The following is a 72,089-nucleotide window of genomic DNA, read 5'->3' as shown; positions in this document are numbered from 1 at the left end:
TCATGATTAGGTCAAAATATAGGAAATGTATAGGCATGAGTCATAATGTTTTATCTTAAATAGAAATATAGATAGGAGGAAAAGTTGGTTTACTTTCAAAAGCATTCAATGAAATATTATGAACTTTTCCAATAAAACTGAAAATTGAATTAGCAACATAATATAAAACATCCATTCACAATATGCATAATGATCAAACAAAACACAAGTATAACATGTATCATTTTAAATAACAAAAAAATAACTAAAGATATTGTTTGAATATGAGAAATGAATGCTTCTCAATATAAGAATCTCATTAAAAAATAATTTAAAAAACTAAATTTTAGAGTCTATGCGAATGTAAGAAGAAGAAGTGTAAGTATCTGTGGTGTCTAACTAGTTGTGTAGATACGGTTATAACTACCATGGTATGCCTGGTGATAATTTAAATGGCTAGGCGATATATATTATTGTGTAGATGGTTGAGTTGAGATATGAGTTGACTTAGATTTTTGAATCAAATGTTAAGGCAATGTGATGTAAATGAGAAAGTGCAAAGGTGCGAGTGCGTGTGTTTGAAAAATTTGTTACAATTGTTTACAAGAAGATATCATATCTTTTTATGTCATCTTATTAGTGAGTTAGCATGAAGACAATATCTCTTTTGCCAACTTGTGCAAACCTGCATTTGGGCTTCAAGAATCCTAACATTGGTGTCTCAACCGACAAGTTCTTTCAACTGTAGTGCATTCCTTGGTTTGGTATAAAATATATAAAATTAGTTATTTATATTTTGAGTGTGGTTCTCACCTTTCTTTTTATTGATATTATATTTCCATGTAAAAATATTGGATTTACGTGTTTGTGTTTCCTTCTCCTTACCCTTACTCATTTTCATTGTCTTCAATGCAATTTTCCTGTAATTAGATATATTATCTTGAGTATGAATTTTTATTTTCAATTTTCATTGTCTTCAACATAATTTTATGTAATTAGATATATTATCTTGAGTATGGATTTTTTAATCATTTTTTTAAGACTTTGTCCTTGACTTAAATGAGTTTATTTTAAACGAATCTTTTAGAATAGCATTTAAATAAATCTAAGAATTTTATTGAAAAATGCAAACTTCTTGAAATAAAATACTAAAATAGAAAAAAAATTATTATATTAAGTGAGGAACCAAAGAAAAAAAACTAAAACAAGCCCTCAACCATCTAAAACTATCAATTAAATAAAAAATAAATTAATTAAATAAACTAAAATTAACAGCTCGTAATACTTAAGAAACATTTTTTCACATAAAAACCCAACTAAGTCTCACGTGAAACTACAATGAAATAGAGTTGTACACATGGAAATGATAGAATGAAGGCTTGGAATTTGATGAATGATAATAAATAAGTTAAGCTTCGCTTTAAATATTTAAAATCATATATATCAATATTTCTAAATTTTAAATTTTAAAATAGTTTAGAATGAATTAGAAATTTAATATAATTTATTATTATTAGTGATCCTCATTTAATATAAGTATTAATGTATATGTTTCTATTTTTTCATATATTACTAATCCAATGTATTGTTTCTATATTGTTTGTTTGTTATACATTTATATTAATCTAGATTTTTTAAAATAAAAAGTGCGGGTGATCGTCAAAATCTTGGTCCGATAGGATTGTATGATGACACCATTGTTCTATTCTTACTTGTCGTTTCCTATAAGCTTTCAAGAGTTCAAACCTTAAGTTTCAATTCAAGGAGAGTGGAGGGAAAAATAACAGGTTTTATTACATTGTCAATCATAATTAATAATCCACCATCACAGTGAACAAGCTGGTAAATATAGAAAAAAGTATTCAATATTAAAAAACCTCCTTTATAATCATTTTTTTTTCCCCTTTGGCATAAGTTGTCCCATTTTGGTCTACGACATCGTAAGCTACTGTAAGGACGATGATTTACGTCATGTAGTGCAATTTGCTATAAGGTCGATATTGATAGCAACAGCTACCCAGGCTGGAGGATCAACATGCCTGGGTATGTCATGTATGCCCATGGCTATGCCCCTACCTTGTACTATGCTATGCCATCCAACTGTGGAATACCATGCCTGCATGTCAGCCACGTTCATGCTGTGTTCGAGGATGTCAGATTTCATTTTGCATTTAACTACCCTTTATTATTATGTTATAAAGCTTTATTATTATTATGATGTTATATAAAGGAATAGTAACATAAGAATTTCTTGTACTTAACTTTGTAATTGTCATTTTAAAAAAAATACATTTAAATTTTGGTACAGAAATTAGTTCATATAAAAAATTAAAGTTAAATATAAATAAGAAATATATAAATAAACTATATAAATAATTTATTTAATGTATATAGTTAAAATTTAATGTACATCTATATTATAATAATATTATTAATTTTGTTATTAATTTATCTTATCTTTTATCTTATCATATTAATTTAAATATTCTAAAATTTCATAACAATTGAAATTGCCATGTTAGTAAAAGATTTTAAAATGTATTTTTTTTTAATCATTACTTTTTGATATTGTATTATGTTTTTTGTTTTGTATTTTTTTTGGTTAAAAATATAATATGATTATAATTTATTTTTATATAAATAGTAATTTAAAATTACATAAAATTTAGATAACAAAAAATTATTTAAAAAATAATTAAACATAATATTCTATTTATCTTGTTTAATATTTTTTATAAAATCTTGTTTAATATTTGTATACAATCTTGTCATAATAAATGTGTTGGTTGTTCCTCAAACTCGCCTAAACTATCCCCATGCCACCCATGCCCCCATACCCGTCTGGGAGAAACTGTTATACATTTTTTGGTGCAAAATACTTGTCAGATTTGATTCGTATACGGATGCATCAGTGGAGCTTTTAATTAAATGGCAAAAGAATGCAACATGTAGCATTTTATCATTTATTTTATATTATATTATTTTATAAAGTGAATATTTTTCCTTATCTATTAAATATTAAAATGTATTTAACTAAGAAAGAAAATGTTTTAGAATAAATAAAACAACTTATGTATTTCTCTTGATATATATTAGTCTACAAATTAATTTTGATAAAAGAATTATAAAATCAAATGAAAAAATATTATAAAATCAAATATAAAATGTGCTAATAAATGTGTTGGTTGTTCCTCAAACTTATCTAAACAAGAATAACTAAACCAACAAATTTATTAGCACAAAACAAGAATAACTAAACCAACAAATGTATTTCAGATGATAAGATCGGATAAATCTTCTAGAAGTCGATCGAGAATAAAACAAAATTTGAGAACCAGCAGTATTCCGCGGCAACGACTACCCAGCCAGTTATTTCGACTGGCTGGGTCCTGTTGTTTACCTCTGTCGCCATCTCCGTCCGTCTACATTCTTGCTTCCTCTAACATGACCATCCTACGTCCGTTCAGAAACCGTACTCTGACGGATGAGTTCTGGCCCGCTCTGACAGAAATGTGCAGGCATGATAAATATTTAAAACGATTAACATTTTAAATAAAATTTATATTGACAAAGTAATTGTATCTCATTATAACATTAACATCAATGTAATTGTAACATTAAAGTAATTGTATTTCATTATAAATGTTTTTTTAACATAAATTACTTTGTCAATATAAATTTTATTTAAAATGTTAATCTTTTTAAATATTTATCCTATTTTAAATATTTGTAAGTTACTAATAATTAATTAAAATATTACATTGCAATTAGAAATGGATAGATCATAAAATATTTACCTACAACATTTGTAAGAATTTTACTTCTAGTTATTATTATATAAGTAATGTCTTAAACCCACAATCCTTAAGGAATAATAAGGATTATATCAACAAATAGACTGAGTTAGATATAAAATGATTTAAAATATTTAAATATATTGAAAATGATATATTTTATTTATAATTTTCTTTATCTTATTGTTTGATCAATATATACAAAAACGAACTTATATTCTCATCTAATACTCGGTAACATCCACATCTAATGTAGATACAAATTGTTTTTAAACTAAACATTCAAAATGTATTTTTACATTCTAATAAATTTTCGTTTATGTTTTTTTATTGGTAATTTTCATTTAAGATTTTACTATATTATAGTATTCTACCATTTAATTTAAAATTATATTAGAACAAATTAAATAAATTATAGCAATTAATTAAGTAAATGTTAATCTAATGTAATTAATATATATATATATATATATATATATATATATATATATATATATATATATATATATATATATATATATATATATATATATATATATATATATATATATATATATATATATATATATATATATATATATATATATATATATATATATATATATATATATATATATATATATATATATATATATATATATATTATATACATTATTTGACAATATATATATTTTATATTAGTATAATTTTAAAATATATTTATTTAAAAAAATATTACATTTATACTTATAATTTTATTTTTTTAATCTCTAAGTCAAAGTAATTTTTATTTTATACTTATAATTATATATTTTTAATATATATATAGTTCCGCTTATAAATAGGTTGTCGAGTTAATAGATAGCTAGCGTGCATTTGTAACGACGCGCTAAATGTCATGCTGGGCTTCTGATGGTTCCTTAAAGAACAAGAGCTCTTTGCGAGCAGGAGTCCCTGCCTTTTGGAGTTATAGTGGGGGTTGTAGTTATTAGTGACGGGTTTGATGCAACCTTCCCAAAGTTAATTCTAATAATAATTTTATTTTTTGGTGACCACAATAAAGCCAACTAAAGGTACACAATTGTCCTTACAGTGAACAAATTCAATAATACTAATATAATTAAAACTTTATTAGTTGTATGAAGCCTCCACAACTTTGTTTATTGTATTCAAAAGAAAATAATAATTCAAATCTCTTTGCATAAGACAACAAGGTCATATACAACTAATAATAATAATAATAAACAAACATCAAATGCACTTAATTTATCAGATACATTTGATATTTATTAAACCTCAATACACTAATTTATAAATAAAATATTATAATTTTTTGTTTAGCTATATCAAATTATTTAGAATTTGTCAAATTAATTGGCATTGAAAATGAAATAGGTAGAGGCCAAACATGTATAATGGAATGTAATTTTTTTTTTAATAATTCTGGGTTTCTCAACAGTTTAGTTTTAATGGTATTTAGTTTTAAAACTAATAAAATATATAACACTTTTGAAGCCACCAACTATTAAAAGTCAATAATTTGGAAATCGTGTTCTAATACCCACAGGTCTGGGTTTGAGTCCCAGCAGCTTCACCTCCGAGTATCTTGACAGTTAGAAAAGCTGCATAATATGAAATAATAATAATAATAATACAAAGATTGTTTAACTCAAAAAATTATTTATATATTTTAAAAATCGAAATCATCAAATCCAACCCGAGATAGAGAGTATTCCTTTCCTATTACAGTCGGTAAAGAACAGTAAAGGTAAGCAAAATATGACTACAGAAAGTCCATCTTTTATTAATTTTTATTACAATGAATGCAGAAAAACCATTATGTAAGTGTTGTTCATTAAAAGAGTGGAAATAAGCTAACAGGTGCATTCGCAACAAATAGCTTGCAGTGCCTTCTTTTAAACTATTTTGGATTTTACATATGCAATGAACATCATCAATTTTGAAGAGGCAGGATACAAAAAACACAACTCAGAAGTATATTCCCGTCCAATCCAAGCCGACGTAACACGTGAAGACAACAAAAAAATAAATAAAGATAAACAAAGCTTTGGTCAGCAGACAAGATAGTTGAAAGGTTGAGTGTGAGCCAAACGGCATGTGGCAAAAGTATGTAGAAAATTTTATAAATATTCTGACAACATATTAATTGCATTTAAATGAGTACCAGCGCTGCATTGCATTTGATGTTTTGGCAGCCTTTTTTTACCTATTTCCAATCTCCAAAAATCTATTTTCTCCCCAGGAAATTAGCAACTAGCCAATCACAATTAAAAATTTTGTGTAGGAAAAATGAATTAAAAAATACTTGGATTTATGACTTTAGTCTTTTGGTACCTAAAGTCTAAAATGAAATGGCAGGGGGGCAAAAGAAAACATTAGTACCCTGCCTTATAAATAAGGTAGGGACTAATAATAAAAATTCAGACTTACGACACAACTTATTGAGATGTGACGCAATATACAGCTGTATCGTACCAGATTCCATGTTTGGCTTCCACGTTTACTCCCACTGGTCCGTCATTTGGAAGATGTCAAGATGGAATCATAACAAACGACAAGGAACCTTGAAAAAGGACTTCCTTCACGTGCAATCATGTCATGTTGATAATTATGACCCACGTGAACTACACCACAAATGTCGTCCAGTCTGGTCCCACGCGATCGAATTTTTCATTATTATCACACCGACTTCCACCGCGGGTCATGTAAATCAAATCACTCGATCAATCCTTGTTGTACTATATTCATTTTGGTAGTAAATATAAATAATAAATAAATAACACAATTTCTTCTCTTCAATAATAAATAAATAATACAATAGAAAAATGAATTTATCAATTCTCAAATATTAAACATTATCTTATTTAAAAAATTTAAACATTTAAAAAATTAAACAAATTCAAAACTTCAAAAAACTAGTTGATTTCTTTTGGAACAATTATATATATACATATATGTATATATATACATATATACATATATATGTACATATACATATATACATATATACATATACATATAGATATATACATATATGTATATATATAAATATATACATATATATGAACATATATATACATATATGTATATATATACATATATACATATATATATGAACATATATATACATGTATATATGTACATATATACACATATATACATCGTGTACATTCTAATAAATTTTCGTTTATGGTTTTTTATTGGTAATTTTCATTTAAGATTTTACTATATTATAGTATTCTACCATTTAATTTAAAATTATATTAGAAATTTTTTTTAAAATATAGCAATTAATTTAGTAAATGCTAATCTAATGTACAAATTATATATATATATATATATATATATATATATATATATATATATATATATATATATATATATATATATATATATATATATATATATATATATATAAAATATATATATATATATATATATTACATACATTATTTGACAATATATATTTTTTATATTAGTATAATTTTAAAATATATTTATTTATAAAAATATTACATTTATACTTATAATTTTATTTTTTTAGTCTCTAAGTCAAAGTAATTTATCAAAAATGACTTCCACCGTGGGTCATGTAAATCAAATCACTCAATCAATCCCTGTTGTACTATATTCGTTTTGGTAGTACATATAAATAATAAATAAATAATAGAATTTCTTCTCTTCAATAATAAATAAATAATAGAATAGCAAAATGAATTTATCAATTCTCATATATTAAACATTATCTTATTTTAAAAATTAAAACATTTAAAAAATTAAAAAAATTCAAAACTTCAAAAACTAGTTGATTTTTTTTGGAACAATTATATATATACATATATGTATATATATACATATATACATATATATGTACATATACATATACATATGTATATATGTACATATACATATATACATATATACATATACATATACATATATACATATGTATGAACATATATATACATGTATATATGTGCATATACATTTATACATATACATGTATATATGTATATGTACATCTATATACATGTATATGTTAGGAACCTGTGTGTTCCTTCTGTTTATTTTGTTAGAGTAGTGTTGTTGGACGCATATGCTTTGTAAGTCATCCCGTGAGTATATTTTATTATCCCACATGCATAGGTAGTATTACTTTTCTAGATCGTACTCAGTATATAAGAATAGGTTGAGGCCCTTGATGGACACGGACGAATTTATTGTATTGAGCTTGCTCAAAGGAGGTTACCCCCTCGAAGTGGCCTGCGATCAGTAGATTCATTCTGAGTTCTGCTATCACTTTGTATTCTGTTATTTCGAGCATTCTCACGATTTTGCTATAAGGAGGTTCATCACATCTGGTATCAGAGCACTCTCTTGGGCTCGCTGGGTGGAAATTACATCAAATTTTTTTTCTGTCGTGGCCTTCAGGAGCAAAAATCATGGAAGAAGAAATGGCATCCCTCAAAACCAAACTTCAAGATCTGGATGACAAAATTCTGGGTCTTAACTTTCAGCAGTCAGCCATGAGCCGAAACCATTCAGGAGATACTGGGTCCTCTTCTGGCAATTTCCGTGGACCAAAGCTTGATTTTCCACGCTTCGATGGTTCTGATCCGACTGGATGGATCTATAGGGCAGAGCAGTATTTCAGCTTGCATAATACTTTGGATAACCACAAAGTCCCCCTTGCATCTTTTCATTTGGAACATGAAGCTCTTCAATGGTTCCGTTGGTACATCAAGGCTAATGTAGGCCCAACATGGAGAGAATTGTGCACCCTCATTTTGGAGCGCTTTGGCCCTAGTTCCTTTGATGATTTCACAGGAGCACTCACTAAACTGCGTCAAACAGGCACTGTAAGAGAATACCAGACAGAGTTTGAAAAATTAGCTAATCACACAGAGGGCTTGTCTGCTGAATTCTTCCGTAGTTGTTTTGTCAGTGGTCTGAAGGATGCACTTCGCTCAGAAGTCAAAATGTTTCGACCTACTACAATGATGGAAGCCCTTGGGTTGGCTAAGTTAGCGGAAGACAAGATTAGTGCTCTACAACGCTCCAGATCTAATTTTGTTCCATTCAGAAATACAGGTTCTCACAACCCTCCAGTCATACCAGCTCCCAGAACTACTCCGATCAAGCACTTGTCTGAAACAGAGATGCGAGTCAGGCGAGACAAAGGGCTTTGTTATAATTGTGATGAGAAATGGTCTCGGGGCCATAGATGTGTTCAGCAAAAGCTCTATCTCTTGGATGTGGATTCTCCACCGGAACTGGAAGAATATGTAGATGCTCAGGAAACAGTGGATGATGAGGTTGAGCCTCACCAGCCTGAACCTCCTTCACCAGAAGCTCCACCAGAGATATCTGTCCATGCTTTGGCAGGAGTCACTACTCCACAAACCATGCGGGTCCAAGGTTTCTTCAAGAAGATCCCTCTTACTATACTCATTGATTCTGGTAGCACTCATAACTTCATTGATCCACGCATAGCCAAACAGGCTGATTGCTTTATCCATCCCTGCTCTAGCTTTGAAGTCATGATTGCCAATGGGGGCACTTTACCTTGTAAAGGGAAATGTCGCCATGTGCGTCTCTCTATTGGAGATTATAACATGCGCTCTGACATGTTTGCCTTACCCTTAGGTGGCTGTGATGTGGTTTTGGGTGCCCAATGGTTACGCACTCTTGGCCCCATTCTCTGGGATTTTGCTGAACTTTGGATGCAGTTTTCAGCCGAGGGGCACCAACACACTTTGAAAGGCTTACAACCAGGGTCTCTCCGCATCATCAGTTCCCACCGTATGGAAAAACTTCTTAAGAAGAATTCACATGGTGTCATCGCTCAGCTCCATTCCATTCAGATGCAGCCATCAGCAGTCTCTAGCACTCCTGCCGATCTCCAACACATTTTGGACACGTATTCTGGTGTATTTGCTGAACCTGTGGGATTACCTCCTTCTCGTCCAGAGGACCACCATATTCAGCTCCTTCCTGGCAGTGTTCCGCCCAACGTCAGGCCCTACCGCTACCCATTTCATCAGAAGACCGAAATCGAGATACTTGTCCGTGACTTACTGAAGCAAGGTATTATTCGCCCTAGTACCAGTTCCTTTTCTTCTCCAGTTCTGCTTGTTCGCAAAAAAGATGGGTCATGGCGACTCTGCATTGATTTCCGAGCACTTAATCATCTCACTATAAAGGACAAGTTTCCCATTCCAGTTGTTGATGAACTTCTTGATGAACTTCATGGGGCTCATTTTTTCTCCAAGTTAGATCTTCGTTCTGGGTATCATCAAATTCGGGTTAATGAGGAGGATATACCTAAAACTGCCTTTCGCACACATGATGGTCACTATGAATTTTTAGTCATGCCCTTTGGCCTCACGAATGCTCCTTCAACATTTCAGGCAGTGATGAATAACATATTTCGACCATACCTCCGGAAATTCATTCTGGTCTTCTTTGATGATATCCTCATATATAGCAAAACTTGGGCTGAGCATCGCCATCATCTGGAGCTTGTCTTGCAACTTCTCTCTGATCATCAACTCTGTGCAAAACTATCTAAATGTGTGTTTGGCCAGGAGGAAGTGGAGTATCTCGGGCATATTGTTGCACACCATGGAGTGCGGGTGGATCCTACAAAAATAGATGCCATGAAAACTTGGCCGCATCCTAAAACTCTCAAGAGCCTTCGGGGTTTTTTGGGGTTGACTGGCTACTACCGCAAGTTTGTCAAAGATTACGGGAAAATTGCCGCACCATTGACAGCTCTGTTAAAAAAGGATGCCTTCTCCTGGACCCCTGTTGCTGAGACTGCATTTGAACAACTGAAACAGGCTATGTGCAGTACACCTGTTCTCGCGATGCCAGATTTTTCCAAACCCTTCACTATTGAGAGTGATGCTTGCGGCAATGGATTGGGTGCTGTTCTCCTGCAAGATGACCATCCTATTGCGTTCACTAGCAAAGCCCTCTCTGGTAAGAATCTAGCCCTCTCTACTTATGAAAAAGAAATGATGGCTATTTTGCATGCTGTACAGAAGTGGCGGCCATACCTCTTAGGGAGTCATTTTTGCATCAGAACCGATCACCAAAGTCTGAAATACTTCCTGGAACAATGGGTATCCTCTCCTACACAACAGAAATGGGTCAGCAAACTCATGGGGTATGATTATGAGATCACCTACAAGAAGGGTAAGGAGAATATTGTGGCAGATGCTCTTTCTCGCACATTTGATAATCAAGCTTCCCTTTCCGCTATTTCTATGCCCATTCCCAATTGGTTAGTGTCTGTTCAGCAGGGCTATGACAGTGACTCTTCTTTATCTCAAATCATTCACCATCTAGCCAATAATCCTTCTGCTATACCACATTACTCTTGGGATGGTGCTTCTCTTCGATACAAGGGTCGGCTAGTGCTTCCTCAGAACCCAGCTCTACATCAGGCTATTTTTTATGAACTCCATGCTTCTCCTTCAGCAGGGCACTCAGGCTTCCTCAAAACTTATGAGCGAGCAAGGAGAAACTTCTTTTGGAAAGGGATGAAGCAGACGATTCAACAGATGGTGGCTGAATGTGATACTTGCCAACGCCACAAGGGTGAAACGACCCTCCTTCCTGGCTTGCTCGAACCATTGCCCATCCCTACACGGATTTGGACTGATATTTCTATGGATTTCATTGAAGGGCTTCCTAAATCCGGTGGCAAGACAGTGATCTTGGTTGTGGTTGATCGTCTCTCGAAATATAGTCATTTTTGTGCCCTCAGCCACCCCTATACTGCCTCCTCTGTTGCACAAATCTTCATGGACCAGATATTTCGTCTTCATGGACTCCCTTCTTCCATTGTCTCTGATCGTGATGCAACTTTTACCAGTCATTTTTGGACTGAACTGTTTCAGAAAACTGGCACCAAACTGAAGATGAGTTCGGGCTATCACCCACAAACTGATGGTCAAACTGAAATTGTCAATAAATGCTTGGAAACTTATCTTCGTTGCTTCACTTCCGAACAGCAACATCAGTGGGCCAAGTGGCTCCCTTTAGCTGAATGGTGGTACAATACCTCTTACCACACTGCCTCTAAAATGACTCCATATGAAGCAGTCTATGGTCAGGCACCTCCAGTGCTCCTTCCCTACAATCCCAACAGCTCACCAGTCCAGGCAGTTGACATAGTTCTCCGCAGCAGGGATCAGATTCTTCGTACCTTACAGGATAATCTTCACATGGCCCGTAATCGGATGAAACAGCAAGCAGATCAACACCGTTCTGAGCGCTCATTTCAAGTTGGGGATATGGTTTTTCTTCGTCTACAGCCATACAAACAATCCTCCCTAAAGCTGAAAGGGCGTCATAAGCTGGCCCCAAAATTTTATGGGCCTTATAAGGTTCTGCAGAAGATTGGTTCAGTTGCTTATAAACTGGCACTTCCTCCTTCTTCCCGCATTCATCCAGTCTTTCATGTTTCTTGTCTAAAGAAAGTTCTGGGTACCACTGTCAGAGCACAAACTACTCTCCCTGAAATGGATACGGAAGGATCCATTATCCTGGAGCCGGTGGCAATCATTGACCAGCGCACTCGCCAGCTTCGCTCTTGCTCCATCTCTGAGGTCTTGATTCAGTGGCATGGCATGCAACCAGAGGATGCTACTTGGGAACCCCTTCTTCAGATTCAACAACAATTTCCACACCTTAAGCTTTGAGGACAAAGCTTTTTTCTAAGGGAGAGGGGATGTTAGGAACCTGTGTGTTCCTTCTGTTTATTTTGTTAGAGTAGTGTTGTTGGACGCATATGCTTTGTAAGTCATCCCGTGAGTATATTTTATTATCCCACATGCATAGGTAGTATTACTTCTCTAGATCGTACTCAGTATATAAGAATAGGTTGAGGCCCTTGATGGACACGGACGAATTTATTGTATTGAGCTTGCTCAAAGGAGGTTACCCCCTCGAAGTGGCCTGCGATCAGTAGATTCATTCTAAGTTCTGCTATCACTTTGTATTCTGTTATTTCGAGCATTCTCACGATTTTGCTATAAGGAGGTTCATCACAGTATACATATATGTTAATATATACATATGTATACATGTATATATAAATAATCATATAATGTTAATGGGTCCTTGGTCTATGGTGAAGCTGAACGACTCACAGAGAGCTCACCAGGGATGAGGTCGAGATTGTGCCCAAGTGATTTTGACAACATACCGCATTCTTAAATCTTCAAATGGTAGTAGCTTGTAGGTCTAAACCCTCCATCAAAAAAACAAAACGATATAATATACTTAAATAAAACCTTGGTTTTGAGTAATCTTTTTTTCATAAACTCCTCAAATTTAAAATCTTTTATTATTTTAAATTGTTTTTAGAAGTGGTCATTTATAAAAATGAGCAATGGGACATAATGCAACGATTTGATGGTCATGGACATACCCAGCCATGTCGAACGAACTGGCTGCGTAGCCATTGCACACATGCCATAACTGGCTGGGTAGCAGTTGCCACTAATGATTGCTCTATAGACAAAGGTTGTAAAAAATGATTGTCCTATAGATTTTCTTGTTGAGTGATACGAGTTAAATTTGTGTTGTCGAGATGTGATATGCTTTAATGAAGGTCTGTGCACTCTGAGTTTTACTCTTCATCTTCTTTGGCGCTTGAGTTCATGGCGTCTTCCTCCTCATCGCACCAAGAAAAAAAGAGATGTGGTCCTTTTGGTGAATTTGAAAGGAAAGCATTCCCTGCATCTAGAAAATTGTTTGAAGCATTCATCAATCACCGCGGCCCTAACGTGAAAGAAACAGTGGCTGCAGCACTCCATAAATCTCTCAAGGACAAGGAGTGTCGGGCATTTCTTGATGATCGAGAGTTTGAAATTGGAGATCCAATTATCTCTACGATAGAAAATGCCATATTATCTTCATGAGTTCAAATAGCCATCTTCTCGCCGCGATATGCAGAGTCCTCCTAGTGTTTAGATGAGCTGGTCCTCATGTTAAACACCAAGGCTCGTTTTATTCCTATATTTTGTGATGTGGAGCCTTTTGAACTTCACTACCCTAACAAGGGAGCTTATGCAAACGCATTCAAAAAGCATGAAGAAAGCGGCAGATTCAGTGAAGAGAGGATTCGCCAGTGGAAAGAGGCACTGAAGTGTTGGTCACTCATCTTAGGCCACAGACACAACAAATCTCATGAGTACGTAGGCTATTTGTTTTCCACATGGTATTTCTTTTTTTATTTCAATTGTTTGCTTCGACTGGCTATAACTGAACTGTCATTTTTACCTCTTCACCCTCTTCATATTTATATTGAAGTTAACTTGTAGACCTTGAAATTACCAGTGATGTCCAGAGGCTGTGTACAAAGATTGCTGAGGCTGTACAGAAAGAGGTTGAAAATACAAGATGTCTGCAAGTTGCAAAACATCCGGTAGCGCTTGATCAACTAGTACAGGATTTTGAAAGACAGATTGGAGACCAAGGGAATATTGTTGGCATTTTTGCAATGGGGGCCTTCGGCAAAACAACCTTGGCCAAAGAATTCTTTAACTGTAAGAGATCCAATTACGAGGCCTCGAGTTTTGTGTTTGACGTAAGGGAAGCATCTTCTAAAGGTGAATTGCCATGTTTGCAAAGTCAGCTCCTCAAAGACTTGTTCAGCGAGGATCGCAAATTTCGGAGTGTAGACAAAGGAACGCCTAATCTGAGGAATCGAATGGGAAGAGTTGGAAATAGTTTCCTTATTGTTCTCGATGATGTTGATCATCCGAAGCAGCTGGATGCTCTCTTGGTCAGAAGGAAAGATGGTCTTGTCATTGTCACAACGCGCGACGAAAGTGTGTTAGGAACTGCTGGTATTACTAACTGTTACAGATTAAAAGAGATGGATGAGGCTCACGGAAATAGCTCTTTTGCTAGAACGCCTTCGATGTGCCAATAGCACCCCAACGGTGTGAAACATTAGTTAATAGCTTCGTGGACCTATGTGGAGGATTACCTCTCTCTATACAGGTCTCTGCTGGGAATCTTTATGGCGTTGAAGACATAGCTTTTTGGCAGTCAGAATTGGAGAAATTTAGGAGCACTCTGCATCTCGACGTAAAAGAGAGACTTAAATTGAGCTTCGACAGACTAGACAGAGAACAAAAACTGATTTTTATGGACATCGCATGTTTTTTTATTGGGACAGTCAATAGTATAGGCGTCAGGATATGGAAGGGATCAGGATTGAACGCGGAGCACACAGTTCAAATTCTCAAAGATAAATGTCTTATTGAAACAGAATGGAAGCGTTCAGAGGAATTATTGTACGATGATCAACTGGTTTTCAAAATGCACAATCACCTTCGTCATTTAGGAAGAGAAATGGCGGATCATCATACGTCTCCAATTAGCCTATGGCGACCACGAGATCTTAATTCTCTGGTTGACTCGTCTCTGCCCCAGCTCGTCATATTTGAAATTATAAGATCTATCCTAATCTTGGTTTTTTAAATCTTTTGTTAAGCTTATTCTCTCTTTTAAAACAATATCAAACTGAAGCAACATTTGATCTGGATCTTTATATGTAGGAAACTGATTCCCTGAAAGACATCCTCACCAAAACGCAGAACAAAAGAATTAGATGTTTCTGTTCAATTTTTGACACATCCTTCGGTTGTCACAATAAATACTTCATAGGAGATTCGGATGATCATCGGCAGCCATTTTTTGAACTGTTATGGATTAAGGTTGACCTCATTCGGCATGCAGGTATACGCGTGGTACCTTCCAGAATAATCTGCGGATGTTTTCGGAGATTGTGGCATGAAGATATACAGGTATATTCTTCTTCTTCTTCACCGATAATTAAATCTATTTATACTCATATTGGAGAGCGCGTTCTAGATTATTACTTAATTTTAATATTTCTCGCCAGTGTAAAATAACTGTTCATCACAAATTTATTGTAAATTTCAGGTCCCGTCCCTGTTGAAAGCGCTGCAACTCAATGCAACCCCGTTCTTATATCTTCCAAAAGAATTGAGAATGTTAAATGAATTGGGAATGTTAAATAAGTTGGAGGACCTCGTAATTGTAGGTAATCTGCCGTTAAGAACGCCATATGATGGAGCATTCTTATCTGAATTGCTTACGAAACTCACTAATCTTACAAGATTGGTTCTAAGGAGTTTCAAATTGCGAGGAGAATTGACATTGAGCAGTTGTGGATACTCAGGAGGTAAGAATGTTGCAGTCGGATACATGAATAAGCTTCGAATTGTAGAAATCAACCATGTAAGCTTGGTATCTAAAGTAATAATCAGTGGAGAGTATTGTTCAAGCCTTGAGAAATTGGTTCTTTATAAGATGCCAGATTTAATGAAGTCATCCTATTTTTCTAAAAATATCCACACACACACAGATATTGCAAGCAGGGTTCTGTAATGGTAATTATTCTCATGGGGCAACCTACATTTTAGAAGAAGGGTTAATGTCATTAGTCAATGTTTTGTATCTAAAAGAGATATTATTAATTGAAGTATTAATGGTCTATTCTTCTATCAAAATAGACTCATGATTAGGTCAAAATATAGGAAATGTATAGGCATGAGTCATAATGTTTTATCTTAAATAGAAATATAGATAGGAGGAAAAGTTGGTTTACTTTCAAAAGAATTCAATGAAATATTATGAACTTTTCCAATAAAACTGAAAATTGAATTAGCAACATAATATAAAACATCCATTCACAATATGCATAATGATCAAACAAAACACAAGTATAACATGTATCATTTTAAATAAAATAAAAATAACTAAAGATATTGTTTGAATATGAGAAATGAATGCTTCTCATTATAAGAATCTCATTAAAAAATAATTTAAAAAACTAAATTTTAGAGTCTATGCGAATGTAAGAAGAAGAAGTGTAAGTATTTGTGGTGTCTAACTAGTTGTGTAGATACGGTTATAACTACCATGGTATGCCTGGTTATAATTTAAATGGCTAGGTGATATATATTATTGTGTAGATGGTTGAGTTGAGATATGAGTTGACTTAGATTTTTGAATCAAATGTTAAGGCAATGTGATGTAAATGAGAAAGTGCAAAGGTGCGAGTGCGTGTGTTTGAAAAAGTTGTTACAATAGTTTACAAGAAGATATCATATCTTTTTATGTCATCTTATTAGTGAGTTAGCATGAAGACAATATCTCTTTTGCCAACTTGTGCAAACCTGCATTTGGGCTTCAAGAATCCTAACATTGGTGTCTCAACTGACAAGTTCTTTCAGCTGTAGTGCATTCCTTGGTTTGGTATAAAATATATAAAATTAGTTATTTATATTTTGAGTGTGGTTCTCACCTTTCTTTTTATTGATATTATATTTCCATGTAAAAATATTGTATTTACGTGTTTGTGTTTCCTTCTCCTTACCCTTACTCGTTTTCATTGTCTTCAATGCAATTTTCCTGTAATTAGATATATTATCTTGAGTATGAATTTTTATTTTCAATTTTCATTGTCTTCAACATAATTTTATGTAATTAGATATATTATCTTGAGTATGGATTTTTTAATCATTTTTTTAAGACTTTGTCCTTGACTTAAATGAGTTTATTTTAAACGAATCTTTTAGAATAGCCTTTAAATAAATCTAAGAATTTTATTGAAAAATGCACACTTCTTGAAATAAAATACTAAAATAGAAAAAAAATTATTATATTAAGTGAGGAACCAAAGAAAAAAAACTAAAACAAGCCCTCAACCATCTAAAACTATCAATTAAATCAAAAATAAATTAATTAAATAAACTAAAATTAACAGCTCGTAATACTTAAGAAACATTTTTTCACATAAAAACCCAACTAAGCCTCACGTGAAACTACAATGAAATAGAGTTGTACACATGGCAATGATAGAATGAAGGCTTGGAATTTGATGAATGATAATAAATAAGTTAAGCTTCGCTTTAAATATTTAAAATGATATATATGAATATTTCTAAATTTTAAATTTTAAAATAGTTTAGGATGAATTAGAAATTTAATATAATTTATTATTATTAGTGATCATAATTTAATATAAGTATTAATGTATATGTTTCTATTTTTTCATATATTACTAATCCAATGTAATGTTTCTATATTGTTTGTTTGTTATACATTTATATTAATCTAGATTTTTAAAATAAAAAGTGCGGGTGATCGTCAAAATCTAGGTCCGATAGGATTATATGATGATGCCATTGTTCTATTCTTACTTGTCGTTTCCTATAATCTTTCAAGAGTTCAAACCTTGTGTTTCAATTCAAGGAGAGTGGAGGGGAAAATAACAGGTTTTATTACATTGTCAATCATAATTAATAATCCACCATCACAGTGAACAAGCTGGTACATCTAGAAAAAAGTATTCAATATTAAAAAACCTCCTTTATAATCAGTTTTTTTTCCCCTTTGGCATAAGTTGTCCCATTTTGGTCTACGACATCGTAAGCTACTGTAAGGATGATGATTTACGTCGTGTAGTGCAATTTTCTATAAGGTCGATATTGATGGCAACAGCTACCCAGGCTAGAGGATCAACATGCCTGGGTATGTCGTGTATGCCCATGGCTATGCCCCTGCCTTGTACTATGCTATGCCATCCAACCGTGGAATACCATGCCTGCATGTCGGCCACGTTCATGCTGCGTTCGAGGATGTCAGATTTCGTTTTGCATTTAACTACCCTTTATTATTATGTTATAAAGCTTTATTATTATTATTATGATGTTATGTAAAGGAATAGTAACATAAGAATTTCTTGTACTTAACTTTGTAATTGTCATTTTAAAAAAAAATACATTTAAATTTTGGTAGAGAAATTAGTTCATATAAAAAATTAAAGTTAAATATAAATAAGAAATATATAAATAAACTATATAAATAATTTATTTAATTTATATAGTTAAAATTTAATGTACATCTATATTATAATAATATTATTAATTTTGTTATTAATTTATCTTATCATATTAATTTAAATATTCTAAAATTTCATAACAATTGAAATTGCCATGTTAGTAAAAGATTTTTAAATGTATTTTTTTTTAATCATTTCTTTTTGATATTGTATTATGTTTTTTGTTTTGTATTTTTTTTGGTTAAAAATATAATTTGATTATAATTTATTTTTATATAAATAATAATTTAAAATTACATAAAATTTAGATAACAAAAAATTATTTAAAAAATAATTAAACATAATATTGTATTTATCTTGTTTAATATTTTTATAAAATCTTGTTTAATATTTGTATACAATCTTGTCATAGTAAATGTGTTGGTTGTTCCTCAAACTCGCCTAAACTATCCCCATGCCACCCATGCCCCCATACCCATCTGGGAGAAACTGTTATACATTTTTTGGTGCAAAATACTTGTTAGAGTTGATTCGTATACGGATGCATCAGTGGAGCTTTTAATTAAATGGCAAAGGAATGCAACATGTAGCATTTTATCATTTATTTTATATTATATTATTTTATAAAGTGAATATTTTTCCTTATCTATTAAATATTAAAAAGTATTTAACTAAGAAAGAAAATGTTTTAGAATAAATAAAACAACTTATGTATTTCTCTTGATATATATTAGTCTACAAATTAATTTTGATAGAAGAATTATAAAATCAAATGAAAAAATATTATAAAATCAAATATAAAATGTGCTAATAAATGTGTTGGTTGTTCCTCAAACTTATCTAAACAAGAATAACTAAACCAACAAATTTATTAGCACAAAACAAGAATAACTAAACCAACAAATGTATTTCAGATGATAAGATCGGATAAATCGTCTAGAAGTCGGTCGAGAATAAAACAAAATTTGAGAACCAGCAGTATTCCGCGGCAACGGCTACCCATCCAGTTATTTCGACTGGCTGGGTATGCCCTGTCGTTTACCTCTGTTGCCATCTCCATCCGTCTACATTCCTGCTTCCTCTAACATGACCATCCTACGTCCGTTCAGAAATCGTACTCTGACGGATGAGTTCTGGCCCGCTTTGACAGAAATGTGCAGGCATGATAAATATTTAAAACGATTAACATTTTAAATAAAATTTATATTGACAAAGTAATTGTATTTCATTATAACATTAACATCAATGTAATTGTAACATTAAAGTAATTGTATTTCATTATAAATGTTTTTTTAACATAAATTACTTTGTCAATATAAATTTTATTTAAAATGTTAATCTTTTTAAATATTTATCCTATTTTAAATATTTGTAAGTTACTAATAATTAATTAAAATATTACATTGCAATTAGAAATGGATAGATCATAAAATATTTACCTACAACATTTGTAAGAATTTTACTTCTAGTTATTATTATATAAGTAATGTCTTAAACCCACAATCCTTAAGAAATAATAAGGATTATATCAACAAATAGACTGAGTTAGATATAAAATGATTTAAAAAATTTAAATATATTGAAAATGATATATTTTATTTATATTTTCTTTATCTTATTGTTTGATTAATATATACAAAAACGAACTTATATTCTCATCTAATACTCGGTAACAACCACATCTAACGTAGATACAAATTGTTTTTAAACTAAACATTCAAAATGTATTTTTACATTCTAATAAATTTTCGTTTATGTTTTTTTATTGGTAATTTTCATTTAAGATTTTACTATATTATAGTATTCTACCATTTAATTTAAAATTATATTAGAAAAAATTAAAAAAATATAGCAATTAATATAGTTAATGTTATTCTAATGTACAAATTATATATATATATATATATTATATACATTATTTGACAATATATATATTTTATATTAGTATAATTTTAAAATATATTTATTTAAAAAAATATTACATTTATACTTATAATTTTATTTTTTTAATCTCTAAGTCAAAGTAATTTTTATTTTATACTTATAATTATATATTTTTAATATATATATAGTTCCGCTTATAAATAGGTTGCCCAGTTAATAGATAGATGGCGTGCATTTGTAACGACGGGCTAAATGTCATGCTGGGCTCCTGATGGTTCCTTAAAGAACAAGAGCTCTTTGCGAGCAGGAGTCCCTGCCTTTTGGAGTTATAGTGGGGGTTGTAGTTATTAGTGACGGGTTTGATGCAACCTTCCCAAAGTTAATTCTAATAATAATTTTATTTTTTGGTGACCACAATAAAGCCAACTAAAGGTACACAATTGTCCTTAGAGTGAACAAATTCAATAATACTAATATAATTAAAACTTGATTAGTTGTATGAAGCCTCCACAACTTTGTTTATTGTATTCAAAAGAAATGTCTTAAACCCACAATCCTTAAGAAATATTAAGGATTATATCAACAAATAGACTGAGTTAGATATAAAATGATTTAATAAATTTAAATATATTGAAAATGATATATTTTATTTATAATTTTCTTTATCTTATTGTTTGATTAATATATACAAAAACGAACTTATATTCTCATCTAATACTCGGTAACATCCACATCTAACGTAGATACAAATTGTTTTTAAACTAAACATTCAAAATGTATTTTTACATTCTAATAAATTTTTGTTTATGTTTTTTTATTGGTAATTTTCATTTAAGATTTTACTATATTATAGTATTCTACCATTTAATTTAAAATTATATTAGAATTTTTTTTAAAAATATAGCAATTAATTTAGTAAATGCTAATCTAAGGTACAAATTATATATATATATATATATATATATATATATATATATATATATAGAGAGAGAGAGAGAGAGATATATTACATACATTATTTGACAATATATATATTTTATATTAGTATAATTTTAAAATATATTTATTTATAAAAATATTACATTTATACTCATAATTTTATTTTTTTAATCTCTAAGTCAAAGTAATTTTTATTTTATACTTATAATTATATATTTTTAATATATATATATATAGTTCCGCTTATAAATAGGTTGCCTAGTTAATAGATAGCTGGCGTGCATTTGTAACGACGGGCTAAATGTCATGCTGGGCTCCTGATGGTTCCTTAAAGAACAAGAGCTCTTTGCGAGAAGGAGTCCCTGCCTTTTGGAGTTATAGTGGGGGTTGTAGTTATTAGTGACGGGTTTGATGCAACCTTCCCAAAGTTAATTCTAATAATAATTTTATTTTTTTGTGACCACAATAAAGCCAACTAAAGGTACACAATTGTCCTTAGAGTGAACAAATTCAATAATACTAATATAATTAAAACTTGATTAGTTGTATGAAGCCTCCACAACTTTGTTTATTGTATTCAAAAGAAAATAATAATTCAAATCTCTTTGCATAAGACAACAAGGTCATATACAACTAATAATAATAATAAACAAACATCAAATGCACTTAATTTATCAGATACATTTGATATTTATTAAACCTCAATACACTAATCTATAAATAAAATATTATAATTTTTTATTTAGCTATATCAAATTATTTAGAATTTGTCAAATTAATTGGCATTGAAAATGAAATAGGTAGAGGCCAAACATGTATAATGGAATGTAATTTTTTTAATAATAATTCTTGGTTTCTCAACAGTTTAGTTTTAAATGTATTTAGTTTTAAAAGTAATAAAATATATAACACTTTTGAAGCCACCAACTATTAAAAGTCAATAATTTGGAGATCATGTTCTGATACCCAAAAGTTTGGGTTTGAGTCCCAGCAGCTTCACCTCCGAGTATCTTGACAGTTAGAAAAGCTGCATAATATGAAATAATAATAATAATAATAATAATACAAATATTGTTTAACTCAAAAAATTATTTATATATTTTAAAAATCGAAATCATCGAATCCAACCCGGGACAGAGAGTATTCCTTTCCTATTACAGTCAGTAAAGAACAGTAAAGGTAAGCAAAATATGACTATAGAAAGTCCATCTTTTATTCATTTTTATTACAATGAATGCAGAAAAACCATTATGTAAGTGTTGTTCATTAAAAGAGTGGAAATGAGCTAACAGGTGCATTCGCTACAAACAGCTTGCAGTGCCTTCTTTTAAACTATTTTGCATTTTACATATGCAATGAACATCATCAATTTTGAAGAGGCAGGATACAAAAAACACAACTCAGAAGTATATTCCCGTCCAATCCAAGCTGACGTAACACGTGAAGACAACAAAAAAATAAATAAAGATAAACAAAGCTTTGGTCAGCAGACAAGATAGTTGAAAGGTTGAGTGTGAGCCAAACCACATGTGGCAAAAGTATGTAGAAAATTTTATAAATATTTTGACAACATATTAATTGCATTTATATGAGTACCAGCGCTGCATTGCATTTAATGTTTTGGCAGCCTTTTTTTACCTATTTCCAATCTCCAAAAATCTATTTTCTCCCCAGGAAATTAGCAACTAGCCAATCACAATTAAAAATTTTGTGTAGGAAAAATGAATTAAAAAATACTTGGATTTATGACTTTAGTCTTTTGGTACCTAAAGTCTAAAATGAAATGGCAGGGGGGCAAAAGAAAACATTAGTACCCTGCCTTATAAATAAGGCAGGGACTAATAATAAAAATTCAGACTTACGACACAACTTATTGAGATGTGACGCAATATACAGTTGTATCGTACCAGATTCCATGTTTGGCTTCCACGTTTACTCCCGCTGGTCCGTCATTTGGAAGATGTCAAGATGGAATCATAACAAACGACAAGGTACCTTGAAAAAGGATCTCCTTCACGTGCAGTCATGTCATGTTCATAATTATGACCCGCATGAACTACGCCACAAATGCCGTCCAGTCTGGTCCCACACGATCGAATTTTTCATTATTATCACACTAACTTCCACCGCGGGTCATGTAAATCAAATCACTCGATCAATCCCTGTTGTACTATATTCATTTTGGTAGTACATATAAATAATAAATAAATAATAGAATTTCTTCTCTTCAATAATAAATAAATAATAGAATAGAAAAATGAATTTATCAATTCTCAAATATGAAACATTATCTTATTTTATAAATTTTAACATTTAAAAAATTAAACCAAATTCAAAACTTCAAAAAACTAGTTGATTTCTTTTGGAACAATTATATATATACATATATGTATATATATACATATATGTATATATATACATATATACATATATATCTACATATACATATACATATGTATATATGTACATATACATATATACATATATACATATACATATACATATACATATATACATATATGTATATATATAAATATATACATATATATGAACATATATATACATATATGTATATATATACATATATACATATATGTATATATATACATATATGTATATATATACATATATACATATATGTATATATATACATATATACATGTATATGAACATATATATACATGTATATATGTACATATACATTTATACATATACATGTATATATGTACATATATACATGTTTATGTATATATGTATATGTACATTTATACACATATATATGTCGTGTACATTCTAATAAATTTTCGTTTATGGTATTTTATTGGTAATTTTCATTTAAGATTTTACTATATTATAGTATTCTACCATTTAATTTAAAATTATATTAGAAATTTTTTTAAAAATATAGCAATTAATTTAGTAAATGCTAATCTAATGTACAAATTATATATATATATATATATATATATATATATATATATATATATTACATACATTATTTGACAATATATATATTTTATATTAGTATAATTTTAAAATATATTTATTTATAAAAATATTACATTTATACTCATAATTTTATTTTTTTAATCTCTAAGTCAAAGTAATTTATCAAAAATGACTTCCACCGCGGGTCATGTAAATCAAATCACTCAATCAATCCCTGTTGTACTATATTCGTTTTGGTAGTACATATAAATAATAAATAAATAATAGAATTTCTTCTCTTCAATAATAAATAAATAATAGAATAGCAAAATGAATTTATAAATTCTCATATATTAAACATTATCTTATTTTAAAAATTTAAACATTTAAAAAATTAAACAAATTCAAAACTTCAAAAAACTAGTTGATTTTTTTTGGAACAATTATATATATACATATATGTACATATATACATATATACATATATATGTACATATACATATACATATGTATATATGTACATATACATATATACATATATACATATACATATACATATATACATATATGTATATATATACATATATACATATATATGAACATATATATACATGTATACATTTATACATATACATGTATATATGTACATATATACATGTTTATGTATATATGTATATGTACATATATATACATGTATACATATATGTATATATATACATATATATACATGTATATATAAATAATCATATAATGTTAATGGTTCCTTGGTCTATGGTGAAGCTGAACGACTCACAGAGAGCTAACTAGGGATGAGGTCGAGATTGTGCCCAAGTGATTTTGACAGCATACCGCATTCTTAAATCTTCAAATGGTAGTAGCTTGTAGGTCTAAACCGTCCATCAAGAAAAGAAAACTATATAATATACTTAAATAAAACCTTGGTTTTGAGTAATCTTTTTTTCATAAACTCCTCAAATTTAAAATCTTTTATTATTTTAAATTGTTTTTAGAAGTGGTCATTTATAAAAATGAGCAATGGGACATAATACAACGATTTGTATGGTCATGGGCATACCCAGCCATGTCGAAGGAACTGGCTGCGTAGCCATTGCACACATGCCATAACTGGCTGGGTAGCAGTTGCCACTAATGATTGCTCTATAGACAAAGGTTGTAAAAAATGATTGTCCTATAGATTTTCTTGTTGAGTGATACGAGTTAAAATTGTGTTGTCGAGATGTGATATGCTTTAATGAAGGTCTGTGCACTCTGAGTTTTACTCTTCATCTTCTTTGGCGCTTGAGTTCATGGCGTCTTCCTCCTCATCGCATCAAGAAAAAAAGAGATGTGGTCCTTTTGGTGAATTTGAAAGGAAAGCATTCCCTGCATCTAGAAAATTGTTTGAAGCATTCATCAATCGCCGCAACACTAACGTGAAAGAAACAGTGGCTGCAGCACTCCATAAATCTCTCAAGGACAAGGAGTGTCGGGCATTTCTTGATGATCGAGAGTTTGAAATTGGAGATCCAATTATCTCCACGATAGAAAATGCCATATTATCTTCACGAGTTCAAATAGCCATCTTCTCGCCGTGATATGCGGAGTCCTCCTGGTGTTTAGATGAGCTGGTCCTCATGTTAAACACCAAGGCTCGTTTTATTCCTATATTTTGTGATGTGGAGCCTTTTGAACATCGCTACCCTAGCAAGGGAGCTTATGCAAACGCATTCAAAAAGCATGAAGAAAGCGGCAGATTCAGTGAAGAGAGGATTCGCCAGTGGAAAGAGGCACTGAAGTGTTGGTCACTCATCTTAGGCCACAGACACAACACATCTCATGAGTACGTAGGCTATTTGTTTTCCACATGGTATTTCTTTGTTTATTTCGATTGTTTGCTTCGACTGGCTATAACTCAATTGTCATTTTTACCTCTTCACCCTCTTCATATTTATATTGAAGTTAACTTGTAGACCTTGAAATTGCCAGTGATGTCCAGAGGCTGTGTACAAAGATTGTTGAGGCTGTACAGAAAGAGGTTGAAAATACAAGATGTCTAGAAGTTGCAAAACATCCGGTAGCGCTTGATCAACTAGTACAGGATTTTGAAAGACAGATTGGAGACCAAGGGAATATCGTTGGCATTTTTGCAATGGGGGCCTTCGGCAAAACAACCTTGGCCAAAGAATTCTTTAACTGTAAGAGATCCAATTACGATGCCTCGAGTTTTGTGTTTGACGTAAGGGAAGCATCTTCTAAAGGTGAATTGCCATGTTTGCAAAGTCAGCTCCTCAAAGACTTCTTTAGCGAGGATCGCAAATTTCGGAGTGTAGATGAAGGAACGCCTAATCTGAGGAATCGAATGGGAAGAGCTAGAAATAGTTTCCTTATTGTTCTCGATGATGTTGATCATCCGAAGCAGCTGGATGCTCTCTTGGTCAGAAGGAAAGATGGTCTTGTCATTGTCACAACGCGCGACGAAAGGGTGTTAGGAACTGCTAGTATTACTAACTGTTACAGATTAAAAGAGATGGATGAGGCTCACAGAAAATAGCTCTTTTGCTGGAACGCCTTCGATGTGCCAATAGCACCCCAACGGTATGAAACATTAGTTAATAGCTTCGTGGACCTATGTGGAGGATTACCTCTCTCTATACAGGTCTCTGCTGGGAATCTTTATGGCGTTGAAGACATAGCTTTTTGGCAGTCAAAATTGGAGAAATTTAGGAGCACTCTGCATCTCGACGTAAAAGAGATACTTAAATTGAGCTTCGACAACCTAGACAGAGAACAAAAACTGATTTTTATGGACATCGCATGTTTTTTTATTGGGACAGTCAAGAGTATAGGCGTCAGGATATGGAAGGGATCAGGATTGAACACGGAGCACACAGTTCAAATTCTCAAAGATAAATGTCTTATTGAAACAGAATGGAAGCGTTCAGAGGAATTATTGTACGATGATCTACTAGTTTTCAAAATGCACAATCACCTTCGAGATTTAGGAAGAGAAATGGCGGATCATCATACGTCTCCAATTCGCCTGTGGCGACCCCGAGATCTTAATTCTCTGGTTGACTCGTCTCTGCCCCAGCTCGTCATATTTGAAATTATAAGATCTATCCTAATCTTGGTTTTTTAAATCTTTTGTTAAGCTTATTCTCTCTTTTAAAACAATATCAAACTGAAGCAACATTTGATCTGGATCTTTATATGTAGGAAACTGATTCCCTGAAAGACATCCTCACCAAAACGCAGAACAAAAGAATTAGATGTTTCAGTTCAATTTTTGACACATCCTTCGGTTGCCGCACTAAATACTTCATAGGAGATTCGGATGATCATCGGCAGCCATTTTTTGAACTGTTATGGATTAAGGTTGACCTCGTTCGGCATGCAGGTATACGCGTGGTACCTTCCAGAATCATCTGCGGATGATTTCGGAGATTGTGGCATGAAGATATACAGGTATATTCTTCTTCTTCTTCACCGATAATTAAATTTATTTATATTCATATTGGAGAGCGCGTTCTAGATTATTACTTAATTTTAATATTTCTCACCAGTGTAAAATAACTGTTCATCACAAATTTATTGTAAATTTCAGGTCCCGTCCCTGTTGAAAGCGCTGCAACTCAATGCAACCCCGTTCTTATATCTTCCAAAAGAATTGAGAATGTTAAATGAATTAGGAATGTTAAATAAGTTGGAGGACCTCGTAATTGTACGTAATCTGCCGTTAAGAACGCCATATGATGGAGCATTCTTATCTGAATTGCTTACGAAACTCACTAATCTTACAAGATTGGTTCTAAGGAGTTTCAAATTGCGAGGAGAATTGACATTGAGCAGTTGTGGATACTCAGGAGGTAAGAATGTTGCAGTCGGATACATGAATAAGCTTCGAAGTGTAGAAATCGACCATGTAAGCTTGGTATCTAAAGTAATAATCAGTGGAGAGTATTGTTCAAGCCTTGAGAAATTGGTTCTTTATAACATGCCAGATTTAATGAAGTCATCCTATTTTTCTAAAAATATCCACACACACACAGATATTGCAAGCAAGGTTATGTAATGGTAATTATCCTCACGGGGCAACGTACATTTTAGAAGAAGGGTTAATGTCATTAGTCAATGTTTTGTACCTAAAAGAGATATTATTAATTGAAGTATTAATGATCTATTCTTCTATCAAAATAGACTCATGATTAGGTCAAAATATAGGAAATGTATAGGCATGAGTCATAATGTTTTATCTTAAATAGAAATATAGATAGGAGGAAAAGTTGGTTTACTTTCAAAAGCATTCAATGAAATATTATGAACTTTTCCAATAAAACTGAAAATTGAATTAGCAACATAATATAAAACATCCATTCACAATATGCATAATGATCAAACAAAACACAAGTATAACATGTATCATTTTAAATAACAAAAAAATAACTAAAGATATTGTTTGAATATGAGAAATGAATGCTTCTCAATATAAGAATCTCATTAAAAAATAATTTAAAAAACTAAATTTTAGAGTCTATGCGAATGTAAGAAGAAGAAGTGTAAGTATCTGTGGTGTCTAACTAGTTGTGTAGATACGGTTATAACTACCATGGTATGCCTGGTGATAATTTAAATGGCTAGGCGATATATATTATTGTGTAGATGGTTGAGTTGAGATATGAGTTGACTTAGATTTTTGAATCAAATGTTAAGGCAATGTGATGTAAATGAGAAAGTGCAAAGGTGCGAGTGCGTGTGTTTGAAAAATTTGTTACAATTGTTTACAAGAAGATATCATATCTTTTTATGTCATCTTATTAGTGAGTTAGCATGAAGACAATATCTCTTTTGCCAACTTGTGCAAACCTGCATTTGGGCTTCAGGAATCCTAACATTGGTGTCTCAACCGACAAGTTCTTTCAATTGTAGTGCATTCCTTGGTTTGGTATAAAATATATAAAATTAGTTATTTATATTTTGAGTGTGGTTCTCACCTTTCTTTTTATTGATATTATATTTCCATGTAAAAATATTGGATTTACGTGTTTGTGTTTCCTTCTCCTTACCCTTACTCATTTTCATTGTCTTCAATGCAATTTTCCTGTAATTAGATATATTATCTTGAGTATGAATTTTTATTTTCAATTTTCATTGTCTTCAACATAATTTTATGTAATTAGATATATTATCTTGAGTATGGATTTTTTAATCATTTTTTTAAGACTTTGTCCTTGACTTAAATGAGTTTATTTTAAAGGAATCTTTTAGAATAGCCTTTAAATAAATCTAAGAATTTTATTGAAAAATGCAAACTTCTTGAAATAAAATACTAAAATAGAAAAAAAATTATTATATTAAGTGAGGAACCAAAGAAAAAAAACTAAAACAATCCCTCAACCATCTAAAACTATCAATTAAATCAAAAATAAATTAATTAAATAAACTAAAATTAACAGCTCGTAATACTTAAGAAACATTTTTTCACATAAAAACCCAACTAAGTCTCACGTGAAACTACAATGAAATAGAGTTGTACACATGGCAATGATAGAATGAAGGCTTGGAATTTGATGAATGATAATAAATAAGTTAAGCTTCGCTTTAAATATTTAAAATCATATATATCAATATTTCTAAATTTTAAATTTTAAAATAGTTTAGAATGAATTAGAAATTTAATATAATTTATTATTATTAGTGATCCTCATTTAATATAAGTATTAATGTATATGTTTCTATTTTTTCATATATTACTAATCCAATGTATTGTTTCTATATTGTTTGTTTGTTATACATTTATATTAATCTAGATTTTTTAAAATAAAAAGTGCGGGTGATCGTCAAAATCTAGGTCCGATAGGATTGTATGATGACACCATTGTTCTATTCTTACTTGTCGTTTCCTATAAGCTTTCAAGAGTTCAAACCTTGTGTTTCAATTCAAGGAGAGTGGAGGGAAAAATAACAGGTTTTATTACATTGTCAATCATAATTAATAATCCACCATCACAGTGAACAAGCTGGTAAATATAGAAAAAAGTATTCAATATTAAAAAACCTCCTTTATAATCATTTTTTTTCCCCTTTGGCATAAGTTGTCCCATTTTGGTCTACGACATCGTAAGCTACTGTAAGGACGATGATTTACGTCATGTAGTGCAATTTGCTATAAGGTCGATATTGATAGCAACAGCTACCCAGGCTGGAGGATCAACATGCCTGGGTATGTCATGTATGCCCATGGCTATGCCCCTACCTTGTACTATGCTATGCCATCCAACTGTGGAATACCATGCCTGCATGTCAGCCACGTTCATGCTGTGTTCGAGGATGTCAGATTTCATTTTGCATTTAACTACCCTTTATTATTATGTTATAAAGCTTTATTATTATTATGATGTTATATAAAGGAATAGTAACATAAGAATTTCTTGTACTTAACTTTGTAATTGTCATTTAAAAAAAAATACATTTAAATTTTGGTAGAGAAATTAGTTCATATAAAAAATTAAAGTTAAATATAAATAAGAAATATATAAATAAACTATATAAATAATTTATTTAATGTATATAGTTAAAATTTAATGTAAATCTATATTATAATAACATTATTAATTTTGTTATTAATTTATCTTATCTTTTATCTTATCATATTAATTTAAATATTCTAAAATTTCATAACAATTGAAATTGCCATGTTAGTAAAAGATTTTAAAATGTATTTTTTTTTAATCATTACTTTTTGATATTGTATTATGTTTTTTGTTTTGTATTTTTTTTGGTTAAAAATATAATATGATTATAATTTATTTTTATATAAATAATAATTTAAAATTACATAAAATTTAGATAACAAAAAATTATTTAAAAAATAATTAAACATAATATTCTATTTATCTTGTTTAATATTTTTTATAAAATCTTATTTAATATTTGTATACAATCTTGTCATAATAAATGTGTTGGTTGTTCCTCAAACTCGCCTAAACTATCCCCATGCCACCCATGCCCCCATACCCGTCTGGGAGAAACTGTTATACATTTTTTGGTGCAAAATACTTGTCAGATTTGATTCGTATACGGATGCATCAGTGGAGCTTTTAATTAAATGGCAAAAGAATGCAACATGTAGCATTTTATCATTTATTTTATATTATTTTATTTTATAAAGTGAATATTTTTCCTTATCTATTAAATATTAAAATGTATTTAACTAAGAAAGAAAATGTTTTAGAATAAATAAAACAACTTATGTATTTCTCTTGATATATATTAGTCTACAAATTAATTTTGATAAAAGAATTATAAAATCAAATGAAAAAATATTATAAAATCAAATATAAAATGTGCTAATAAATGTGTTGGTTGTTCCTCAAACTTATCTAAACAAGAATAACTAAACCAACAAATTTATTAGCACAAAACAAGAATAACTAAACCAACAAATGTATTTCAGATGATAAGATCGGATAAATCTTCTAGAAGTCGATCGAGAATAAAACAAAATTTGAGAACCAGCAGTATTCCGCGGCAACGGCTACCCAGCCAGTTATTTCGACTGGCTGGGTCCTGTTGTTTACCTCTGTCGCCATCTCCGTCCGTCTACATTCTTGCTTCCTCTAACATGACCATCCCACGTCCGTTCAGAAACCGTACTCTGACGGATGAGTTCTGGCCCGCTCTGACAGAAATGTGCAGGCATGATAAATATTTAAAACGATTAACATTTTAAATAAAATTTATATTGACAAAGTAATTGTATCTCATTATAACATTAAGATCAATGTAATTGTAACATTAAAGTAATTGTATTTCATTATAAATGTTTTTTTAACATAACTTACTTTGTCAACATAAATTTTATTTAAAATGTTAATCTTTTTAAATATTTATCCTATTTTAAATATTTGTAAGTTACTAATAATTAATTAAAATATTACATTGCAATTAGAAATGGATAGATCATAAAATATTTACCTACAACATTTGTAAGAATTTTACTTCTAGTTATTATTATATAAGTAATGTCTTAAACCCACAATCCTTAAGGAATAATAAGGATTATATCAACAAATAGACTGAGTTAGATATAAAATGATTTAAAAAATTTAAATATATTGAAAATGATATATTTTATTTATAATTTTCTTTATCTTATTGTTTGATCAATATATACAAAAACAAACTTATATTCTCATCTAATACTCGGTAACATCCACATCTAATGTAGATACAAATTGTTTTTAAACTAAACATTCAAAATGTATTTTTACATTCTAATAAATTTTCGTTTATGTTTTTTTATTGGTAATTTTCATTTAAGATTTTACTATATTATAGTATTCTACCATTTAATTTAAAATTATATTAGAAAAAATTAAAAAAATTATAGCAATTAATTAAGTAAATGTTAATCTAATGTAATATATATATATATATATATATATATATATATATATATATATATATATTATATACATTATTTGACAATATATATATTTTATATTAGTATAATTTTAAAATATATTTATTTAAAAAAATATTACATTTATACTTATAATTTTATTTTTTTAATCTCTAAGTCAAAGTAATTTTTATTTTATACTTATAATTATATATTTTTAATATATATATAGTTCCGCTTATAAATAGGTTGCCGAGTTAATAGATAGCTAGCGTGCATTTGTAACGACGCGCTAAATGTCATGCTGGGCTTCTGATGGTTCCTTAAAGAACAAGAGCTCTTTGCGAGCAGGAGTCCCTGCCTTTTGGAGTTATAGTGGGGGTTGTAGTTATTAGTGACGGGTTTGATGCAACCTTCCCAAAGTTAATTCTAATAATAATTTTATTTTTTGGTGACCACAATAAAGCCAACTAAAGGTACACAATTGTCCTTACAGTGAACAAATTCAATAATACTAATATAATTAAAACTTTATTAGTTGTATGAAGCCTCCACAACTTTGTTTATTGTATTCAAAAGAAAATAATAATTCAAATCTCTTTGCATAAGACAACAAGGTCATATACAACTAATAATAATAATAATAAACAAACATCAAATGCACTTAATTTATCAGATACATTTGATATTTATTAAACCTCAATACACTAATTTATAAATAAAATATTATAATTTTTTGTTTAGCTATATCAAATTATTTAGAATTTGTCAAATTAATTGGCATTGAAAATGAAATAGGTAGAGGCCAAACATGTATAATGGAATGTAATTTTTTTTTTAATAATTCTGGGTTTCTCAACAGTTTAGTTTTAATGGTATTTAGTTTTAAAACTAATAAAATATATAACACTTTTGAAGCCACCAACTATTAAAAGTCAATAATTTGGAAATCGTGTTCTAATACCCACAGGTCTGGGTTTGAGTCCCAGCAGCTTCACCTCCGAGTATCTTGACAGTTAGAAAAGCTGCATAATATGAAATAATAATAATAATAATACAAAGATTGTTTAACTCAAAAAATTATTTATATATTTTAAAAATCGAAATCATCAAATCCAACCCGAGATAGAGAGTATTCCTTTCCTATTACAGTCGGTAAAGAACAGTAAAGGTAAGCAAAATATGACTACAGAAAGTCCATCTTTTATTAATTTTTATTACAATGAATGCAGAAAAACCATTATGTAAGTGTTGTTCATTAAAAGAGTGGAAATAAGCTAACAGGTGCATTCGCAACAAATAGCTTGCAGTGCCTTCTTTTAAACTATTTTGGATTTTACATATGCAATGAACATCATCAATTTTGAAGAGGCAGGATACAAAAAACACAACTCAGAAGTATATTCCCGTCCAATCCAAGCCGACGTAACACGTGAAGACAACAAAAAAATAAATAAAGATAAACAAAGCTTTGGTCAGCAGACAAGATAGTTGAAAGGTTGAGTGTGAGCCAAACGGCATGTGGCAAAAGTACGTAGAAAATTTTATAAATATTCTGACAACATATTAATTGCATTTAAATGAGTACCAGCGCTGCATTGCATTTGATGTTTTGGCAGCCTTTTTTTACCTATTTCCAATCTCCAAAAATCTATTTTCTCCCAGGAAATTAGCAACTAGCCAATCACAATTAAAAATTTTGTGTAGGAAAAATGAATTAAAAAATACTTGGATTTATGACTTTAGTCTTTTGGTACCTAAAGTCTAAAATGAAATGGCAGGGGGGCAAAAGAAAACATTAGTACCCTGCCTTATAAATAAGGTAGGGACTAATAATAAAAATTCAGACTTACGACACAACTTATTGAGATGTGACGCAATATACAGCTGTATCATACCAGATTCCATGTTTGGCTTCCACGTTTACTCCCACTGGTCCGTCATTTGGAAGATGTCAAGATGGAATCATAACAAACGACAAGGAACCTTGAAAAAGGACCTCCTTCACGTGCAATCATGTCATGTTCATAATTATGACCCACGTGAACTACACCACAAATGTCGTCCAGTCTGGTCCCACGCGATCGAATTTTTCATTATTATCACACCGACTTCCACCGCGGGTCATGTAAATCAAATCACTCGATCAATCCTTGTTGTACTATATTCATTTTGGTAGTAAATATAAATAATAAATAAATAACAGAATTTCTTCTCTTCAATAATAAATAAATAATACAATAGAAAAATGAATTTATCAATTCTCAAATATTAAACATTATCTTATTTAAAAAATTTAAACATTTAAAAAATTAAACAAATTCAAAACTTCAAAAAACTAGTTGATTTCTTTTGGAACAATTATATATATACATATATGTATATATATACATATATGTATATATATACATATATACATATATATGTACATATACATATACATATGTATATATGTACATATAAATATATACATATATACATATACATATAGATATATACATATATGTATATATATAAATATATACATATATATGAACATATATATACATATATGTATATATATACATATATACATATATATATGAACATATATATACATGTATATATGTACATATATACACATATATACATCGTGTACATTCTAATAAATTTTCGTTTATGGTTTTTTATTGGTAATTTTCATTTAAGATTTTACTATATTATAGTATTCTACCATTTAATTTAAAATTATATTAGAAATTTTTTTAAAAATATAGCAATTAATTTAGTAAATGCTAATCTAATGTACAAATTATATATATATATATATATATATATATATATATTACATACATTATTTGACAATATATATTTTTTATATTAGTATAATTTTAAAATATATTTATTTATAAAAATATTACATTTATACTTATAATTTTATTTTTTTAGTCTCTAAGTCAAAGTAATTTATCAAAAATGACTTCCACCGTGGGTCATGTAAATCAAATCACTCAATCAATCCCTGTTGTACTACATTCGTTTTGGTAGTACATATAAATAATAAATAAATAATAGAATTTCTTCTCTTCAATAATAAATAAATAATAGAATAGCAAAATGAATTTATCAATTCTCATATATTAAACATTATCTTATTTTAAAAATTAAAACATTTAAAAAATTAAAAAAATTCAAAACTTCAAAAACTAGTTGATTTTTTTTGGAACAATTATATATATACATATATGTATATATATACATATATACATATATATGTACATATACATATACATATGTATATATGTACATATACATATATACATATATACATATACATATACATATATACATATGTATGAACATATATATACATGTATATATGTACATATACATTTATACATATACATGTACATATGTATATGTACATCTATATACATGTATACATATATGTATATATATACATATGTATACATGTATATATAAATAATCATATAATGTTAATGGGTCCTTGGTCTATGGTGAAGCTGAACGACTCACAGAGAGCTCACCAGGGATGAGGTCGAGATTGTGCCCAAGTGATTTTGACAACATACCGCATTCTTAAATCTTCAAATGGTAGTAGCTTGTAGGTCTAAACCCTCCATCAAAAAAACAAAACGATATAATATACTTAAATAAAACCTTGGTTTTGAGTAATCTTTTTTTCATAAACTCCTCAAATTTAAAATCTTTTATTATTTTAAATTGTTTTTAGAAGTGGTCATTTATAAAAATGAGCAATGGGACATAATGCAACGATTTGATGGTCATGGACATACCCAGCCATGTCGAACGAACTGGCTGCGTAGCCATTGCACACATGCCATAACTGGCTGGGTAGCAGTTGCCACTAATGATTGCTCTATAGACAAAGGTTGTAAAAAATGATTGTCCTATAGATTTTCTTGTTGAGTGATACGAGTTAAATTTGTGTTGTCGAGATGTGATATGCTTTAATGAAGGTCTGTGCACTCTGAGTTTTACTCTTCATCTTCTTTGGCGCTTGAGTTCATGGCGTCTTCCTCCTCATCGCACCAAGAAAAAAAGAGATGTGGTCCTTTTGGTGAATTTGAAAGGAAAGCATTCCCTGCATCTAGAAAATTGTTTGAAGCATTCATCAATCACCGCGGCCCTAACGTGAAAGAAACAGTGGCTGCAGCACTCCATAAATCTCTCAAGGACAAGGAGTGTCGGGCATTTCTTGATGATCGAGAGTTTGAAATTGGAGATCCAATTATCTCTACGATAGAAAATGCCATATTATCTTCATGAGTTCAAATAGCCATCTTCTCGCCGCGATATGCAGAGTCCTCCTAGTGTTTAGATGAGCTGGTCCTCATGTTAAACACCAAGGCTCGTTTTATTCCTATATTTTGTGATGTGGAGCCTTTTGAACTTCGCTACCCTAACAAGGGAGCTTATGCAAACGCATTCAAAAAGCATGAAGAAAGCGGCAGATTCAGTGAAGAGAGGATTCGCCAGTGGAAAGAGGCACTGAAGTGTTGGTCACTCATCTTAGGCCACAGACACAACACATCTCATGAGTACGTAGGCTATTTGTTTTCCACATGGTATTTCTTTGTTTATTTCGATTGTTTGCTTCGACTGGCTATAACTCAACTGTCATTTTTACCTCTTCACCCTCTTCATATTTATATTGAAGTTAACTTGTAGACCTTGAAATTGCCAGTGATGTCCAGAGGCTGTGTACAAAGATTGCTGAGGCTGTACAGAAAGAGGTTGAAAATACAAGATGTCTGCAAGTTGCAAAACATCCGGTAGCGCTTGATCAACTAGTACAGGATTTTGAAAGACAGATTGGAGACCAAGGGAATATTGTTGGCATTTTTGCAATGGGGGCCTTCGGCAAAACAACCTTGGCCAAAGAATTCTTTAACTGTAAGAGATCCAATTACGAGGCCTCGAGTTTTGTGTTTGACGTAAGGGAAGCATCTTCTAAAGGTGAATTGCCATGTTTGCAAAGTCAGCTCCTCAAAGACTTGTTCAGCGAGGATCGTAAATTTCGGAGTGTAGACAAAGGAACGCCTAATCTGAGGAATCGAATGGGAAGAGTTGGAAATAGTTTCCTTATTGTTCTCGATGATGTTGATCATCCGAAGCAGCTGGATGCTCTCTTGGTCAGAAGGAAAGATGGTCTTGTCATTGTCACAACGCGCGACGAAAGTGTGTTAGGAACTGCTGGTATTACTAACTGTTACAGATTAAAAGAGATGGATGAGGCTCACGGAAATAGCTCTTTTGCTAGAACGCCTTCGATGTGCCAATAGCACCCCAATGGTATGAAACATTAGTTAATAGCTTCGTGGACCTATGTGGAGGATTACCTCTCTCTATACAGGTCTCTGCTGGGAATCTTTATGGCGTTGAAGACATAGCTTTTTGGCAGTCAGAATTGGAGAAATTTAGGAGCACTCTGCATCTCGACGTAAAAGAGAGACTTAAATTGAGCTTCGACAGACTAGACAGAGAACAAAAACTGATTTTTAATGACATCGCATGTTTTTTTATTGGGACAGTCAACAGTATAGGCGTCAGAATATGGAAGGGATCAGGATTGAACGCGGAGCACACAGTTCAAATTCTCAAAGATAAATGTCTTATTGAAACAGAATGGAAGCGTTCAGAGGAATTATTGTACGATGATCTACTAGTTTTCAAAATGCACGATCACCTTCAAGATTTAGGAAGAGAAATGGCGGATCATCATACGTCTCCAATTCGCCTGTGGCGACCCCAAGATCTTAATTCTCTGGTTGACTCGTCTCTGCCCCAGCTCGTCATATTTGAAATTATAAGATCTATCCTAATCTTGGTTTTTTAAATCTTTTGTTAAGCTTATTCTCTCTTTTAAAACAATATCAAACTGAAGCAACATTTGATCTGGATCTTTATATGTAGGAAACTGATTCCCTGAAAGACATCCTCACCAAAACGCAGAACAAAAGAATTAGATGTTTCTGTTCAATTTTTGACACATCCTTGGGTTTCCACACTAAATACTTCATAGGAGTTTCGGATGATCATCGGCAGCCATTTTCTGAACTGTTATGGATTAAGGTTGACCTCGTTCGGCATGCAGGTATACGCGTGATACCTTCCAAAATCATCTGCGGATGTTTTCGGAGATTGTGGCATGAAGATATACAGGTATATTCTTCTTCTTCTTCACCGATAATTAAATCTATTTATATTCATATTGGAGAGCGCGTTCTAGATTATTACTTAATTTTAATATTTCTCGCCAGTGTAAAATAACTGTTCATCACAAATTTATTGTAAATTTCAGGTCCCGTCCCTGTTGAAAGCGCTGCAACTCAATGCAACCCCGTTCTTATATCTTCCAAAAGAATTGAGAATGTTAAATGAATTAGGAATGTTAAATAAGTTGGAGGACCTCGTAATTGTACGTAATCTGCCGTTAAGAACGCCATATGATGGAGCATTCTTATCTGAATTGCTTACGAAACTCACTAATCTTACAAGATTGGTTCTAAGGAGTTTCAAATTGCGAGGAGAATTGACATTGAGCAGTTGTGGATACTCAGGAGGTAAGAATGTTGCAGTCGGATACATGAATAAGCTTCGAAGTGTAGAAATCGACCATGTAAGCTTGGTATCTAAAGTAATAATCAGTGGAGAGTATTGTTCAAGCCTTGAGAAATTGGTTCTTTATAACATGCCAGATTTAATGAAGTCATCCTATTTTTCTAAAAATATCCACACACACACAGATATTGCAAGCAAGGTTCTGTAATGGTAATTATCCTCACGGGGCAACGTACATTTTAGAAGAAGGGTTAATGTCATTAGTCAATGTTTTGTACCTAAAAGAGATATTATTAATTGAAGTATTAATGATCTATTCTTCTATCAAAATAGACTCATGATTAGGTCAAAATATAGGAAATGTATAGGCATGAGTCATAATGTTTTATCTTAAATAGAAATATAGATAGGAGGAAACGTTGGTTTACTTTCAAAAGCATTCAATGAAATATTATGAACTTTTCCAATAAAACTGAAAATTGAATTAGCAACATAATATAAAACATCCATTCACAATATGCATAATGATCAAACAAAACACAAGTATAACATGTATCATTTTAAATAACAAAAAAATAACTAAAGATATTGTTTGAATATGAGAAATGAATGCTTCTCAATATAAGAATCTCATTAAAAAATAATTTAAAAAACTAAATTTTAGAGTCTATGCGAATGTAAGAAGAAGAAGTGTAAGTATCTGTGGTGTCTAACTAGTTGTGTAGATACGGTTATAACTACCATGGTATGCCTGGTGATAATTTAAATGGCTAGGCGATATATATTATTGTGTAGATGGTTGAGTTGAGATATGAGTTGACTTAGATTTTTGAATCAAATGTTAAGGCAATGTGATGTAAATGAGAAAGTGCAAAGGTGCGAGTGCGTGTGTTTGAAAAATTTGTTACAATTGTTTACAAGAAGATATCATATCTTTTTATGTCATCTTATTAGTGAGTTAGCATGAAGACAATATCTCTTTTGCCAACTTGTGCAAACCTGCATTTGGGCTTCAAGAATCCTAACATTGGTGTCTCAACCGACAAGTTCTTTCAACTGTAGTGCATTCCTTGGTTTGGTATAAAATATATAAAATTAGTTATTTATATTTTGAGTGTGGTTCTCACCTTTCTTTTTATTGATATTATATTTCCATGTAAAAATATTGGATTTACGTGTTTGTGTTTCCTTCTCCTTACCCTTACTCATTTTCATTGTCTTCAATGCAATTTTCCTGTAATTAGATATATTATCTTGAGTATGAATTTTCATTTTCAATTTTCATTGTCTTCAACATAATTTTATGTAATTAGATATATTATCTTGAGTATGGATTTTTTAATCATTTTTTTAAGACTTTGTCCTTGACTTAAATGAGTTTATTTTAAACGAATCTTTAAGAATAGCCTTTAAATAAATCTAAGAATTTTATTGAAAAATGCAAACTTCTTGAAATAAAATACTAAAATAGAAAAAAAATTATTATATTAAGTGAGGAACCAAAGAAAAAAAACTAAAACAAGCCCTCAACCATCTAAAACTATCAATTAAATCAAAAATAAATTAATTAAATAAACTAAAATTAACAGCTCGTAATACTTAAGAAACATTTTTTCACATAAAAACCCAACTAAGTCTCACGTGAAACTACAATGAAATAGAGTTGTACACATGGCAATGATAGAATGAAGGCTTGGAATTTGATGAATGATAATAAATAAGTTAAGCTTCGCTTTAAATATTTAAAATCATATATATCAATATTTCTAAATTTTAAATTTTAAAATAGTTTAGAATGAATTAGAAATTTAATATAATTTATTATTATTAGTGATCCTCATTTAATATAAGTATTAATGTATATGTTTCTATTTTTTCATATATTACTAATCCAATGTATTGTTTCTATATTGTTTGTTTGTTATACATTTATATTAATCTAGATTTTTAAAAATAAAAAGTGCGGGTGATCGTCAAAATCTAGGTCCGATAGGATTGTATGATGACACCATTGTTCTATTCTTACTTGTCGTTTCCTATAAGCTTTCAAGAGTTCAAACCTTGTGTTTCAATTCAAGGAGAGTGGAGGGAAAAATAACAGGTTTTATTACATTGTCAATCATAATTAATAATCCACCATCACAGTGAACAAGCTGGTAAATATAGAAAAAAGTATTCAATATTAAAAAACCTCCTTTATAATCATTTTTTTTTCCCCTTTGGCATAAGTTGTCCCATTTTGGTCTACGACATCGTAAGCTACTGTAAGGACGATGATTTACGTCATGTAGTGCAATTTGCTATAAGGTCGATATTGATAGCAACAGCTACCCAGGCTGGAGGATCAACATGCCTGGGTATGTCATGTATGCCCATGGCTATGCCCCTACCTTGTACTATGCTATGCCATCCAACTGTGGAATACCATGCCTGCATGTCAGCCACGTTCATGCTGTGTTCGAGGATGTCAGATTTCATTTTGCATTTAACTACCCTTTATTATTATGTTATAAAGCTTTATTATTATTATGATGTTATATAAAGGAATAGTAACATAAGAATTTCTTGTACTTAACTTTGTAATTGTCATTTAAAAAAAAATACATTTAAATTTTGGTAGAGAAATTAGTTCATATAAAAAATTAAAGTTAAATATAAATAAGAAATATATAAATAAACTATATAAATAATTTATTTAATGTATATAGTTAAAATTTAATGTACATCTATATTATAATAATATTATTAATTTTGTTATTAATTTATCTTATCTTTTATCTTATCATATTAATATAAATATTCTAAAATTTCATAACAATTGAAATTGCCATGTTAGTAAAAGATTTTAAAATGTATTTTTTTTTAATCATTACTTTTTGATATTGTATTATGTTTTTTGTTTTGTATTTTTTTGGTTAAAAATATAATATGATTATAATTTATTTTTATATAAATAATAATTTAAAATTACATAAAATTTAGATAACAAAAAATTATTTAAAAAATAATTAAACATAATATTCTATTTATCTTGTTTAATATTTTTTATAAAATCTTGTTTAATATTTGTATACAATCTTGTCATAATAAATGTGTTGGTTGTTCCTCAAACTCGCCTAAACTATCCCCATGCCACCCATGCCCCCATACCCGTCTGGGAGAAACTGTTATACATTTTTTGGTGCAAAATACTTGTCAGATTTGATTCGTATACGGATGCATCAGTGGAGCTTTTAATTAAATGGCAAAAGAATGCAACATGTAGCATTTTATCATTTATTTTATATTATATTATTTTATAAAGTGAATATTTTTCCTTATCTATTAAATATTAAAATGTATTTAACTAAGAAAGAAAATGTTTTAGAATAAATAAAACAACTTATGTATTTCTCTTGATATATATTAGTCTACAAATTAATTTTGATAAAAGAATTATAAAATCAAATGAAAAAATATTATAAAATCAAATATAAAATGTGCTAATAAATGTGTTGGTTGTTCCTCAAACTTATCTAAACAAGAATAACTAAACCAACAAATTTATTAGCACAAAACAAGAATAACTAAACCAACAAATGTATTTCAGATGATAAGATCGGATAAATCTTCTAGAAGTCGATCAAGAATAAAACAAAATTTGAGAACCAGCAGTATTCCGCGGCAACGGCTACCCAGCCAGTTATTTCGACTGGCTGGGTCCTGTTGTTTACCTCTGTCACCATCTCCGTCCATCTACATTCTTGCTTCCTCTAACATGACCATCCTACGTCCGTTCAGAAACCGTACTCTGACGGATGAGTTCTGGCCCGTTCTGACAGAAATGTGCAGGCATGATAAATATTTAAAACGATTAACATTTTAAATAAAATTTATATTGACAAAGTAATTGTATCTCATTATAACATTAACATCAATGTAATTGTAACATTAAAGTAATTATATTTCATTATAAATGTTTTTTTAACATAAATTACTTTGTCAATATAAATTTTATTTAAAATGTTAATCTTTTTAAATATTTATCCTATTTTAAATATTTGTAAGTTACTAATAATTAATTAAAATATTACATTGCAATTAGAAATGGATAGATCATAAAATATTTACCTACAACATTTGTAAGAATTTTACTTCTAGTTATTATTATATAAGTAATGTCTTAAACCCACAATCCTTAAGGAATAATAAGGATTATATCAACAAATAGACTGAGTTAGATATAAAATGATTTAAAAAATTTAAATATATTGAAAATGATATATTTTATTTATAATTTTCTTTATCTTATTGTTTGATCAATATATACAAAAACGAACTTATATTCTCATCTAATACTCGGTAACATCCACATCTAACGTAGATACAAATTGTTTTTAAACTAAACATTCAAAATGTATTTTTACATTCTAATAAATTTTCGTTTATGTTTTTTTATTGGTAATTTTCATTTAAGATTTTACTATATTATAGTATTCTACCATTTAATTTAAAATTATATTAGAAAAAATTAAAAAAATTATAGCAATTAATTAAGTAAATGTTAATCTAATGTAATATATATATATATATATATATATATATTATATACATTATTTGACAATATATATATTTTATATTAGTATAATTTTAAAATATATTTATTTAAAAAAATATTACATTTATACTTATAATTTTATTTTTTTAATCTCTAAGTCAAAGTAATTTTTATTTTATACTTATAATTATATATTTTTAATATATATATAGTTCCGCTTATAAATAGGTTGCCGAGTTAATAGATAGCTAGCGTGCATTTGTAACGACGTGCTAAATGTCATGCTGGGCTTCTGATGGTTCCTTAAAGAACAAGAGCTCTTTGCGAGCAGGAGTCCCTGCCTTTTGGAGTTATAGTGGGGGTTGTAGTTATTAGTGACGGGTTTGATGCAACCTTCCCAAAGTTAATTCTAATAGTAATTTTATTTTTTGGTGACCACAATAAAGCCAACTAAAGGTACACAATTGTCCTTACAGCGAACAAATTCAATAATACTAATATAATTAAAACTTTATTAGTTGTATGAAGCCTCCACAACTTTGTTTATTGTATTCAAAAGAAAATAATAATTCAAATCTCTTTGCATAAGACAACAAGGTCATATACAACTAATAATAATAATAATAAACAAACATCAAATGCACTTAATTTATCAGATACATTTGATATTTATTAAACCTCAATACACTAATTTATAAATAAAATATTATAATTTTTTGTTTAGCTATATCAAATTATTTAGAATTTGTCAAATTAATTGGCATTGAAAATGAAATAGGTAGAGGCCAAACATGTATAATGGAATGTAATTTTTTTTTTAATAATTCTGGGTTTCTCAACAGTTTAGTTTTAATGGTATTTAGTTTTAAAACTAATAAAATATATAACACTTTTGAAGCCACCAACTATTAAAAGTCAATAATTTGGAAATCGTGTTCTAATACCCACAGGTCTGGGTTTGAGTCCCAGCAGCTTCACCTCCGAGTATCTTGACAGTTAGAAAAGCTGCATAATATGAAATAATAATAATAATAATACAAAGATTGTTTAACTCAAAAAATTATTTATATATTTTAAAAATCGAAATCATCAAATCCAACCCGAGATAGAGAGTATTCCTTTCCTATTACAGTCGGTAAAGAACAGTAAAGGTAAGCAAAATATGACTACAGAAAGTCCATCTTTTATTAATTTTTATTACAATGAATGCAGAAAAACCATTATGTAAGTGTTGTTCATTAAAAGAGTGGAAATAAGCTAACAGGTGCATTCGCAACAAATAGCTTGCAGTGCCTTCTTTTAAACTATTTTGGATTTTACATATGCAATGAACATCATCAATTTTGAAGAGGCAGGATACAAAAAACACAACTCAGAAGTATATTCCCGTCCAATCCAAACCGACGTAACACGTGAAGACAACAAAAAAATAAATAAAGATAAACAAAGCTTTGGTCAGCAGACAAGATAGTTGAAAGGTTGAGTGTGAGCCAAACGGCATGTGGCAAAAGTATGTAGAAAATTTTATAAATATTCTGACAACATATTAATTGCATTTAAATGAGTACCAGCGCTGCATTGCATTTGATGTTTTGGCAGCCTTTTTTTACCTATTTCCAATCTCCAAAAATCTATTTTCTCCCCAGGAAATTAGCAACTAGCCAATCACAATTAAAAATTTTGTGTAGGAAAAATGAATTAAAAAATACTTGGATTTATGACTTTAGTCTTTTGGTACCTAAAGTCTAAAATGAAATGGCAGGGGGGCAAAAGAAAACATTAGTACCCTGCCTTATAAATAAGGTAGGGACTAATAATAAAAATTCAGACTTACGACACAACTTATTGAGATGTGACGCAATATACAGCTGTATCGTACCAGATTCCATGTTTGGCTTCCACGTTTACTCCCACTGGTCCGTCATTTGGAAGATGTCAAGATGGAATCATAACAAACGACAAGGAACCTTGAAAAAGGACCTCCTTCACGTGGAATCATGTCATGTTCATAATTATGACCCACGTGAACTACACCACAAATGTCGTCCAGTCTGGTCCCACGCGATCGAATTTTTCATTATTATCACACCGACTTCCACCGCGGGTCATGTAAATCAAATCACTCGATCAATCCTTGTTGTACTATATTCATTTTCGTAGTAAATATAAATAATAAATAAATAACAGAATTTCTTCTCTTCAATAATAAATAAATAATACAATAGAAAAATGAATTTATCATTTCTCAAATATTAAACATTATCTTATTTAAAAAATTTAAACATTTAAAAAATTAAACAAATTCAAAACTTCAAAAAACTAGTTGATTTCTTTTGGAACAATTATATATATACATATATGTATATATATACATATATACATATATATGTACATATACATATACATATGTATATATGTACATATACATATATACATATATACATATACATATAGATATATACATATATGTATATATATAAATATATACATATATATGAACATATATATACATATATGTATATATATACATATATACATATATATATATGAACATATATATACATGTATATATGTACATATATACACATATATACATCGTGTACATTCTAATAAATTTTCGTTTATGGTTTTTTATTGGTAATTTTCATTTAAGATTTTACTATATTATAGTATTCTACCATTTAATTTAAAATTATATTAGAAATTTTTTTAAAAATATAGCAATTAATTTAGTAAATGCTAATCTAATGTACAAATTATATATCTATATATATATATATATATATATATATATATATATATTACATACATTATTTGACAATATATATTTTTTATATTAGTATAATTTTAAAATATATTTATTTATAAAAATATTACATTTATACTTATAATTTTATTTTTTTAGTCTCTAAGTCAAAGTAATTTATCAAAAATGACTTCCACCGTGGGTCATGTAAATCAAATCACTCAATCAATCCCTGTTGTACTATATTCGTTTTGGTAGTACATATAAATAATAAATAAATAATAGAATTTCTTCTCTTCAATAATAAATAAATAATAGAATAGCAAAATGAATTTATCAATTCTCATATATTGAACATTATCTTATTTTAAAAATTAAAACATTTAAAAAATTAAAAAAATTCAAAACTTCAAAAACTAGTTGATTTTTTTTGGAACAATTATATATATACATATATGTATATATATACATATATACATATATATGTACATATACATATACATATGTATATATGTACATATACATATATACATATATACATATACATATACATATACATATACATGTATATATGTATATGTACATCTATATACATGTATACATATATGTATATATATACATATGTATACATGTATATATAAATAATCATATAATGTTAATGGGTCCTTGGTCTATGGTGAAGCTGAACGACTCACAGAGAGCTCACCAGGGATGAGGTCGAGATTGTGCCCAAGTGATTTTGACAACATACCGCATTCTTAAATCTTCAAATGGTAGTAGCTTGTAGGTCTAAACCCTCCATCAAAAAAACAAAACGATATAATATACTTAAATAAAACCTTGGTTTTGAGTAATCTTTTTTTCATAAACTCCTCAAATTTAAAATCTTTTATTATTTTAAATTGTTTTTAGAAGTGGTCATTTATAAAAATGAGCAATGGGACATAATGCAACGATTTGATGGTCATGGACATATCCAGCCATGTCGAACGAACTGGCTGCGTAGCCATTGCACACATGCCATAACTGGCTGGGTAGCAGTTGCCACTAATGATTGCTCTATAGACAAAGGTTGTAAAAAATGATTGTCCTATAGATTTTCTTGTTGAGTGATACGAGTTAAATTTGTGTTGTCGAGATGTGATATGCTTTAATGAAGGTCTGTGCACTCTGAGTTTTACTCTTCATCTTCTTTGGCGCTTGAGTTCATGGCGTCTTCCTCCTCATCGCACCAAGAAAAAAAGAGATGTGGTCCTTTTGTTGAATTTGAAAGGAAAGCATTCCCTGCATCTAGAAAATTGTTTGAAGCATTCATCAATCACCGCGGCCCTAACGTGAAAGAAACAGTGGCTGCAGCACTCCATAAATCTCTCAAGGACAAGGAGTGTCGGGCATTTCTTGATGATCGAGAGTTTGAAATTGGAGATCCAATTATCTCTACGATAGAAAATGCCATATTATCTTCACGAGTTCAAATAGCCATCTTCTCGCCGCGATATGCAGAGTCCTCCTAGTGTTTAGATGAGCTGGTCCTCATGTTAAACACCAAGGCTCGTTTTATTCCTATATTTTGTGATGTGGAGCCTTTTGAACTTCGCTACCCTAACAAGGGAGCTTATGCAAACGCATTCAAAAAGCATGAAGAAAGCGGCAGATTCAGTGAAGAGAGGATTCGAAAGTGGAAAGAGGCACTGAAGTGTTGGTCACTCATCTTAGGCCACAGACACAACACATCTCATGAGTACGTAGGCTATTTGTTTTCCACATGGTATTTCTTTGTTTATTTCGATTGTTTTCTTCGACTGGCTATAACTCAACTGTCATTTTTACCTCTTCACCCTCTTCAGATTTATATTGAAGTTAACTTGTAGACCTTGAAATTGCCAGTGATGTCCAGAGGCTGTGTACAAAGATTGTTGAGGCTGTACAGAAAGAGGTTGAAAATACAAGATGTCTGCAAGTTGCAAAACATCCGGTAGCGCTTGATCAACTAGTACAGGATTTTGAAAGACAGATTGGAGACCAAGGGAATATTGTGGGCATTTTTGCAATGGGGGTCTTCGGCAAAACAACCTTGGCCAAAGAATTCTTTAACTGTAAGAGATCCAATTACGAGGCCTCGAGTTTTGTGTTTGACGTAAGGGAAGCATCTTCTAAAGGTGAATTGCCATGTTTGCAAAGTCAGCTCCTCAAAGACTTGTTCAGTGAGGATCGCAAATTTCGGAGTGTAGACAAAGGAACGCCTAATCTGAGGAATCGAATGGGAAGAGTTGGAAATAGTTTCCTTATTGTTCTCGATGATGTTGATCATCCGAAGCAGCTGGATGCTCTCTTGGTCAGAAGGAAAGATGGTCTTGTCATTGTCACAACGCGCGACGAAAGTGTGTTAGGAACTGCTGGTATTACTAACTGTTACAGATTAAAAGAGATGGATGAGGCTCACGGAAATAGCTCTTTTGCTAGAACGCCTTCGATGTGCCAATAGCACCCCAACGGTATGAAATATTAGTTAATAGCTTCGTGGACCTATGTGGAGGATTACCTCTCTCTATACAGGTCTCTGCTGGGAATCTTTATGGCGTTGAAGACATAGCTTTTTGGCAGTCAGAATTGGAGAAATTTAGGAGCACTCTGCATCTCGACGTAAAAGAGAGACTTAAATTGAGCTTCGACAGACTAGATAGAGAACAAAAACTGATTTTTAATGACATCGCATGTTTTTTTATTGGGACAGTCAACAGTATAGGCGTCAGAATATGGAAGGGATCAGGATTGAACGCGGAGCACACAGTTCAAATTCTCAAAGATAAATGTCTTATTGAAACAGAATGGAAGGGTTCAGAGGAATTATTGTACGATGATCTACTAGTTTTCAAAATGCACAATCACCTTCAAGATTTAGGAAGAGAAATGGCGGATCATCATACGTCTCCAATTCGCCTGTGGCGACCCCAAGATCTTAATTCTCTGGTTGACTCGTCTCTGCCCCAGCTCGTCATATTTGAAATTATAAGATCTATCCTAATCTTGGTTTTTTAAATCTTTTGTTAAGCTTATTCTCTCTTTTAAAACAATATCAAACTGAAGCAACATTTGATCTGGATCTTTATATGTAGGAAACTGATTCCCTGAAAGATATCCTCACCAAAACGTAGAACAAAAGAATTAGATGTTTCAGTTCAATTTTTGACACATCCTTGGGTTGCCGCACTAAATACTTCATAGGAGTTTCGGATGATCATCGGCAGCCATTTTCTGAACTGTTATGGATTAAGGTTGACCTCGTTCGGCATGCAGGTATACGCGTGATACCTTCCAAAATCATCTGCGGATGTTTTCGGAGATTGTGGCATGAAGATATACAGGTATATTCTTCTTCTTCTTCACCGATAATTAAATCTATTTATATTCATATTGGAGAGCGCGTTCTAGATTATTACTTAATTTTAATATTTCTCGCCAGTGTAAAATAACTGTTCATCACAAATTTATTGTAAATTTCAGGTCCCGTCCCTGTTGAAAGCGCTGCAACTCAATGCAACCCCGTTCCTATATCTTCCAAAAGAATTGAGAATGTTAAATGAATTAGGAATGTTAAATAAGTTGGAGGACCTCGTAATTGTAGGTAATCTGCCGTTAAGAACGCCATATGATGGAGCATTCTTATCTGAATTGCTTACGAAACTCACTAATCTTACAAGATTGGTTCTAAGGAGTTTCAAATTGCGAGGAGAATTGACATTGAGCAGTTGTGGATACTCAGGAGGTAAGAATGTTGCAGTCGGATACATGAATAAGCTTCGAAGTGTAGAAATCGACCATGTAAGCTTGGTATCTAAAGTAATAATCAGTGGAGAGTATTGTTCAAGCCTTGAGAAATTGGTTCTTTATAACATGCCAGATTTAATGAAGTCATCCTATTTTTCTAAAAATATCCACACACACACAGATATTGCAAGCAGGGTTCTGTAATGGTAATTATCCTCATGGGGCAACCTACATTTTAGAAGAAGGGTTAATGTCATTAGTCAATGTTTTGTACCTAAAAGAGATATTATTAATTGAAGTATTAATGATCTATTCTTCTATCAAAATAGACTCATGATTAGGTCAAAATATAGGAAATGTATAGGCATGAGTCATAATGTTTTATCTTAAATAGAAATATAGATAGGAGGAAAAGTTGGTTTACTTTCAAAAGCATTCAATGAAATATTATGAACTTTTCCAATAAAACTGAAAATTGAATTAGCAACATAATATAAAACATCCATTCACAATATGCATAATGATCAAACAAAACACAAGTATAACATGTATCATTTTAAATAACAAAAAAATAACTAAAGATATTGTTTGAATATGAGAAATGAATGCTTCTCAATATAAGAATCTCATTAAAAAATAATTTAAAAAACTAAATTTTAGATTCTATGCGAATGTAAGAAGAAGAAGTGTAAGTATCTGTGGTGTCTAACTAGTTGTGTAGATACGGTTATAACTACCATGGTAGGCCTGGTTATAATTTAAATGGCTAGGTGATATATATTATTGTGTAGATGGTTGAGTTGAGATATGAGTTGACTTAGATTTTTGAATCAAATGTTAAGGCAATGTGATGTAAATGAGAAAGTGCAAAGGTGCGAGTGCGTGTGTTTGAAAAAGTTGTTACAATAGTTTACAAGAAGATATCATATCTTTTTATGTCATCTTATTAGTTAGTTAGCATGAAGACAATATCTCTTTTGCATTTGGGCTTCAAGAATCCTAACATTGGTGTCTCAACCGACAAGTTCTTTCAACTGTAGTGCATTCCTTGGTTTGGTATAAAATATATAAAATTAGTTATTTATATTTTGAGTGTGGCTCTCACCTTTCTTTTTATTGATATTATATTTCCATGTAAAAATATTGGATTTACGTGTTTGTGTTTCCTTCTCCTTACCCTTACTCATTTTCATTGTCTTCAATGCAATTTTCCTGTAATTAGATATATTATCTTGAGTATGAATTTTTATTTTCAATTTTCATTGTCTTCAACATAATTTTATGTAATTAGATATATTATCTTGAGTATGGATTTTTTAATCATTTTTTTAAGACTTTGTCCTTGACTTAAATGAGTTTATTTTAAACGAATCTTTTAGAATAGCCTTTAAATAAATCTAAGAATTTTATTGAAAAATGCAAACTTCTTGAAATAAAATACTAAAATAGAAAAAAAATTATTATATTAAGTGAGGAACCAAAGAAAAAAAACTAAAACAAGCCCTCAACCATCTAAAACTATCAATTAAATCAAAAATAAATTAATTAAATAAACTAAAATTAACAGCTCGTAATACTTAAGAAACATTTTTTCACATAAAAACCCAACTAAGTCTCACGTGAAACTACAATGAAATAGAGTTGTACACATGGCAATGATAGAATGAAGGCTTGGAATTTGATGAATGATAATAAATAAGTTAAGCTTCGCTTTAAATATTTAAAATCATATATATCAATATTTCTAAATTTTAAATTTTAAAATAGTTTAGAATGAATTAGAAATTTAATATAATTTATTATTATTAGTGATCCTCATTTAATATAAGTATTAATGTATATGTTTCTATTTTTTCATATATTACTAATCCAATGTAATGTTTCTATATTGTTTGTTTGTTATACATTTATATTAATCTAGATTTTTTAAAATAAAAAGTGCGGGTGATTGTCAAAATCTAGGTCCGATAGGATTGTATGATGACACCATTGTTCTATTCTTACTTGTCGTTTCCTATAAGCTTTCAAGAGTTCAAACCTTGTGTTTCAATTCAAGGAGAGTGGAGGGAAAAATAACAGGTTTTATTACATTGTCAATCATAATTAATAATCCACCATCACAGTGAACAAGCTGGTAAATATAGAAAAAAGTATTCAATATTAAAAAACCTCCTTTATAATCAGTTTTTTTTCCCCTTTGGCATAAGTTGTCCCATTTTGGTCTACGACATCGTAAGCTACTGTAAGGACGATGATTTACGTCGTGTAGTGCAATTTGCTATAAGGTCGATATTGATAGCAACAGCTACCCAGGCTGGAGGATCAACATGCCTGGGTATGTCATGTATGCCCATGGCTATGCCCCTGCCTTGTACTATGCTATGCCATCCAACTGTGGAATACCATGCCTGCATGTCAGCCACGTTCATGCTGCGTTCGAGGATGTCAGATTTCATTTTGCATTTAACTACCCTTTATTATTATGTTATAAAGCTTTATTATTATTATGATGTTATATAAAGGAATAGTAACATAAGAATTTCTTGTACTTAACTTTGTAATTGTCATTTAAAAAAAAATACATTTAAATTTTGGTAGAGAAATTAGTTCATATAAAAAATTAAAGTTAAATATAAATAAGAAATATATAAATAAACTATATAAATAATTTATTTAATGTATATAGTTAAAATTTAATGTACATCTATATTATAATAATATTATTAATTTTGTTATTAATTTATCTTATCTTTTATCTTATCATATTAATTTAAATATTCTAAAATTTCATAACAATTGAAATTGCCATGTTAGTAAAAGATTTTAAAATGTATTTTTTTTTAATCATTACTTTTTGATATTGTATTATGTTTTTTGTTTTGTATTTTTTTTGGTTAAAAATATAATATGATTATAATTTATTTTTATATAAATAATAATTTAAAATTACATAAAATTTAGATAACAAAAAATTATTTAAAAAATAATTAAACATAATATTCTATTTATCTTGTTTAATATTTTTTATAAAATCTTGTTTAATATTTGTATACAATCTTGTCATAATAAATGTGTTGGTTGTTCCTCAAACTCGCCTAAACTATCCCCATGCCACCCATGCCCCCATACCCGTCTGGGAGAAACTGTTATACATTTTTTGGTGCAAAATACTTGTCAGATTTGATTCGTATACGGATGCATCAGTGGAGCTTTTAATTAAATGCCAAAGGAATGCAACATGTAGCATTTTATCATTTATTTTATATTATATTATTTTATAAAGTGAATATTTTTCCTTATCTATTAAATATTAAAATGTATTTAACTAAGAAAGAAAATGTTTTAGAATAAATAAAACAACTTATGTATTTCTCTTGATATATATTAGTCTACAAATTAATTTTGATAAAAGAATTATAAAATCAAATGAAAAAATATTATAAAATCAAATATAAAATGTGCTAATAAATGTGTTGGTTGTTCCTCAAACTTATCTAAACAAGAATAACTAAACCAACAAATTTATTAGCACAAAACAAGAATAACTAAACCAACAAATGTATTTCAGATGATAAGATCGGATAAATCTTCTAGAAGTCGATCGAGAATAAAACAAAATTTGAGAACCAGCAGTATTCCGTGGCAACGGCTACCCAGCCAGTTATTTCGACTGGCTGGGTATGCCCTGTTGTTTACCTCTGTCGCCATCTCCGTCCGTCTACATTCTTGCTTCCTCTAACATGACCATCCTATGTCCGTTCAGAAACCATACTCTGACGGATGAGTTCTGGCCCGCTCTGACAGAAATGTGCAGGCATGATAAATATTTAAAACGATTAACATTTTAAATAAAATTTATATTGACAAAGTAATTGTATCTCATTATAACATTAACATCAATGTAATTGTAACATTAAAGTAATTGTATTTCATTATAAATGTTTTTTTAACATAAATTACTTTGTCAATATAAATTTTATTTAAAATGTTAATCTTTTTAAATATTTATCCTATTTTAAATATTTGTAAGTTACTAATAATTAATTAAAATATTACATTGCAATTAGAAATGGATAGATCATAAAATATTTACCTACAACATTTGTAAGAATTTTACTTCTAGTTATTATTATATAAGTAATGTCTTAAACCCACAATCCTTAAGGAATAATAAGGATTATATCAACAAATAGACTGAGTTAGATATAAAATGATTTAAAAAATTTAAATATATTGAAAATGATATATTTTATTTATAATTTTCTTTATCTTATTGTTTGATCAATATATACAAAAACGAACTTATATTCTCATCTAATACTCGGTAACATCCACATCTAACGTAGATACAAATTGTTTTAAAACTAAACATTCAAAATGTATTTTTACATTCTAATAAATTTTCGTTTATGTTTTTTTATTGGTAATTTTCATTTAAGATTTTACTATATTATAGTATTCTACCATTTAATTTAAAATTATATTAGAAAAAATTAAAAAAATTATAGCAATTAATTAAGTAAATGTTAATCTAATGTAATATATATATATATATATATATATATATATTATATACATTATTTGACAATATATATATTTTATATTAGTATAATTTTAAAATATATTTATTTAAAAAAATATTACTTTTATACTTATAATTTTATTTTTTTAATCTCTAAGTCAAAGTAATTTTTATTTTATACTTATAATTATATATTTTTAATATATATATAGTTCCGCTTATAAATAGGTTGCCGAGTTAATAGATAGCTAGCGTGCATTTGTAACGACGTGCTAAATGTCATGCTGGGCTTCTGATGGTTCCTTAAAGAACAAGAGGTCTTTGCGAGCAGGAGTCCCTGCCTTTTGGAGTTATAGTGGGGGTTGTAGTTATTAGTGATGGGTTTGATGCAACCTTCCCAAAGTTAATTCTAATAATTATTTTATTTTTTGGTGACCACAATAAAGCCAACTAAAGGTACACAATTGTCCTTACAGTGAACAAATTCAATAATACTAATATAATTAAAACTTTATTAGTTGTATGAAGCCTCCACAACTTTGTTTATTGTATTCAAAAGAAAATAATAATTCAAATCTCTTTGCATAAGACAACAAGGTCATATACAACTAATAATAATAATAATAAACAAACATCAAATGCACTTAATTTATCAGATACATTTGATATTTATTAAACCTCAATACACTAATTTATAAATAAAATATTATAATTTTTTGTTTAGCTATATCAAATTATTTAGAATTTGTCAAATTAATTGGCATTGAAAATGAAATAGGTAGAGGCCAAACATGTATAATGGAATGTAATTTTTTTTTTAATAATTCTGGGTTTCTCAACAGTTTAGTTTTAATGGTATTTAGTTTTAAAACTAATAAAATATATAACACTTTTGAAGCCACCAACTATTAAAAGTCAATAATTTGGAAATCGTGTTCTAATACCCACAGGTCTGGGTTTGAGTCCCAGCAGCTTCACCTCCGAGTATCTTGACAGTTAGAAAAGCTGCATAATATGAAATAATAATAATAATAATACAAAGATTGTTTAACTCAAAAAATTATTTATATATTTTAAAAATCGAAATCATCAAATCCAACCCGAGATAGAGAGTATTCCTTTCCTATTACAGTCGGTAAAGAACAGTAAAGGTAAGCAAAATATGACTACAGAAAGTCCATCTTTTATTAATTTTTATTACAATGAATGCAGAAAAACCATTATGTAAGTGTTGTTCATTAAAAGAGTGGAAATAAGCTAACAGGTGCATTCGCAACAAATAGCTTGCAGTGCCTTCTTTTAAACTATTTTGGATTTTACATATGCAATGAACATCATCAATTTTGAAGAGGCAGGATACAAAAAACACAACTCAGAAGTATATTCCCGTCCAATCCAAGCCGACGTAACACGTGAAGACAACAAAAAAATAAATAAAGATAAACAAAGCTTTGGTCAGCAGACAAGATAGTTGAAAGGTTGAGTGTGAGCCAAACGGCATGTGGCAAAAGTATGTAGAAAATTTTATAAATATTCTGACAACATATTAATTGCATTTAAATGAGTACCAGCGCTGCATTGCATTTGATGTTTTGGCAGCCTTTTTTTACCTATTTCCAATCTCCAAAAATCTATTTTCTCCCCAGGAAATTAGCAACTAGCCAATCACAATTAAAAATTTTGTGTAGGAAAAATGAATTAAAAAATACTTGGATTTATGACTTTAGTCTTTTGGTACCTAAAGTCTAAAATGAAATGGCAGGGGGGCAAAAGAAAACATTAGTACCCTGCCTTATAAATAAGGTAGGGACTAATAATAAAAATTCAGACTTACGACACAACTTATTGAGATGTGACGCAATATACAGCTGTATCGTACCAGATTCCATGTTTGGCTTCCACGTTTACTCCCACTGGTCCGTCATTTGGAAGATGTCAAGATGGAATCATAACAAACGACAAGGAACCTTGAAAAAGGACCTCCTTCACGTGCAATCATGTCATGTTCATAATTATGACCCACGTGAACTACACCACAAATGTCGTCCAGTCTGGTCCCACGCGATCGAATTTTTCATTATTATCACATCGACTTCCACCGCGGGTCATGTAAATCAAATCACTCGATCAATCCTTGTTGTACTATATTCATTTTGGTAGTAAATATAAATAATAAATAAATAACAGAATTTCTTCTCTTCAATAATAAATAAATAATACAATAGAAAAATGAATTTATCAATTCTCAAATATTAAACATTATCTTATTTAAAAAATTTAAACATTTAAAAAATTAAACAAATTCAAAACTTCAAAAAACTAGTTGATTTCTTTTGGAACAATTATATATATACATATATGTATATATATACATATATACATATATATGTACATATACACATACATATGTATATATGTACATATACATATACATATGTATATATGTACATATACATATATACATATATACATATACATATAGATATATACATATATGTATATATATAAATATATACATATATATGAACATATATATACATATATGTATATATATACATATATGTATATATATACATATATGTATATATATACATATATACATATATATATGAACATATATATACATGTATATATGTACATATATACACATATATACATCGTGTACATTCTAATAAATTTTCGTTTATGGTTTTTTATTGGTAATTTTCATTTAAGATTTTACTATATTATAGTATTCTACCATTTAATTTAAAATTATATTAGAAATTTTTTTAAAAATATAGCAATTAATTTAGTAAATGCTAATCTAATGTACAAATTATATATATATATATATATATATATATATATATATATATATATATATATATATATATATATATTACATACATTATTTGACAATATATATTTTTTATATTAGTATAATTTTAAAATATATTTATTTATAAAAATATTACATTTATACTTATAATTTTATTTTTTTAGTCTCTAAGTCAAAGTAATTTATCAAAAATGATTTCCACCGTGGGTCATGTAAATCAAATCACTCAATCAATCCCTGTTGTACTATATTCGTTTTGGTAGTACATATAAATAATAAATAAATAATAGAATTTCTTCTCTTCAATAATAAATAAATAATAGAATAGCAAAATGAATTTATCAATTCTCATATATTAAACATTATCTTATTTTAAAAATTAAAACATTTAAAAAATTAAAAAAATTCAAAACTTCAAAAACTAGTTGATTTTTTTTGGAACAATTATATATATACATATATGTATATATATACATATATACATATATATGTACATATACATATACATATGTATATATGTACATATACATATATACATATATACATATACATATACATATATACATATGTATGAACATATATATACATGTATATATGTACATATACATTTATACATATACATGTATATATGTATATGTACATCTATATACATGTATACATATATGTATATATATACATATGTATACATGTATATATAAATAATCATATAATGTTAATGGGTCCTTGGTCTATGGTGAAGCTGAACGACTCACAGAGAGCTCACCAGGGATGAGGTCGAGATTGTGCCCAAGTGATTTTGACAACATACCGCATTCTTAAATCTTCAAATGGTAGTAGCTTGTAGGTCTAAACCCTCCATCAAAAAAACAAAACGATATAATATACTTAAATAAAACCTTGGTTTTGAGTAATCTTTTTTTCATAAACTCCTCAAATTTAAAATCTTTTATTATTTTAAATTGTTTTTAGAAGTGGTCATTTATAAAAATGAGCAATGGGACATAATGCAACGATTTGATGGTCATGGACATACCCAGCCATGTCGAACGAACTGGCTGCGTAGCCATTGCACACATGCCATAACTGGCTGGGTAGCAGTTGCCACTAATGATTGCTCTATAGACAAAGGTTGTAAAAAATGATTGTCCTATAGATTTTCTTGTTGAGTGATACGAGTTAAATTTGTGTTGTCGAGATGTGATATGCTTTAATGAAGGTCTGTGCACTCTGAGTTTTACTCTTCATCTTCTTTGGCGCTTGAGTTCATGGCGTCTTCCTCCTCATCGCACCAAGAAAAAAAGAGATGTGGTCCTTTTGGTGAATTTGAAAGGAAAGCATTCCCTGCATCTAGAAAATTGTTTGAAGCATTCATCAATCACCGCGGCCCTAACGTGAAAGAAACAGTGGCTGCAGCACTCCATAAATCTCTCAAGGACAAGGAGTGTCGGGCATTTCTTGATGATCGAGAGTTTGAAATTGGAGATCCAATTATCTCTACTATAGAAAATGCCATATTATCTTCACGAGTTCAAATAGGCATCTTCTCGCCGCGATATGCGGAGTCCTCCTAGTGTTTAGATGAGCTGGTCCTCATGTTAAACACCAAGGCTCGTTTTATTCCTATATTTTGTGATGTGGAGCCTTTTGAACTTCGCTACCCTAACAAGGGAGCTTATGCAAACGCATTCAAAAAGCATGAAGAAAGCGGCAGATTCAGTGAAGAGAGGATTCGCCAGTGGAAAGAGGCACTGAAGTGTTGGTCACTCATCTTAGGCCACAGACACAACACATCTCATGAGTACGTAGGCTATTTGTTTTCCACATGGTATTTCTTTGTTTATTTCGATTGTTTGCTTCGACTGGCTATAACTCAACTGTCATTTTTACCTCTTCACCCTCTTCATATTTATATTGAAGTTAACTTGTAGACCTTGAAATTGCCAGTGATGTCCAGAGGCTGTGTACAAAGATTGCTGAGGCTGTACAGAAAGAGGTTGAAAATACAAGATGTCTGCAAGTTGCAAAACATCCGGTAGCGCTTGATCAACTAGTACAGGATTTTGAAAGACAGATTGGAGACCAAGGGAATATTGTTGGCATTTTTGCAATGGGGGCCTTCGGCAAAACAACCTTGGCCAAAGAATTCTTTAACTGTAAGAGATCCAATTACGAGGCCTCGAGTTTTGTGTTTGACGTAAGGGAAGCATCTTCTAAAGGTGAATTGCCATGTTTGCAAAGTCAGCTCCTCAAAGACTTGTTCAGCGAGGATCGCAAATTTCGGAGTGTAGACAAAGGAACGCCTAATCTGAGGAATCGAATGGGAAGAGTTGGAAATAGTTTCCTTATTGTTCTCGATGATGTTGATCATCCGAAGCAGCTGGATGCTCTCTTGGTCAGAAGGAAAGATGGTCTTGTCATTGTCACAACGCGCGACGAAAGTGTGTTAGGAACTGCTGGTATTACTAACTGTTACAGATTAAAAGAGATGGATGAGGCTCACGGAAATAGCTCTTTTGCTAGAACGCCTTCGATGTGCCAATAGCACCCCAACGGTATGAAACATTAGTTAATAGCTTCGTGGACCTATGTGGAGGATTACCTCTCTCTATACAGGTCTCTGCTGGGAATCTTTATGGCGTTGAAGACATAGCTTTTTGGCAGTCAGAATTGGAGAAATTTAGGAGCACTCTGCATCTCGACGTAAAAGAGAGACTTAAATTGAGCTTCGACAGACTAGACAGAGAACAAAAACTGATTTTTAATGACATCGCATGTTTTTTTATTGGGACAGTCAACAGTATAGGCGTCAGAATATGGAAGGGATCAGGATTGAACGCGGAGCACACAGTTCAAATTCTCAAAGATAAATGTCTTATTGAAACAGAATGGAAGCGTTCAGAGGAATTATTGTACGATGATCTACTAGTTTTCAAAATGCACAATCACCTTCAAGATTTAGGAAGAGAAATGGCGGATCATCATACGTCTCCAATTCGCCTGTGGCGACCCCAAGATCTTAATTCTCTGGTTGACTCGTCTCTGCCCCAGCTCGTCATATTTGAAATTATAAGATCTATCCTAATCTTGGTTTTTTAAATCTTTTGTTAAGCTTATTCTCTCTTTTAAAACAATATCAAACTGAAGCAACATTTGATCTGGATCTTTATATGTAGGAAACTGATTCCCTGAAAGACATCCTCACCAAAACGCAGAACAAAAGAATTAGATGTTTCAGTTCAATTTTTGACACATCCTTGGGTTGCCGCACTAAATACTTCATAGGAGTTTCGGATGATCATCGGCAGCCATTTTCTGAACTGTTATGGATTAAGGTTGACCTCGTTGGGCATGCAGGTATACGCGTGATACCTTCCAAAATCATCTACGGATGTTTTCGGAGATTGTGGCATGAAGATATACAGGTATATTCTTCTTCTTCTTCACCGATAATTAAATCTATTTATATTCATATTGGAGAGCGCGTTCTAGATTATTACTTAATTTTAATATTTCTCGCCAGTGTAAAATAACTGTTCATCACAAATTTATTGTAAATTTCAGGTCCCGTCCCTGTTGAAAGCGCTGCAACTCAATGCAACCCCGTTCTTATATCTTCCAAAAGAATTGAGAATGTTAAATGAATTAGGAATGTTAAATAAGTTGGAGGACCTCGTAATTGTAGGTAATCTGCCGTTAAGAACGCCATATGATGGAGCATTCTTATCTGAATTGCTTACGAAACTCACTAATCTTACAAGATTGGTTCTAAGGAGTTTCAAATTGCGAGGAGAATTGACATTGAGCAGTTGTGGATACTCAGGAGGTAAGAATGTTGCAGTCGGATACATGAATAAGCTTCGAAGTGTAGAAATCGACCATGTAAGCTTGGTATGTTGCAGTCGGATACATGAATAAGCTTCGAACTGTAGAAATCGACCATGTAAGCTTGGTATCTAAAGTAATAATCAGTGGAGAGTATTGTTCAAGCCTTGAGAAATTGGTTCTTTATAACATGCCAGATTTAATGAAGTCATCCTATTTTTCTAAAAATATCCACACACACACAGATATTGCAAGCAGGGTTCTGTAATGGTAATTATCCTCATGGGGCAACCTACATTTTAGAAGAAGGGTTAATGTCATTAGTCAATGTTTTGTACCTAAAAGAGATATTATTAATTGAAGTATTAATGATCTATTCTTCTATCAAAATAGACTCATGATTAGGTCAAAACATAGGAAATGTATAGGCATGAGTCATAATGTTTTATCTTAAATAGAAATATAGATAGGAGGAAAAGTTGGTTTACTTTCAAAAGCATTCAATGAAATATTATGAACTTTTCCAATAAAACTGAAAATTGAATTAGCAACATAATATAAAACATCCATTCACAATATGCATAATGATCAAAAAAAACACAAGTATAACATGTATCATTTTAAATAACAAAAAAATAACTAAAGATATTGTTTGAATATGAGAAATGAATGCTTCTCAATATAAGAATCTCATTAAAAAATAATTTAAAAAACTAAATTTTAGATTCTATGCGTATGTAAGAAGAAGAAGTGTAAGTATCTGTGGTGTCTAACTAGTTGTGTAGATACGGTTATAACTACCATGGTAGGCCTGGTTATAATTTAAATGGCTAGGTGATATATATTATTGTGTAGATGGTTGAGTTGAGATATGAGTTGACTTAGATTTTTGAATCAAATGTTAAGGCAATGTGATGTAAATGAGAAAGTGCAAAGGTGCGAGTGCGTGTGTTTGAAAAAGTTGTTACAATAGTTTACAAGAAGATATCATATCTTTTTATGTCATCTTATTAGTGAGTTAGCATGAAGACAATATCTCTTTTGCCAACTTGTGCAAACCTGCATTTGGGCTTCAAGAATCCTAACATTGGTGTCTCAACCGACAAGTTCTTTCAACTGTAGTGCATTCCTTGGTTTGGTATAAAATATATAAAATTAGTTATTTATATTTTGAGTGTGGCTCTCACCTTTCTTTTGATTGATATTATATTTCCATGTAAAAATATTGGATTTACGTGTTTGTGTTTCCTTCTCCTTACCCTTACTCATTTTCATTGTCTTCAATGCAATTTTCCTGTAATTAGATATATTATCTTGAGTATGAATTTTTATTTTCAATTTTCATTGTCTTCAACATAATTTTATGTAATTAGATATATTATCTTGAGTATGGATTTTTTAATCATTTTTTTAAGACTTTGTCCTTGACTTAAATGAGTTTATTTTAATCGAATCTTTTAGAATAGCCTTTAAATAAATCTAAGAATTTTATTGAAAAATGCAAACTTCTTGAAATAAAATACTAAAATAGAAAAAAAATTATTATATTAAGTGAGGAACCAAAGAAAAAAAACTAAAACAAGCCCTCAACCATCTAAAACTATCAATTAAATCAAAAATTAATTAATTAAATAAACTAAAATTAACAGCTCGTAATACTTAAGAAACATTTTTTCACGTAAAAACCCAACTAAGCCTCACGTGAAACTACAATGAAATAGAGTTGTACACATGGCAATGATAGAATGAAGGCTTGGAATTTGATGAATGATAATAAATAAGTCAAGCTTCGCTTTAAATATTTAAAATGATATATATGAATATTTCTAAATTTTAAATTTTAAAATAGTTTAGGATGAATTAGAAATTTAATATAATTTATTATTATTAGTGATCATCATTTAATATAAGTATTAATGTATATGTTTCTATTTTTTCATATATTACTAATCCAATGTAATGTTTCTATATTGTTTGTTTGTTATACATTTATATTAATCTAGATTTTTTAAAATAAAAAGTGCGGGTGATCGTCAAAATCTAGGTCCGATAGGATTGTATGATGACGCCATTGTTCTATTCTTACTTGTCATTTCCTATAATCTTTCAAGAGTTCAAACCTTGTGTTTCAATTCAAGGAGAGTGGAGGGAAAAATAACAGGTTTTATTACATTGTCAATCATAATTAATAATCCACCATCACAGTGGACAAGCTGGTAAATATAGAAAAAAGTATTCAATATTAAAAAACCTCCTTTATAATCAGTTTTATTTCCCCTTTGGCATAAGTTGTCCCATTTTGGTCTACGACATCGTAAGCTACTGTAAGGACGATGATTTACGTCGTGTAGTGCAATTCGCTATAAGGTCGATATTGATAGCAACAGCTACCCAGGCTGGAGGATCAACATGCCTGGGTATGTCATGTATGCCCATGGCTATGCCCCTACCTTGTACTATGCTATGCCATCCAACCGTGGAATACCATGCCTGCATGTCAACCACGTTCATGCTGCGTTTGAGGATGTCAGATTTCGTTTTGCATTTAACTACCCTTTATTATTATGTTATAAAGCTTTATTATTATTATGATGTTATATAAAGGAATAGTAACATAAGAATTTCTTGTACTTAACTTTGTAATTGTCATTTAAAAAAAAATACATTTAAATTTTGGTAGAGAAATTAGTTCATATAAAAAATTAAAGTTAAATATAAATAAGAAATATATAAATAAACTATATAAATAATTTATTTAATGTATATAGTTAAAATTTAATGTACATCTATATTATAATAATATTATTAATTTTGTTATTAATTTATCTTATCCCTGTTGTACTATATTCGTTTTGGTAGTACATATAAATAATAAATAAATAATAGAATTTCTTCTCTTCAATAATAAATAAATAATAGAATAGCAAAATGAATTTATCAATTCTCATATATTAAACATTATCTTATTTTAAAAATTTAAACATTTAAAAAATTAAACAAATTCAAAACTTCAAAAAACTAGTTGATTTTTTTTGGAACAATTATATATATACATATATACATATATATGTACATATACATATACATATGTATATATGTACATATACATATATACATATATACATATACATATATACATATGTATGAACATATATATATATATGTATATATGTACATATACATTTATACATATACATGTATATATGTATATGTACATCTATATACATGTATACATATATGTATATATATACATATGTATACATGTATATATAAATAATCATATAATGTTAATGGGTCCTTGGTCTATGGTGAAGCTGAACGACTCACAGAGAGCTCACCAGGGATGAGGTCGAGATTGTGCCCAAGTGATTTTGACAACATACCGCATTCTTAAATCTTCAAATGGTAGTAGCTTCTAGGTCTAAACCCTCCATCAAAAAAACAAAACTATATAATATACTTAAATAAAACCTTGGTTTCGAGTAATCTTTTTTTCATAAACTCCACAAATTTAAAATCTTTTATTATTTTAAATTGTTTTTAGAAGTGGTCATTTATAAAAATGAGCAATGGGACATAATGCCACGATTTGATGGTCATGGACATACCCAGCCATGTCGAACGAACTGGCTGCGTAGCCATTGCACACATGCCATAACTGGCTGGGTCATGTAAATCAAATGACTATATTTAGTATATTATTTGACAATATATATCCAAAATATATATTTGACAATATTTGACATACATTAAAATATACATTAGTATAACATACATTAAATCAATCCATTTGACAATATATATTAGTATAATTTTAAAATATATTTATTTATAAAAATATTACATTTATACTTATAATTTTATTTTTTTAGTCTCTAAGTCAAAGTAATTTATCAAAAATGACTTCCACCGCGGGTCATGTAAATCAAATCACTCAATCAATCCCTGTTGTACTATATTCGTTTTGGTAGTACATATAAATAATAAATAAATAATAGAATTTCTTCTCTTCAATAATAAATATTCTAAAATTTCATAACAATTGAAATTGCCATGTTAGTAAAAGATTTTAAAATGTATTTTTTTTTAATCATTACTTTTTGATATTGTATTATGTTTTTTGTTTTGTATTTTTTTTGGTTAAAAATATAATTTGATTATAATTTATTTTTATATAAATAATAATTTAAAATTACATAAAATTTAGATAACAAAAAATTATTTAAAAAATAATTAAACATAATATTGTATTTATCTTGTTTAATATTTTTTATAAAATCTTTTTTAATATTTGTATACAATCTTGTCATAATAAATGTGTTGGTTGTTCCTCAAACTCGCCTAAACTATCCCCATGCCACCCATGCCCCCATACCCGTCTGGGAGAAACTGTTATACATTTTTTGGTGCAAAATACTTGTCAGATTTGATTCGTATACGGATGCATCAGTGGAGCTTTTAATTAAATGGCAAAGGAATGCAACATGTAGCATTTTATCATTTATTTTATATTATATTATTTTATAAAGTGAATATTTTTCCTTATCTATTAAATATTAAAATGTATTTAACTAAGAAAGAAAATGTTTTAGAGTAAATAAAACAACTTATGTATTTCTCCTTATATATATTAGTCTACAAATTAATTTTGATAAAAGAATTATAAAATCAAATGAAAAAATATTATAAAATCAAATATAAAATGTGCTAATAAATGTGTTGGTTGTTCCTCAAACTTATCTAAACAAGAATAACTAAACCAACAAATTTATTAGCACAAAACAAGAATAACTAAACCAACAAATGTATTTCAGACGATAAGATCGGATAAATCTTCTAGAAGTCGATCGAATAAAAGAAAATTTGAGAACCAGCAGTATTTCGCGGCAACGGCTACCCAGCCAGTTATTTCGACTGGCTGGGTATGCCCTGTTGTTTACCTCTGTCACCATCTCCGTCCGTCTACATTCTTGCTTCCTCTAACATGACCATCCTACGTCCGTTCAGAAACTGTACTCTGACGGATGAGTTCTGGCCCGCTCTGACAGAAATGTGCTGGCATGATAAATATTTAAAACGATTAACATTTTAAATAAAATTTATATTGACAAAGTAATTGTATTTCATTATAACATTAACATCAATGTAATTGTAACATTAAAGTAATTGTATTTCATTATAAATGTTTTTTTAACATAAATTACTTTGTCAATATAAATTTTATTTAAAATGTTAATCTTTTTAAATATTTATCCTATTTTAAATATTTGTAAGTTACTAATAATTAATTAAAATATTACATTGCAATTAGAAATGGATAGATCATAAAATATTTACCTACAACATTTGTAAGAATTTTACTTCTAGTTATTATTATATAAGTAATGTCTTAAACCCACAATCCTTAAGAAATAATAAGGATTATATCAGCAAATAGACTGAGTTAGATATAAAATGATTTAAAAAATTTAAATATATTGAAAATGATATATTTTATTTATAATTTTCTTTATCTTATTGTTTGATCAATATATACAAAAACGAACTTATATTCTCATCTAATACTTGGTAACATCCACATCTAACATAGATACAAATTGTTTTTAAACTAAACATTCAAAATGTATTTTTACATTCTAATAAATTTTCGTTTATGTTTTTTTATTGGTAATTTTCATTTAAGATTTTACTATATTATAGTATTCTACCATTTAATTTAAAATTATATTAGAAAAAATTAAAAAAATTATAGCAATTAATTTAGTAAATGTTAATCTAATGTAATATATATATATATATATATATATATATATATATATATATATTATATACATTATTTGAAAATATATATATTTTATATTAGTATAATTTTAAAATATATTTATTTAAAAAAAATTACATTTATACTTATAATTTTATTTTTTTAATCTCTAAGTCAAAGTAATTTTTATTTTATACTTATAATTATATATTTTTAATATATATATATATAGTTCCGCTTATAAATAGGTTGCCCAGTTAATAGATAGCTAGCGTGCATTTGTAACGACGGGCTAAATGTCATGCTGGGCTTCTGATGGTTCCTTAAAGAACAAGAGCTCTTTGTGAGCAGGAGTCCCTGCCTTTTGGAGTTATAGTGGGGGTTGTAGTTATTAGTGACGGGTTTTATGCAACCTTCCCAAAGTTAATTCTAATAATAATTTTATTTTTTGGTGACCACAATAAAGCCAACTAAAGGTACACAATTGTCCTTAGAGTGAACAAATTCAATAATACTAATATAATTAAAACTTTATTAGTTGTATGAAGCCTCCACAACTTTGTTTATTGTATTCAATAGAAAATAATAATTCAAATCTCTTTGCATAAGACAACAAGGTCATACACAACTAATAATAATAATAATAAACAAACATCAAATGCACTTAATTTATCAGATACATTTGATATTTATTAAACCTCAATACACTAATTTATAAATAAAATATTATAATTTTTTATTTAGCTATATCAAATTATTTAGAATTTGTCAAATTAATTGGCATTGAAAATGAAATAGGTAGAGGCCAAACATGTATAATGGAATGTAATTTTTTTTTTAATAATTCTTGGTTTCTCAACAGTTTAGTTTTAACCGTATTTAGTTTTAAAACTAATAAAATATATAACACTTTTGAAGCCACCAACTATTAAAAGTCAATAATTTGGAAATCGTGTTCTAATACCCACAGGTCTGGGTTTGAGTCCCAGCAGCTTCACCTCCGAGTATCTTGACAGTTAGAAAAGCTGCATAATATGAAATAATAATAATAATAATACAAAGATTGTTTAACTCAAAAAATTATTTATATATTTTAAAAATTGAAATCATCAAATCCAACACGGGATAGAGAGTATTCCTTTCCTATTACAGTCGGTAAAGAACAGTAAAGGTAAGCAAAATATGACTACAGAAAGTACATCTTTTATTAATTTTTATTAAAATGAATGTAGAAAAACCGTTATGTAAGTGTTGTTCATTAAAAGAGTGGAAATAAGCTAACAGGTCCATTCGCAACAAATAGCTTGCAGTGCCTTCTTTTAAACTATTTTGGATTTTACATATGCAATGAACATCATCAATTTTGAAGAGGCAGGATACAAAAAACACAACTCAGAAGTATATTCCCGTCCAATCCAAGCCGACGTAACACGTGAAGACAACAAAAAAGTAAATAAAGATAAACAAAGTTTTGGTCAGCAGACAAGATAGTTGAAAGGTTGAGTGTGAGCCAAACGGCATGTGGCAAAAGTATGTAGAAAATTTTATAAATATTCTGACAACATATTAATTGCATTTAAATGAGTACCAGCGCTGCATTGCATTTGATGTTTTGGCAGCCTTTTTTTACCTATTTCCATTCTCCAAAAATCTATTTTCTCCCCAGGAAATTAGCAACTAGCCAATCACAATTAAAAATTTTGTGTAGGAAAAATGAATTAAAAAATACTTGGATTTATGACTTTAGTCTTTTGGTACCTAAAGTCTAAAATGAAATGGCAGGGGGGCAAAAGAAAACATTAGTACCCTGCCTTATAAATAAGGTAGGGACTAATAATAAAAATTCAGACTTACGACACAACTTATTGAGATGTGACGCAATATACAGCTGTATCGTACCAGATTCCATGTTTGGCTTCCACGTTTACTCCCACTGGTCCGTCATTTGGAAGATGTCAAGATGGAATCATAACAAACGACAAGGAACCTTGAAAAAGGACCTCCTTCACGTGCAGTCATGTCATGTTCATAATTATGACCCACGTGAACTACGCCACAAATGTCGTCCATTCTGGTCCCACGTGATCGAATTTTTCATTATTATCACACCGACTTCCACCGTGGGTCATGTAAATCAAATCACTCGATCAATCCCTGTTGTACTATATTCATTTTGGTAGTAAATATAAATAATAAATAAATAACAGAATTTCTTCTCTTCAATAATAAATAAATAATACAATAGAAAAATGAATTTATCAATTCTCAAATATTAAACATTATCTTATTTAAAAAATTTAAACATTTAAAAAATTAAACAAATTCAAAACTTCAAAAAACTAGTTGATTTCTTTTGGAACAAATTATATATATACATATATGTATATATATACATATATACATATATATGTACATATACATATACATATGTATATATGTACATATACATATATACATATATACATATACATATACATATACATATGTATATATGTACATATACATATATACATATATACATATACATATACATATATACATATGTATGAACATATATATACATGTATATATGTACATATACATTTATACATATACATAGATACAAATTGTTTTTAAACTAAACATTCAAAATGTATTTTTACATTCTAATAAATTTTCGTTTATGTTTTTTTTATTGGTAATTTTCATTTAAGATTTTACTATATTATAGTATTCTACCATTTAATTTAAAATTATATTAGAAAAAATTAAAAAAATTATAGCAATTAATTTAGTAAATGTTAATCTAATGTTATATATATATATATATTATATACATTATTTGAAAATATATATATTTTATATTAGTATAATTTTAAAATATATTTATTTTAAACCCACAATCCTTAAGAAATAATAAGGATTATATCAACAAATAGACTGAGTTAGATATAAAATGATTTAAAAAATTTAAATATATTGAAAATGATATATTTTATTTATAATTTTCTTTATCTTATTGTTTGATCAATATATACAAAAACGAACTTATATTCTCATCTAATACTCGGTAACATCCACATCTAATGTAGATACAAATTGTTTTTAAACTAAACATTCAAAATGTATTTTTACATTCTAATAAATTTTCGTTTATGTTTTTTTATTGGTAATTTTCATTTAAGATTTTACTATATTATAGTATTCTACCATTTAATTTAAAATTATATTAGAAAAAAATTAAAAAATTATAGCAATTAATTTAGTAAATGTTAATCTAATGTAATATATATATATATATATATATATATATATATATATATATATATATATATATATATATATATATATATTATATACATTATTTGACAATATATATATTTAATATTAGTATAATTTTAAAATATATTTATTTAAAAAAATATTACATTTATACTTATAATTTTATTTTTTTAATCTCTAAGTCAAAGTAATTTTTATTTTATACTTATAATTATATATTTTTAATATATATATATAGTTCCGCTTATAAATAGGTTGCCCAGTTAATAGATAGCTAGCGTGCATTTGTAACGACGGGCTAAATGTCATGCTGGGCTTCTGATGGTTCCTTAAAGAACAAGAGGTCTTTGCGAGCAGGAGTCCCTGCCTTTTGGAGTTATAGTGGGGGTTATAGTTATTAGTGACGGGTTTGATGCAACCTTCCCAAAGTTAATTCTAATAATAATTTTATTTTTTGGTGACCACAATAAAGCCAACTAAAGGTACACAATTGTCCTTAGAGTTAACAAATTCAATAATACTAATATAATTAAAACTTTATTAGTTGTATGAAGCCTCCACAACTTTGTTTATTGTATTCAAAAGAAAATAATAATTCAAATCTCTTTGCATAAGACAACAAGGTCATATACAACTAATAATAATAATAATAAACAAACATCAAATGCACTTAATTTATCAGATACATTTGATATTTATTAAACCTCAATACACTAATTTATAAATAAAATATTATAATTTTTTGTTTAGCTATATCAAATTATTTAGAATTTGTCAAATTAATTGGCATTGAAAATGAAATAGGTAGAGGCCAAACATGTATAATGGAATGTAATTTTTTTTTTAATAATTCTTGGTTTCTCAACAGTTTAGTTTTAACCGTATTTAGTTTTAAAACTAATATAATATATAACACTTTTGAAGCCACCAACTATTAAAAGTCAATAATTTGGAAATCGTGTTCTAATACCCACAGGTCTGGGTTTGAGTCCCAGCAGCTTCACCTCCGAGTATCTTGACAGTTAGAAAAGCTGCATAATATGAAATAATAATAATAATAATACAAAGATTGTTTAACTCAAAAAATTATTTATATATTTTAAAAATCGAAATCATCAAATCCAACCCAGGACAGAGAGTATTCATTTCCTATTACAGTCGGTAAAGAACAGTAAAGGTAAGCAAAATATGACTACAGAAAGTCCATCTTTTATTAATTTTTATTACAATGAATGCAGAAAAACCATTATGTAAGTGTTGTTCATTAAAAGAGTGGAAATAAGCTAACAGGTGCATTCACAACAAATATCTTGCAGTGCCTTCTTTTAAACTATTTTGGATTTTACATATGCAATGAACATCATCAATTTTGAAGAGGCAGGATACAAAAAACACAACTCAGAAGTATATTCCCGTCCAATCCAAGCTGACGTAACACGTGAAGA

This window comes from Cupressus sempervirens, chromosome 7 (genome assembly GCF_028749045.1).
Source record: "Cupressus sempervirens isolate cs-2001-9-10 chromosome 7, ASM2874904v1, whole genome shotgun sequence".
NCBI lineage: Eukaryota > Viridiplantae > Streptophyta > Pinopsida > Cupressales > Cupressaceae > Cupressus > Cupressus sempervirens.
The sequence above is the reverse complement of the archived record's forward strand: the minus strand, read 5'-3'. Positions refer to the sequence as shown.